This window comes from Mytilus galloprovincialis, chromosome 13 (assembly GCF_965363235.1).
Source record: "Mytilus galloprovincialis chromosome 13, xbMytGall1.hap1.1, whole genome shotgun sequence".
In the NCBI taxonomy this organism is placed as follows: Eukaryota; Metazoa; Mollusca; class Bivalvia; order Mytilida; family Mytilidae; genus Mytilus; species Mytilus galloprovincialis.
In genome coordinates, this window is record NC_134850.1 from 7,655,707 (window position 1) to 7,727,795 (window position 72,089).

At 31.7% G+C, this 72,089-nt stretch overlaps 1 protein-coding gene across 1 annotated transcript; it reads right to left on the bottom strand.

Annotated features, from left to right (window-relative positions):
• Positions 1–4,014: 4,014 nt before the first annotated feature.
• Positions 4,015–30,648, bottom strand: LOC143057057 (uncharacterized). The gene is made up of 12 exons (XM_076230286.1): positions 30,252–30,648; positions 28,137–28,212; positions 24,183–24,284; positions 18,300–18,602; positions 14,951–15,055; positions 11,224–11,310; positions 10,735–10,836; positions 9,028–9,114; positions 8,612–8,713; positions 7,473–7,574; positions 6,040–6,141; positions 4,015–4,131 (listed from the first exon to the last, which is right to left on the bottom strand). Exons 1-12 carry the CDS (start codon positions 30,537–30,539, stop codon positions 4,022–4,024), a joined length of 1,566 nt encoding a protein of 521 aa, XP_076086401.1. The 5' UTR covers positions 30,540–30,648; the 3' UTR covers positions 4,015–4,021.
• Between the last annotated feature and the right edge of the window lie 41,441 nt (positions 30,649–72,089).

The following is a 72,089-nucleotide window of genomic DNA, read 5'->3' on the forward strand; positions in this document are numbered from 1 at the left end:
GCAAAGTAAGATCTACAAATAAGTCAACTTGACCAAAACAGTCATTTGAAAATACTGAGCTAAGTTCATTATAGATAGAGAAAATTGTAAACAGCAAGAATGTTCAGTAAAGTAAGATTGACAAACACATCATCATCACCAATTTGAAAACATAATTTTCTCATAAATTCTATTCTCATCTATTATGTATGTTCTTTATTTAATATGATCAAAGACAAAGGTGACCGACACTGGCTCTTTAGAGCCTATAGTTATTCCCATTCAAATTTCTGTTAACAAATTTAGTCTTTTGAATACAAGAAGTGTATATATATGTTTGCAATTAAGAGGGAATCCTCATTTGAAAAAGATTTTGTTTAATAAACTTTTAAAAGCACACCACATTGCATAAAACTAGTTGTAACAACACATACATGTTCATTTTGTCAATCGTTAATTTTATTCAGACTTATTCACACCAGTTTATCGGTATTGATTGATTTGGTGTTGTTATATTCCGCATGTTAGATTGAGACATACTTGCACATAAATATTTAATGTGTAGCGCGGGTAAATATGTGGGTTTATTTTTAACAGAAGATTTTTTTTTAACAGAAAGCACTTCTTACTTGTTTCATTCAAAGAAGTGTAACTGTTCTTTCATAGATTTAGATATTTCGGTCTTAAACGGGAAACTCCAAACTAAAATTTACGACAAAAGGGAAGATTTTTCGTTCCCTATTGTTAATTTTCCATTTTTAGATAGTGATGTTTCTTTGGCACCATCTTACGGTGTTTATATTTCACTGCTCGTTCGCTATGCCCGTGTCTGTTTTGATGTTTTTGATTTTAACGAACGTTATACATGTATATATGGTAAATTATTACGTCAGGGATTTCGATACCATAAATTACCTTTACTAAATTTTTGGTTTTGAAGTTTAGTTGTACCTAAAAACTAATTTCAAACGGGATAGTACATCCTCATTTTTACGAGAATGTTGTTAACCGTGCCAAAAAAATTAGAAACGATCCTGGTAAACATGTCAATCTTTTAAATAAACTTATTCTAAAAGGTTACCAATTCAACACTGTAATAATATCATTGACTTTTGTTTTTATTGATATAAATATTGATTTTGTTATCAGTAAATTAAAAGCAACTAAACATCACTTGAATGTTATATACATATACTCATTCATGGATCTAAAATCTGTCGGTACCTGTAATTCGGCTTTACACAAGGTCATGTTTTTCTCTGACTGTTTATGATGTCTTTACACTAAATCCATTGGATGATGGATGTGTACGGATTGATAATTTAGTCTTAGATACATGATTTTTTTATTAGTTGTTAGAGGCTTTGAACTAGCTGTCAGTTAACTGCAAGTACTCTCAGATCTGTACCTAGTGTCTTTTGTTGTTGTGATGTACAAATATCCGTCCGAGTCCACTTGCATTTTTCCCTTCTGATAAGTTAAGCCTTTTTCAACTGATTGTTATAGTTCATTCATATGTTGTTCTGTTATACCAACGTCTCAAGTTAGGGAGAGGGTTGGGATCCCGCTAACATGTTTAACCCGGAACATTCTGTATGTATGTGCCTGTAATTCAGTGGTTGTCATTTGCCTATGTGTTACATATTTGTTTCTCGTTCATTTATTGTACATAAATTAAGCCGTTAGTTTTCTCGTTTAAAAAATTGTTTTACATTGTTATAGCTGACTATGCGATATGGGCTTTGTTCATTGTTGAAGGCCGTACGGTGACCTACAGTTGTTAATTTCTATGTCATTTTGGTCTCTTGTGGAGAGTTGTCTCATTGGCAATCATACCACATCTTCTTTTATTTTTATAATCAAGCTTATGCTATACTTGGTTACACAGAAATAACTAATTCCTTTCCATAACAAATTATAAAAATATATCTATATTATATACACATTTCGTTTTATTATTTCAAACAATCAAAAGGATTTGGGCATACGAATTTATTCATCATTTTGGAATACATTGGGTAAGTCCCTGAGTGTATTATCAGCTCTCTTGGGTACTTGCAGGATTTATAACAATTATTTCTAAAAACTGTTTTCTTTAAAGGGGAACTTGTGAATAGAAACATGATCATTTAGGTGTTCTTCCATGAAACCCTTACCGCGGAGGGGAATCCGTTTGACTCTGCTTGTGGTTCAGGTACGCACCGTCGACTGGTCAGAAAGGATCTTGTAGAAAGTGCAACGTTCTCTGCACGTTCATAACCTTTGCATCTTGCAACAACTTTCAGATGGGTCATAAGGTGACCTGTGGCGAGACAAAACTTATGTCCATTTCCAATAGGTTCTTATTTTCTGTGGCAGCCTACATTTCCCAACCTTCATAACGTACGTCCTTTGTTACAGGACCTTCATATTGGATAAATTGTAAGTTGATTCTCGTCCGAAACATCCATGAAATAGACTTATTTCCGGTTTGGTACTTACATAGGCAACCCAACGGATGCCACATATGGAGAAGGTTCTCTGCTAACCTTTGCGGTGCACCTCATAATTTGTTGTATCAATTTTATAAGTATAGCATTGCCAATTTGCAACAATCGTCAAAATTCGATTTTGATCAATACGGCAAAAAACTACAACGCTCGATGATTTATGATTTTGTTTAAATTCATTTATGTTTATTGTCTATCATCTTTTTTCTGCATTGTCATATCTTTTTAATTCATTTTCGTGTTGTTGATCCTTACAGGTCAAACAAGCATAAGGTTTCAATAATCCTTCCAATCATAATGAAAAGTCTGCTATTCCAATGTTTATAAAATTTTGTTTACACTTAGTCTATGTAAATATTTGTATATTTTTATTTTATAACGATTTCTTCAAAAAGATTGTAAAGACACATTTAAGGGAACGCCTATTGAATTTCAAGAGGGAGGGGAAGATTTTTTCAATTTGAAAAAAAATTATTCTGGTCAAGCAGATAACAAAAATAAATTTCCCAAAATTATAGTGTTGAATATTTAAAAACGCGTCAAAAAGTCAAATAAACATGTTCGCACAAAACTGATTTTCTGACTAAGAAATATCATACCCCCTTGAAGTTAAATAATTTAACCCTAATCTTTGTTTTGTACGGTTTTTTTTTACTAAGAAAAATCATAACTCCCTTGAAGTTAAATGATTGAACCCTAATCTATTTTTTGTACGTTTGGCTCAAAATGTCACTTTGCAATTCAAAAAACCCAGAGCGTTTGCTAGAAATTTTTGATCCGCCAATATTCTATTAAATCAGTATAAGTCAGGACACAGTTTTGACGCTTTATCTGACAATCATAATTTTTAAAATATATTTGATGCCAAATTTTAGAGTTTATAGGAAACTAAAAAAAAATATATATAAAAAGATGTCGCTTGACAACTTTTGTAATCCGAAACAATATCAAAGTGAAACAAAAAGCCTAACTACTGCTTACAGTTCTTCTATAAAAGTATGCAAAACAAAACATTGATCAACTTACTTGCTATGTTTGCTTGGTTGTTTGCAAACAATAGGTAGGCGGAGTTTATGTCTGTTTTTATATATACTTGGATTTGATTGGACAATAAGAATGACATGAAATTAATGAAATATTTATTGTCCAATCATATTCTATTAAATAGTAAACAGACTGAAATAGACTACCTACCTGTTGTTTACAAACATCCAAACAAATATAAGTTAATCAATTGTTTGTTGTCTTTTATTCAAATGATTAATTACATGTATTTATAATATTCAATTTTACAGTAACTTATTTACGACACACGTCAGAGTCCATCGCAATTGAAAATTCAATTATACGTTCTCCTAACAAAAACAAGTGCAAGGAAATATCTGTAAAATTTACACTGAGGCAATATCTATGATTCACTTGCTTTGTCATTTAGCTATAGCATAATTTATGTTAGTAAACCATAAGTTAACGGCGCTAATGATTTCCGATCTTTTTACTTGTTATACCGTAAATTGAATGCAAAGGTGAGTAAAACTGGTATGCTTTTTTTTTTATATTTGTATACCTTCTTCTGTATTTGGTGGTGTGTTCTGTTCATATAATCGGGTTGCACCTTCACTTCCAAATTCATTCATTTTATTATCAGCTTCATTAAGGTTTTCTGAAATTATTCAAATTAGTTGTATTGTAGAATTTATAGCAAATGAAATCGCACATGAAAAATAACTTATAAAAACTAAGGTGCATGTGATCATACAAACGAAAAAAATCTGATTAACTCCGAACCATGCATGTTTCATGAAAGCACATAGTTTATTGTCAAAAATATCGTGCAAAAATTATAAGGTAGATGTTATACCAAGAGTTTTAAATGATGAAATTGAAATCATCCATTTCCTTTACGGACGCCATCACGAGTTGGGTGATCGCTATGGCATATATCCGTTTCACATATGATTGCATATTTAATCATTATGTCGCAACTACAATCCCGTTTCCTTTTCACAAATGTAACCTACATAATTAGACTTATAAAAGGATTTGTACTAATATATGAGCAACATGACGGGCGCAACCTGTGAAGGAGAATCTGCTTAGCCTTCTTGAGCACCTGAGATAACCCCCAGTTTTTGGTGGGTTTCAGTCTTTATTTTTCTTAGCTGTGTCTTGTGTATTATTGTTTTTCTATTTGTATTTTTCTTTTTAGCCATGGCTTTGTCAGTTTATTTTTGATTTATGAGTTTGATTGTCCCTCTTAGATCTTTCGCCCCCTTACTTATATATATATATATATATATATATATATATGCAAAACTACCAAAAACCGTCGAAGGTTTACTTTGATCAAGTTTGAAATGCTAAAACGTTAGATAATTGACAGAAATATAGACTTCATTTAATGTTGATAAACTACCATCTTATTATTGCATCGTCTTATCTTTTTATATCATTTTTGTGTTAATGCCCTGTATGGTATATCAGGTCATAACGGGTATAGTAAGCCTTGCTGTATGTTGACTAGTAAAGACTTTCAATGTTTATCAAAATAGTTGACACATAAGCGAGGTGACTATTTATGCCGATTGTATCAACAAGATTGTCCGGAAACATTTCATTTTCGTTTTGTTACATGCTCGGCTACATGTATAGTCATTTTAAAATAAAAACGAATCAAGAAAATGTCAATGATAACGGACAAAGTGGTTTGCTGACCTTTCTTATCTTATCTGACAAACTCCGATTTAAAATACAACTGATCTAAATTGAATAGGTCACAATTTTTCAAATTTATATCTTCTCAGCTAGACTATAAAAGGTAGACGTGGCATGATTGCAGAAGAGTCAAATCGACCAGAACAAGAGAACAATAAAAAAAAATATGCGACCTTTTACATTAAGACAACACCCACCATGTAGCAAGACTGAAAAACCACGAGCGCTGCATGACAACTTTTTGAATCTGATACAATAGAAAAATGAAACCAAAAACCTAATTTCAGAGAACAATAAAATGAAATTGACAAAAAAGTAAAGAACTGCTGCTTTCTTTTATCCCAATGAGTGATTTATGGTAAACGACACCAGATTCTTTTTTACTACCCACGACATAGTCCATTGCGAATACAAATTAAATCCTACGTTTATTTCACAAACACAAATGCAAGCAAAAAACAAAAGTTTACACTCAAACAATATCTTATGTTTACTTGCTTTGTAATTAAGTCAATGCATGCTTTAGTTTAGTAAATCTTAAATTAATATTTTTATTAAAATAATTTTTTCTCCAACAGCTCTTTGCATCCGTGACAGCTGTTTATTCGGGAAAATTATATAATTTTAAATGTAAACTTTGTTGTACGAACGTGCATGACTTTTAAAACGCACCTACGCATGTGAGATTTCCGCGTGGTTTTGGTAAATGTAAACAGAAAGATACGAGGACAGAGAAAACATTATTTAAATAGTATCTCTGTGCTTCTGAAGTTATCAAAATGATAGTTTTAAACATATACTCAAATTTATATACGTGGGATATCTTTTTTAAAGATAGTTCTTGTTATTTTTATACCTTCTTCTGTAGTGGGCGTGTCCTGTTGTTCATGTAATTGAGTTGCATCGTCACTTCCAAATTCATTTATGAGGGTTTTATCAACAGTTTCATAAAGGTTTTCTGCAATTATTCAAGTAGTTGTATTGTAGAATTTATATCAAATGAAATCGCATATGAAAACTAACTTATGAAATAAGGTGAATGTGATATACAAACGAATAATGTCTGATTCACTGCGAACCATACATGTTTCAAGAAAAAAAACTTAGTATATTCTCAAACATATTGTGCAGGACGATCACTACATATTTTGATCTGTCATTTTTTAAGGAAGATATCAAACCAAGAGTTACAAATGTGAAATTGAAATAATCCCTTCGTAAAATTTACGGACGCCTTTACGAGTTGAGTTTATACATAGTGTATCAACAAGTTTGATCGGAAACATTTCATTTTTGTTTTGCTACAATGCTGGGCTATAAATGTAACTTTTAAATTAAAACTAATAAAGAAAATGTCAATGATAACGGACTAAGTCGTTGACCTCACTTTTCTTATCTTCCCTTTCTTTTATCTAATCGAATCAGAACCAGTTAGAAAGCAGTTTTGACGGTTTATCTGACAAACTCCGATTTAAAATAAAACTGATGTCATATGAACAGGTCACAATTGTGCAAACTGAAATCTTCTCACCTCGACTATTAAAGGCTGATGTGGAATGATTGCAAAGGAGTCAATTATCAACCACAGATAAGAGTTCGAGATTTGAAACAATTTTAAATTCGACCTTCAACATCAGCGAAATCAAAAACCGCGTTGCAAGACTGAAAAACTATGAGCTCTGCGTGTCAACTTCTTCAATCTGACATAAGGACAAGCAAATATTAAAATTTACACTGAGGCAATAACTTTTATTCAGTTGCTTTGTCATTCAGTCACAGCATAATTTATGTTAGTAAGACATAACGGCGCTAATGATTTTCGATCGTTATAATTGTTATACCGTAAATTGAATGCAAAGGTGTTTAAGAAAGGCAACAGTAGTACACTGCTCTTCGAAATTCACAAATCGATTGAGAAAAACATATCCGTGTTACAAACTTAAATTGAGGGACATGCATAGAAAATAAGTGGAGAACTAATAATTTAAAACGAACTATGATATAACAATGGCCAATTTTCTGACTTCGCACAGGACATTTTAAGAAAAAATGGTGGGTAGAACCTGGTTGTGTAGCTAGCCAAACCTCCTGCTTTTATGGAAATGTTAAATATAACATTAAAATGACAAAAATATCTGACAGGACTACAATACAAATAAATGCAAATAAATTGGAGAACATAAAGGACAGAGAAACACAACAATACAATACATCATTACGACAAGCTAATAATTGTTAAAGATACTAAGTGATTAAAACTTGTATGTTTTTTTTTTATATATTTCATACCTTCTACTGTATTTTGCGTTTCCTGTTGTTCAAACTTCCAGGTTGCACCAACACCTCCATATTTATTTATGATGGTTTTAGCAACAGATTTATTTACGATTTCTGTAATTAATTAATAGACATTACTGCAAATTTATATTGAACATGAAATTGGACATGAAAACTAAGTTATACAAATAAAGTGTCTGTAATCAAACAAACGAATTATTTCTCATTCACTGCTATCCATGCAGCTAATTCAAGAAAAAAGAAAACTAAGTTTATTGTCAATCTTATTGTGCAAGATGAATTTAACGAGTTTTAATTCACAAATTTTCTACAAATGAAAATGCAGGTACAAAGTCAGGAATATGACAGTTGTTTTCTCATTTGATGAGTTGTGTGTGTGCTTTTGATTCAGCCATTTGATTACGTACTTTCCGTTTTGATCTTTACTTGGAGTTTGGAGTTTGGTGTTTTTGTTATTTTATTTTTTAATAAATATTTTGATGTATCAATTATATTAGAGCAAAACGACAAAAATCGCCAAAGATGTACTTTGATCAAAATTTGAAATGCCAAAACGTTTATGTTTATTAAAATAGTTGACACTTAGGAAATGTAACTATTTATATAAAATGAATCAACAAGATTCTCGGAAAGACTTTTATAAGTTTGTGAGTGATTTAGTCCAGTTTATACACCAATATATTCCTTTAAAAAGGCGTTTAATCCTTACAATTCTATAAATTGGAGATAAGGGATTTATGTTTCCACACTCATAACCTCTAGCACACATAAATTGTGTGTGCGTGTCACTGAATTGGCGTAGCGCATGAATATATGCATTGGTTTACGCAATAATATGTACTCTATGCGTTTTCTTTCTGATAAGAAAATAAACTGCAAAAAACTCATAGTATCATGCAAAGGATTTTTTTTATGTATCAATTATATAATTCAACGATTAACGCGAAGTGAAAATAAATATTTCAACGTCAAACCAGATTGTGTTATTATTGTCGCCATCTTATTAACATTGGTTACAAACAGAAGTTCAATCAACGTCGTCTATTGAAAAAAAAAAACACTTACTAGAAGTACCCTCGGCATATCATATAAATCAACGTATTCCCTAATATGCAAACCATATTGTATACCTTCTTTTTGAGTAAGCTTGTCCTGTGCCTCCAATTTCTGAGTTACATTATCACTTGTAAATTCCTTGATGATGGGTTTATCAACTGCTGTATTGAGGGTTTCTATAATTAGTAAAAACAGTTTTACTTTAGAATTGATAACAAATGGTATCGGATAAGAAAATTTACCGATTTAAACTACCAACGACAGAATCTAATGAGAAAACTAATTCAATATTAGTCTACGTTGTTAAAACCAATGAAAGGGCGAGCAGATATAAAAGTTGTATGCTCAAACACTATCCAGTATTTACTTCTCTTGCTATTATGTCACGTTTTGTTTAATGTCAGGCTTACCTACCGTTATACTTGTTATGGCGTCCATCAATTTGATGCACAGGTGATAAAAAGTTAAGGTAGTATTCATAGTTTTATACCTTTTATTGTAATTGGCGTATCAAGTGGCTCAGATATCTGGGTTTCACCGTCATTTCCAAATTCAATTACGATTGGTTTATCAACATCTGTAATAAGGGTTTCTGTCAGTATTAAAAAAAGTTTTTGCAACAAATGATTTCGCATATGAAAACTACTTTTTGGGAGTAAGGTGCACGTGATCAAAGGGACATAATTAGTGCCCATAGGGATATGTACAACCTGTCGATAAACTTTGTTGCCGAAACGTACATAATTATTATAAAGGAGAAAATTAACAGCTTCAGTCGTCTTTTCACACCTCCAGTTCGTATATCTACCATATTTACCATTCTAATTAGAGAGGAAGGATCTAAATAAGTTGCAGTAAATATCTATGCATTTAGATTTACCAAACGATCATTTAATTGAATAGGAAAACTTTTGTTTAATACTATAGTGTAGTTTAAAGAATAAAAAATTCAAAACTGTCAACATAATCAAAAGGACCACCAAAAGCACGTAACTTATGTAAAACAAAGAAAATATGTATTTACACTCCAAAAATAGTTAATTCAACTATGTTCATATATTGTATCGCAATAATTTTTTGATAATCTCTTTGATCCTGGTATCTATGATGTTTTTTTATAGTAGTTAATGAACCTGTTCAAAGCACTGAACGATTAGTTGCAAAACACATAATAGATGGAACGATATTTAAATGTTTGTTTGTGTAGTTTAGGTAACCAATGCATAGTAGGGACCTTCAAATGTTTAGAAGAAGCCTTTAGCTATGATGTGGTTATGATATGTTTGTTTACTGTATGACTCTCTGTGGATCACATAGACTTGCATGTAGATAAATTTAACATTCAATCTTAAGAACGTCCGTATAGTCTTTACGGCATACCACCAGTGCATTGGTGGCTGCTTTGTCGACCAGTACAAACACAATCCGCTTTGAAAGTTCTTCAAGTTTTTTTTTGAATTTATTTTCTAAATGTGATTTTCTATTATCTACGACATTCATACATTTATTTAAATAAGAATCAAGAGATTTTTTATTAGACTTTTCCCCGTTTACAGCAATTTGTACTAAACGAGGAAATATCGTCTTATGTGACTTGAAGACATTCTTTTCAATCTATTTTAGATGGAGGATGATATATTGGTCCCTCTTGAAAAAACGTTTTTAACCTCTCTGTCCTTGACGATATTGAGGTCCCTTGTAATAAATAAAGACAGCAGTAGTATACCGCTGTTCAAAACTCATAAATCCATGGACAAAAAACAAAATCGGGGCAACAAACTAAACTGAGGGAAACAATAATAACATCGCCATAGAGAACATATTTAAACCTCGACGATTCACAGTTTAAGTTAAGAGAGATTTTTTTTTCTGCATTCACGTCTGATGTTACCGACGTATAATTACTCTATGACATTTGCTATCGGATGAAAAATAAACTACAAAAACTCATTATATTATGCAAATGATTTGTTTGTGTTTATTATTTAATTCAACGATTAACGTGAAGTGAAATGAATATTTCAACGTCAAACCAGATTGTGTTATTATTGTCCTCATCTTGTTTACATTGGTTACAAACGGAAGTTTGGTCAGTGTCGTCTATCGAAAAAATAAAACAAATACCAGAAGTCCTCTCGTCAATTCATATCAATGTATTCCCTTATATGCAAATCATATAAGCATCATATTTGTATACCTTCTTTTTGAGTAAGCTTGTCCTGTGCCTCCAATTTCTGAGTTACATTATCACTTGTAAATTCCTTGATGATGGGTTTATCAACTGCTGTATTGAGGGTTTCTATAATTAGCAAAAACAGTTTTACTTTAGAATTGATAACAAATGGTATCGGATATGAAAATTGACAAATAAAAGTTTCGTGTAATGTGATCACACTTTCAAATAATTTCTGATTCACTGCGATCCATAAGACATCAGTAGCTTTTAAACTACCAACGACAGATTCTAATGAGAAAACTAATTCAATACTAGTCTACGTTGTTGAAACCAATACAAGGGCGAGCAGATATTAAAGTTCATGCTCAAACAATTTCCAGTATTTACTTCTCTTGCTATTACGTCACACCTTGTTTAATGTCATGCTTACCTATCGTTATCCTTGTTATGCCGTCCGTCGATTTGATGCACAGATGATAAAAATATTATGTCGTATTCATAGTTTTATACCTTTTATTATAGTTGGTGTATCCAGTGGCTCAGATATCTGGGTTTTACCGTCACTTCCAAATTCATTTACGTTTGGTTTATCAACATCTGCAATAAGGGTTTCTGTTGTTATTTAAAAAGAGATTTTGTAACAAATGATTTTGCATATGACAACTACTTTTTGTGAGTAAAGTGCATGTGATCAAACTTACCAATAATTTCTTGCAGACTTTATATGTTTCTAATAAGCCAGTACAAGAGCAATCAGTTGTATTTGTAAAATCAATTAAATAAGTGAAACACTTCCAAACTTTCCAAAGTATTCTTTGAACAGGGCAGTGAAATGATAAAACGGTAGGTCTGTTATCTATTTCTTGTGATCGTCATACCTTTTTGTTTCATGAATATTCTTATGAATGATATACCATCGGTAAGAGCCTCATAGTATCGACCAATTCTTCCTGATCCTCCAATTGCGTATAAGAGTAGTTCCAAAACCAAGTTTTGACGCTTTACTTCAAACACCACTATTTACTGCAACTGATCATGATGTGGACCGGTCATTTTTTATTGAATTTTACGTAGTTTGATTGGATTAAGTTATATTTAGTGTACCTCCAAACGTTAATTTTTATACACGTATATTGATATATTCAGAACATGCATGCATACGTAACGTAACTTAAATGACCTTCAAAATGAACACTGGAAGAGTTTAAACCATCTGGATCGATGCCACTGCTGGTGGACGTTTCGTCCCTGAGGGTATCACCAGCTAGGTGGTCAACATGTCGGTGTTGACATGAATATCAATACTGTGGTCATTTTTATAAATTTCCTGTTTAAAAAACTTTGAATTTTTCGAAAACTAAGGATTTTCTTATCCCAGGCATAGATTACCTTAGCTGTATTTGGCACAACCTTTTGGAAGTTTGGATCCTCAATGCTCTTCAACTTTGTACTTGTTTGGCTTTATTGATATTTTGATATGAGCGTCACTGATGAGTCTTGTGTAGACGAAACGCGCGTATGGCGTCCTAAATTATAATCCTGGTACTTTTGATAACTATTATCGATAAAAAACGGTATGAAACATTAAAATTGCCAATTCTTACATTTTCAAAAAAATTTCAACATATAGAGTCAATTTTTTTTCTTTCGCTAACCTATTCCGTAGAAAACAAAAACAAATTATAAATCAGACGGCCTATTTCACTAAACACGTCATTTTTCGCAGAGAAATGCCGAAGTAAATTTCACGCACAACTATGCCATGTACAATGATTGTTTATCTTAACAAAATAAAACTTTTTTTCTGGCACAAAATCTTGTTTGGCACTTTATCGTGATTATCAATGAGACAATCATCAACATAGACCAAAGACGAGATTAAAAACATCAATAAATTTAAAGAACTCGTTAATAACATTGAAATTTGAATAGTAGAACACCTACTAGAGGCCAAGATGAAGCGATATTTTACGTGATTTGTGTCTAGTTTAGGGTTACTAATACATAGTGGAAACCTTCGAATGTTCAAAAGATGGCTTTAGCTTAACTGTGGAAATGACATGATTATTTACTATATCAGCCACTGTGGAGTGAACGACATGGCATGTAGTAGTCCAAAAAATTATGACGTCTTGGGGGCTATTTTAAATTTTTGTTTTGACGCCTTCCTGCGAATTCATAATGCTGAAGCCACCATTTCCGGTTGGACTTTGAGAGCATATTTTGCTCTCAATTTTGAGACCCAATTTGGCCATAAAATTTTCATTGAAGGCTAAAATTGTTTGCATATATAAAAATTATTACCTTTTATGTGTTTGTTTGTGCAAAATAGTTCATAAAATAAGTTACAATTCCATCCGAGGCGGGAACTTGTCGACTGCTTTAAAAAAATGTTTATCTGATTTGTTTTTAGAAGATTATAAAATAATTTTTGCACCAAACTCGGTAAAAATTGACAGACACGTATTTCCGGAACCTTTTTGTTTTATATTATCCGGAAATTCCGAGTTTGGTCCAAAAGTATATTTTATACTCCCAAAATGAAGCATCTTGGGAATGAATCAGCTAAACGTTTTAATAAAGCAGTAAATTCCTTCTCATAGTCCAACTGAAATAGTTCGGCGTTATGACGTCGATGTAAGGCATCAAAGAAAAAAAAATATAATAGCCTTTCAAGATGTCAAAATTATTTGGACTAGGCATGTAGTTGAATGTGCAATTTCGATTTAAGGACTATTCTTGCAAGTACTTGAATTTTTTTTTTAATCCTTGAAATGGGCGTATTACATAGTCTTTTATTTGTTTCTAAATTGTTTTCTAAATGTGATATGCGATTATCAACAATATAGAGACATTTATTCAAACAGGAACCAAGTGACTTTCTGTCAGATTTTTACCGTTTACATAATTTTGTGCAATAAATTGCAAGAGCATCTTGAACAGTGTTACTTACTTCATTTCGACGGTGACAATATTGTGGTCATTTTATTAAAAAGTAAAAACACAAAAATACTGAACTCCGAGGAAAATTCAAAAAGGAAAATCAAAAATCAAAAGGCAAAATCAAAAGTCCAAACACATCAAACTAATGGATAACAGAGGTTGTAACCTCTCGGTCAGATATCATCTATGAAACGGTTTTTCTATTACGGTCAACCAACTCGTGATGGCGTCCGTAAAATTTACGAAGGGATGAATTCAACTTCACCATTAGGAAACTCTTGGTTTGATAGCTTTCGTGTTGGCAACAACCCTCTATCAAGGAAATCATGATAGTAAATACAAGCCCGAGAATATCGTATCAATTTGAAGAAATATACTCCGTATATAGGTGTTGCTGGAATGTTGCTACATAGAAATGGACAGGTCACAGTTAGGAAGCTGAACTCATCTCTTTTGATGTAAAGTTTTACTATCAATCGACCCTCATTGTAAATATCTAGAAGTCATGACATGAGGCAAATTCAACTGAATCTGTTGTATCTTTTATTTCTCGTTCGATGGGATAGATGCAGTTAACAATGTCAAAAATTTAGATTTTTAGTGAGAGAACATCATCTATATAGCGGAGAGTAGAGTTAACGGATATGAAATGATAACTGTAAGTTTGTATTTGTTTGAATGAAGGTTGGTAACAGTAGTTTCCAAGCATACGTGAAAGTTCATACTCAGACTATATCTACCATTCACTTACTTTGTCATTCGGTCACATTATGATTTATGTAGTATCTTGATTTATTATAGGACTACTAGTATCAATTTTCTGTTTTGTCATAAGCTAAAAGCATAGGACTTCTCTTTGATAAATCGATAAATTCACCACGGTAAAAAAAATACGAGAGGTTAATATAATATTTGGAATAGAGTCCGTTTACCTAAATAAGGATAAGCCAAGGCAACGTGATTGACGTATGTTTTCGACTTAAAGTTAACTTTCGTTTTTTTTCTTCTTGTTTTCGGTGTATGTTTTTCTTTCCTCCTTGATTTTGGGATATTTGTATTAAGTAATATTTACTGAATATATCAACAAATGAAAATTAGCAGCTGCAAAAGCACATGCTATATTTATTTTTAAAATAGGGACCAGTCAAAAGAAGCTTCAGCAAATCTGAGAAATTTGAGAAGGATAAAAAGTCATATGATAAAACAATTGTTGAGCTCAGTGAATATCATATCTCTGAGATTGATAAATGTTTGTAACAACCTCATCAAAAGTCAATAATTGTGCAATGTTTACCTTCAACATGGTCTTCTGTATACACAGTTGACTCGGATGTATTCGTTACATCGTCACTCCTGAATACATTTCTTAGAGTTTGACCACCAGCTGCATTAAGGGTTTCTGAAAATATGGTAAAATTTGTAGCCATTTTTCTGCATATGACGATAAATTGATGTTCGCTATGTGCTGGTGGTCATAAGGCTCAACTTATCAGATCGAAACAAAGCAGACAAAAAACATGTAACAAAATCCAAAACCAGACGCGGCAGAACAATATACATCCCTTATAACAAAACTTACAAAAAGCATAGATCTGAGAGCACTCGCAGCTACTGAAAGCTAGTTCAAAGCCAATATCAACTGATGAAAAATTATATATCTTAGACAAAAAGATTAATCAGTACACATTCAACATCTAATGAATTTACTCTAAAGACATCATTAACACTCAGAAAAAAAACCATGACCTTGTACAATGCCATATCATACGTATCAAAAGATTATAGTATCGTGAAAGGGATATTTGTATACCAAATACTATCTAGTATGGTTTTAATTTACTGAAAACAAAATAAAAATGTGTACAAATAAAAACAATATTCAATATCCAATCCAAATATTGAATTGGTAAACTTGAAAAATAAGCTAATTGTAAGAAAAGAAGTTTGAGTATGTTAACACAGGAAGAAAGTAATGAAGGAACAAACATAGGAAAAATAGAAATAGAGAAGACATAATATACCTTTTGTTGTAAATTTTTGTGTAGAGTTTCTGGTCTTAAACTAAAATATCTAAATCTATGAAAGGACGATAATTTCTGTTTTAAAATACTTTTTTTGATTTGGTGAAGTTCGTAAGTATAATTAGATAATTTTTTACTCTCGGTTTTAAATGAAGTTCGTGTTGTTTCTCATTTATTATTTGTAACTGTTGATCATGTTGATGTAAATATCTTTTGGTTATATGAGTCTTTGTTTACTCCTGGGTTTTAATTGTTATTGTCTTTTGACAATCTAATGGAAATATATCAATTAAATGCAATTTAGACGGATATTTACTGAGTTTGACCTTATATTTCTAACAGGGTAGGAACCCGTCTGTTAGTGAAGGGGCACAATTGTTGCACATAGGAAAACCTTTAACTTGTCGATAAATTTAATTCTTGAAACGTAGGTAGAATTCGCCAGGAAAACGTTTCCTGCTTCAATCATCTCATCACGCCTTCAGTAGGTATGAAGCATGTTTACCTTTCTCATTTGAGAAAAAGGCTTTACCTGTCATAAACTATTAAAATAAATATATGAAAATAGTAAAATAAACAATTTTTTTAGTTTAAAAAAATCTTTTAGTGTTTTAGATAAATCACATGCATGCTTTTGATGATCCTTTTGATTCCGTTGACATTTTGACTTTTCTACTCTTTACACTACACATCCACAAAATCTTATCAAACTAAAGTTTTTCTATTCAATTAAATAATCGTTTTGCGAAATTTGAATGCAAATATAGTTGCTGCAACTCATCTAAAGTTTTCTTCTCTAATGCGAAAGGTAAATATACTAGATATACGAACTGGAGGTGTGATGAGATGATTGAAGCTATTAATTTTCTCCTTTATAATAATTATGTACGTTTCAGCAACAAAGTTTATCAACAGGTTGTAGCTATTCCAATTGGCAATAATTGCGCCCCTCAAATAGGAGACTTGTTTTTGAAATGTAATTAATCACAATCACAAACGCAGTAAAGACCCGTCTAAATTGATTTTTTATTGATAAATTCAACAACACTTGTCGTTTCCTTGACGATATTTTTCGTTGAATAATCAAGAATTTTGTAAATATACTGCCAAAGTAAGTTACTTTAATAAATCAAATCCAAACAGTAATAACTGTCCTTTCCTAGATTTAGATATTTTGGTTTTACACCACTGGACACTACACTTAAATATACGACAAAAGGGACAATTTTTTTCCCTTTGAATTTGTTCCCTTTTTGGACATTGATGTTCCCTTTGCACCATACTACGGTGACCCTATTTCACAACTCGTTCTATGCAACCATGTCTGTTGTGACGTTTTTGATTTCAAAAAACATAATCTATGACTTATTGATGACGTCTTTACACTGAACCCATTGGATGTTGGATGTGTTCTGATTGATAATTTAGTCTTGATTACATGCTTTTTGTGATCGGTGTTAGTGGCTTTGAAATAGCTGTCAATATCTGCGAGTACTCTCAGATCTGTACTTTTCATAGTTTGTTCTTATGTTGTACTTTTGCAACACTGTGCCAGGTTAGAGAGAGGGTTGAGATCCCGTTAACATGTTGAAGCCTGCCAAATTATGTATGTATGTGCCTGGCCAAAATCAGGAGTCTGTAATTCAGTGGTTATTGTTTGTTCATATAATATAAAATACGGATTTTTTGTGTTATTAAAATTTGCGGTTACAAAATATTAGAAATTATCATAAATTAAGGAATGTATCTCCCTCATGCAAAGCTCTGATTCCTTTCACGAATTTGACTATATTTTTTGGACCTTTTGGATTATAGCTCTTCATCTTTTATATAAGCTTTGGATTTCAAATATTTTGGCCACGAGCATCACTGAAGAGACATGTTTTGTCGAAATGCGCATCTGGTGCAACAAAATTAGTACCGTTGATTTAATATATGTGTTATATATTTGTGTTTCCGTGTCTGGAAACTAAAAAAATATCCTGTTTACCTTATTGATTCCTTAAGGATGAATTTTTCTGACTTTTTATTCTCGTTGAAATCTCATTCTGGAGTTATTTCCAAAACATGTGATACAAGTGGAAAAGAGCAATGAATATAGCAAATATCATAATTAAACTTAACTCTGTGAAAATTTTGTGTCTTACAAATTTTATTACCAATCAAGTCAGTCATTTTAGTCATTATTTTTAGAAAATGAAAGCGGGGTACAAGAAATGACTTTGAAGTTGAAGTTGAAATAATATGCATTTCGTTCTTAAAACAGAGAAAAATCACAAATTTATAAAATTCACAAAATGGTAAATTTGGCACGAAAAAGCATCTAAATATGATAAAACTTTCTCTTATTGACACCGACCTAAAGTTTTATTATGTTAAATATATATTCAGATTGGTCATCTTCATTTTTCTTGAAAGTATGAAAAAGAAAGTTAAATTGTGGAACTGTGATTTTTTTCTCGATAATAGCTCATAAATGGCTAAAAATTGATGAAAAATGGGAAATCATCGAAAATTGGTACTTTCAAAGGGTCCTCAGATGTGTACATCCTTAAATAAACTCTTTTTAAAAGATTACCATTTCTACACTGTACTGCTAACTGTAATTGGCAAACTTTTTACCTTTAGATTTTGGTAATCTCAAATTGATTTTTACTTCAGCCACCTCATCAGTTTTAACCTTTGCTGTGGTTAAGATATCGGTCATAAGTTTCGTGATGCCTGTGAAAAACTTCCCCGCTTTCCGTAAAACTTCTTTAACTACATCTACATGAATGTTTAGTTCATCACGTGAAAAAGCCTTGATTTTTAAATCACTACCGCTATTGTCACTAAGGCGTAGTTTTTCAACCGCTTTAATGATTTTCGCGGTGCTCCATATTGATGGAACCTCCAACTGGAGAAGAACGGGAACTGTGTTTTGATCTGAAAATAAATATTAAAACGCTGTTGTTATTTACGGAAAACAGTACAATGATTGCGAACAAAATGCAAAAAAAAAAAAAAAAAAACATTCAATGAAAAAGATTATTTCTGATTCTTTTGATTGTCATGTTAATTTAACTTTGTTGTCTTTTATTCAAATGCTTTATTACATGTATGAGTTTTTATTGTATACGCCATAAAAAAACTACACACGACTTGGTCTATTGTGAACAAAATGAATTCTTTGTTCTCCATATAAATACAACAGCAAGCGTATATTAAACTTTGCACTGGAACAATAAATAGCATTTGCTTACTTTGTCATAAAGTCCTATGAAACGAAATGCTGGTAATAATTATGATGAGAAAAATTTGGAACGATTTCGTGTATAAATATTCAATCTATAAACCGTCTGCGCAAAGTTTGGTTTAACATTTATAACGAGTTCAGTATAATTGACATACAAGATTTAGATTAAGATAGTTGATCGGAAACTTCACCTGCAAAAGAACTTAACTTACGAGTCGTGGTGTGTTTACCGATCGATAACTATACTCATAGAATAACCAGGCGAAGAATTCAAATAGAGAAAATATTTAACGTGTCACCGAATAACATATTTGTTCACAAATGCGCGCACCGCATGAATTAAGTACCAGGAGTGTTCGGTCACAAGTTGAATATTTTTTGATATTTGAATTCTTTGATTAGTTTTTCTTTTCATTACATTGACAGATGTTTTTTTTTCTGAAATTAAGTAGGACATGTAAGGAACTGTATCTTTTGTTAAGCATTCACAATGTGTTTTGATCCGACGTCATGACAAACAAAGTCTATTGTTGTATGACGTCAGAAAATTGAAGTAACAACGTTTTATTTCACATGTGAAATTATCAGTTTTTATTTCACTGGGAAAGCAATGTAATCATTGCAAATAATGTAATAATATAAGTTAACAATCAACACATACTCATGGAACACGTGGAATATGAGTTAAACAACAGAGCGATACACATTTATTTTTATGTTTTCAGAGTGCCTGAAGACAATTGTTCAATAGCAGAACATTTCAATTACATTTCATTTTGTAAGAAAGATTGTGTACACTTTTTTTTTATGAATAGTAAATCCTTGACATTCAAGTATACAACAAAACTATTTTCATATACCTGTTTATAATATGAAGTAATTTTTTTCAAAGTTGTTCTGAAATTGTTGAGCATTTCACAGCGGTAGAATACAATTACTTTAATTATTCATCCCTTATTCCTATTAGCTTTGTATTTACATTGTATCGTAGATTCAAACTCTTCATTCAGTGTATGTTCATTTCTGTTCTTCGTTATTTGATTGAGTTAATTGTCTTTCTATGTTGTGATGTTACACTATAGTTTCAGATAAGGGAGAATATTTGGTCCTATTAGATAATTTAGTCCAGCTGCAATTGTTTGCAACTGTCCTAAGTCAGAAATATGATGTGCAGTAGTTGTTAGTGTGGTTTAAAAGTGTTTTCTCGTTTGAATGGTTTTGCACTAGTCATTTTTGGGGGCCCTTTCTCTCATATTGTTTGGTTAGGTTCAAGGCTCCGTGTTTAAGATCTTACCTTGACCAATAATGGTTTACTTTTATAAATTGTAACTTGAATGGAGAGTTGTCTCATTGGCCATCATACCACATCTTCAGATATTTATATAATTGTTTTCAACAGAAGAACCGAATATCCAATACCAAATACGCTAACCGGATAAAAAATTTAATAGATTTAATATAAATGTTTATTAAAATCTTTAAATATTTTCGATCTATATAAAAATATCGTCGTAACGTTGTGATTAATTTGACAAATCAATTGTCTAGTATATTGATTGCTATTGTTAAAAAAAACCATAGAATAAATGAACTTTTAACTCGGGTCAATATCTTAGTTAAACATAAGTATGATACATGTTTTTAAATAGTAACTTTAAATCATTAATCCGATTAAATTTTACGATTTACTTTGTGCCTGATTTTAATTTTGATCTAATATAGCATAGACCCACATTTGAAAATGCAACCTCCATTTTACAAGGCTTTTCATACTTTAAAATAAATGCCAACTGAAAAACTGTGAAATGCATATCATCGTAAATGTAATTCAAAAGGGACGAAAGATACCAAAGGGACAGTCAAACTCATAAATCTAAAACAAACTGACAACGCCATGGCTAAAAATGAAAAAGACCAACAGAAAAACAATAGTACACATGACACAACATAGAAAACTAAAGAATAAAAAACACGAACCCCACCAAAAACAAGGGGTGATCTCAGGTGCTCCGGAAGGGTGAGCAGATCCTGCTCCACATGTGGCACCCGTCGTGTTGCTTAATGTATACTTGACGGTACGAGTATCAGGCTTAATCATTTTGAATTGAACACTCCATATTATTTTCTGAGACATGAAGAGAAAATGAAAGAAACGCCGTTTTTAGACATCCACAATTCGAGATCATAAAGGTTTTTTTTTCAATCTGAAACTATTACAAACACCATTGTAGATACGGTGTATTGGATCATCAAAAGTGAAGCTTCGCCTGGAATCCCCACAGATAGGCGTCAGTGTATATTAAGTGCGAATCTAGTTAGTTCATTTTCACTGTCGTAGGTTTATTGTAGAATATAGGATCATGGGAAAACTGTAATTGTTTACGTTTCAAAATTACAATAAAAAATGATTTGAAACTTAGTTGTAACACATTTTCATTGTGATATGTCTTTTTAATGTACAATAACAGTGTTAACGTTCAAAGATGTGTTATAAAAGCATCATAGTATAGAATATCGATTATTAAAAGCGATTCCTTTTAACTATAGATGCCACTATATGTGTAAACTTTTCTGATGTAGAATTTGACTTGCAACAAATTAAAAAAACTTAGTTGATTACTTTAATATTTATATGTATTTATGACTTTTCATATGTCCATAAAACCTAAATGGTCACTTAAACGTTTTCCTACAGTATTGACATGTTTGAATTGTATTGCCAATGTCACACTGATAGTTGTTGTTTGTTTTCAGTTTCGGCAACTTGGTGCATTTTGTTTCAATTATATTTGTACAAAAATTACTTCTCGCATTTCCCATATTTATATGGGTTGTTTACATCGCCTTCAAAGTGCTGTTTTTGCAGAAGTGTTTTACTACAAAACGGGCAGGTGTGATTAAAAGTTCCTGTTACTTTATCCATATGGTAAGACATGACAGCTTCTCAGAATACAGACCAGGCCCTCGTCATGATCTCATTGAGAAGCGCTTTGTCTTGAAAGTTTGATCCACACAGGTCACATTTGTGTAACTCATTAGTGTGGATCTTCTTATGCCTGTACAAACTAGCTACACATTTGGTCGTGAAAAACTCCCAAATAAATGTATTGGACATTTATGGACTAGGCCCATTGTTGAAGGCCATACGGTGACCTATACTAGTAGTTGTTTATTTCTGTGTTATTTTGGTCTCTTGTGGAGAATTGCCTCTTTGTCAATCATACCACATCTTCTTTTTCATATTGGTATGAAGAGCCCTCCTTCTTATCTTCACTTGCCCGCTCGACTGTTGAGCCCGCAAATGCTTCAATATACCTGGGAACATTATATCTATCAATATATATGTTCCTGAATAAACATATTCTGAAGGAAAGATAGTTTTTGGTAAAATAGATTTTATTGGCTCGACTGTTGCTTGTATGTTCTTTTTTGTATAAAACGTGACCTCATGTGACATAAAAATTATACAAAGTCAGGAAAGCGTAAAATGTAAGTCACGTTGTGTGGGACGAACTTATCCGTCTAAGATGTATTCACTGATCTGTAATGCGCAGCTTGATACTACCACAGAGGTCGAAACCTGCACAGTTGGGGTTAATTATGTACACAACATTCAAGCTAGAAATCATTTTTGATGAAATAAAAAAATATTGAATTTGGGCGAAAATCCCGCTTGTCAGTTTTTGGAACTTTTGGACAGATTATCGGAATCCTTTGATTTTATTCATTCAAATGCCTTAAACAATTTTACCCATTGACCCCCATTTTTCTTTTAATAAATCTTTTGCATGTATAATTATAAGCCATCTGTAAAAGTCTTATAAAATCTTATTTATTTTTAAAGGTTTTTGAGAACTTTAACTTGTCAATGATTAAGCTATGAAAAGTCAAGAGAAAATTTTCCCGCCAACATTTCAATGGCTAATATCTCGTAAACAAGCACATTGACCTCTGTATATCTTTTACTTTTTTGATTCCTTAATTAATCCCCTATCAATATATAACAGTTTTATGAAAAGCTATTTATTTTGAAAATGAGTAGCGAACTTCCTTAAATACACAGTTAGATTCAGCATGCAAGAGAACCCAGAATATTCAAATTGATTTCTAGACAGTTTGGATCCTACTTGAAAAATTGGCCAAAAATTTTAAAAAGTCACAAGTCATGTTGGATTCAACCGGATAAAGAACCCCAAGAAAAATGTTTAATTTTAGACCCTGTGGGCCAATTTAAAGTTGAAGTGTCAATGAATTGGATAAGTATAACTAAACATACAGATGCCGACGAAATATAAGAAATTTAATAGAATACATTTGAAATAAATATCATTTCTATTGAATGCAATGGAGTGATAAATCAAACTTTCCTTCACAAAGAAAGCGTTATCAAATCGTTCCCTTACTTTAACTATAGGTTTAGAAAGTCAGCTAAATTAAGACTAAAATAGATGAAAATGAATAAAATTCATACAGTGAAAATGAACCGCATATATAGTACTTATGAATCGTCCTACAGTGAAAATGAAGGTAAAGTATCATTATTCGACAGTAAACATGACTCACATAAACAAAACATCATAGTGGATTTAGTTGAATATGAACAAACTTAATGATAAAACTTAATCTACGTTATACAACATTATTATTTGAGTTGAAATAAATATTTTTTTACATCTTCATTTCAACTGCTCGTTCTAAATCACCTGCACGATCTGTTCGTGCAAGGTACTAAATATTCACTAATTTCGGTATTATAGTTCACACCTGGAGGGCTCAAGGCGCGATAAAAGCTCGTCGGCATCTCTAAAAAAGTCATACTTGTATTATTTATTTTTAAACATATACTGTTGTCTGCTCTATGGTCGGGTTATTGTCGTTTTGACACATTCCCCATTTCCTTTATCAATTTTACATTCGAATTATTTTTCTTCATTTCCTTAAAAACATTTTCGTCTGTTTATATATTATTCTACATCAGAAATTTATGGCATATACAGTGAAAATGGTATTTTAGGATCCGCACTTTACATACACTTTGCGTTGTAATGTCAAAGGACAAACTTCAATTCATTGTATTATAAAAACGTGCATTTGTTTGGAACTATAGATAACCGGTTAGGCAAAACTGTACGATTTGACAACGCTAATCTATATAAAACATTTTCAACATTTTTGTTCGATTTGACAACATAACGGCGATACTAGTAAATAATATCATTCGGAATACATATCAATTGAATGCACAAGTAATATATTTGTTTTTTTATTACCTTCTACTGTAGTTTGAGTGTCCTGTGGTACACATATCTGGGTTACATCGTCACTTCCAAATACATTTATGCGGATTTTATCAACAGTTGTATTAAGGGTTTCTGTAATTATTCAAATCAGATAAACTGTGAATTTACTGGAAATGAATTTGATTATGAAAACCAGTTGTAATCTTCTATTTACTTCTTATTAACTTTATTTAGATGCTAACACATAATTTCGGATTCACTACAGACTTGTTTCATGAAGAAAAAAAACATCATTTCATACATAAACATTTTCCCGATTGAATAGTTTAACACAGGTCACTTTTGACATATAGTAGGTAGGGCCTGTTTTTAACCATTGAAAAGGAACTTCCCTACTGTATTTTAACAAACAAAACGTTAACGTTTGAACATACATTTGCGTCCTAAATTTTCTCGTATGAACAAAGGTAAGAACATTTTTTTAATTATTGATTGTCCCGGAAAGAACCATTTGCTAAAGAACGTTGCTATTTTGTTTTACTAACGTCTGAAACGTCATTTTCAATTGGAGATTACACGTGTAAAAATCCAGGAACTCAAAAATATATTCGCCGGTGAATAAAAGGATTATCCAACGCTGGTGTAAATTTATAGAGTTTTTTGTCCCGCCTTGCAATTAAATGAAATTAATTGAATTATCCAATGTCACGAAATAACATGTTATCCAATTGAATGATTTATAATAAACGTAAGGAATAATTCTTTATTGAAAAGTACTATACGCCCATATGGGCCAATGGCTTAAAACATTATACATTATATACAGATTACATATATAAAACAATGAAAATAAACAGTGCAGACACTTTGAACTATAATCCTTGTCTTTCTTTAAATCAATATATATATGTATATTTAAGAAATTCAAATCATATCAAGGACTCCCTGCCCTCAGTCTTAGTGACTTTTTAAAAAAGAGCCTAATTTGCAAGTGTCCTGTTTTGTTTCAGGATTGAGGATATATTTTAATTTATCTATATCATTTAAGTTATTATATTTATTTTCATTTACAAATTCTTTTCTAAACTGTTCATTTATTTTACATTTAAAAAAGAAATGAAACTCACCATCTAGTACATCACAATGTGTACATAGTCTTAGATCTCTTGGAATTTTCCTGTATCTATCAGTTTCTATTAATAAGCAGTGGTCACTTATTCGAAATTTAGAAACTAGTTGTCTATATTCAAAGTTTTGATAAAGTTGGTATGGTTCAAAGTTATAGCTTTTCTTTATTTTTTTTAAAAGTTGGAGTTTGCTATTCTCTTGTAAATTTAATATTTTATCATTATATAAATTTTCATAGGAGTTTTCTAAATCTTTTTTGTATATTAGCCTATTATTTTTATTGTTATTTTGGTTAACAATTTCTAAATCATTTTGACTTCTGACATAATTTACATAGGAGTACCAAGAATAAATACCTGCATTATGTAAAGTTTTTGCCAAATTTAGTGTCTCTTTTAGTAAGAGACTAGTTTCTTTCCTTAATAGTCTATCACGAAAAAGAAGAGTTTGTCTTTTTATAAAGCAATCAATAGGGTAGCTGCCTAATTCAGATCGAGCAGCTAAAAGAGACACTAAATATTACAAGAAAATTTTTTTACTCCTAAAGTTAACTTATTAAATTTATTTAGTACTTTATCAGGTGGACTTTTGTCAATGAAATTAAGAGTATCTACCTTTTTATTTTTTTTTATTTCCTTTAACTGAAGGTTTATAAAAGGATGAGTATGCATCCATATACCATATTTCACTGTTAGAAGTTAATATTGGTCTAACGAGTGAGTTAAATAAATGGTTTGACAAATTTACAGGAGTCTAATGAATCGAATTACAATCTGTTTTTATAGAATACATACTTTCATACATTTTTTAGCTAATTCTTGTGCTGAATGAATAAGATTTCCATTCTGACTAATGATATTATCAAGAAATTTAAACTTTTCCATTTCTTCTAATTTGTCACCATTATAATTAAAAGAATGGTTAAGATTTTTCCTATTGTTGTTGTGCTTAAAATCATAGTTTTAGTTTTTTTTTATTTACAGTTAACTGCCATTTATCACAGTATTGAGTGAAATGATTTAAACTTGACTGAAGACCCTCTTTAGTTTCAGACATTATCAAAATATCATCGGCAAATAGGAGGCTTCCAATGTTTGTCTGTTCTATTTTCAAGGGATCACAGTCATTCTGTTTAAAAATTTGAGGTAGATCATTTATGAAAATATTGAATAGGGTGGTACTTAAAGAATCCTGAGTTTATCATTAATCTTAATTGAAGATTTTGTGGTCGAATACATATTTTTTATTACTTGATACATTTTACTGCCAATACCCTGAGACAAAATTTTATATAATACAGCTGTTCTCCAAATGGAGTCAAATGCTTTACGTAAGTCAACAAAACAAATATGTAATGGTTTCTTTTTTAAATTTAAATATGTATTAATCAAAGTTTTAAATACAAATAGACTATCTGTAGTTCTTAATTTAGGAAGAAATCCAAATTGTTCCTGGTTAAATTTGTTTTCCATATATTTAATTATTCTGTTATTTAAAATTGAACTAAATATTTTGGCAATACCATTTATAAGAGATATTCCTCTGTAGTTATTTGGGTCTATGGAATCTTCCGACTTAATATTGGCACTAATAGAGAATATTGCCATGTTTCAGGGGACTATCCTGAATCAAGAACAAGGTTATATAATTTTGTGTAGTATTTTATAGTTACTGGACTACAATATTTAATCACCTCATTTACAATGGAGTCTGGTCCAGGGGATTTCTTCATTTTAAGGGATTTTATAACATTATTTACTTCTGATACTATTATTAGACTATCAGTTATTTCATTAAATCTATTTTCACTCTCTTTGTTTTTCAAAAAATGGTTTATCTCGTCTTCTGCTTTGTCGCAAGGTTGGTCCTAAAGACCTTGCTTTTGAAAACGGTTTGTTAGGTTATCTGATTTCATATCAATTTCTGTGGTATTCACATTATTTCTTATACATTTAAGTAGTTTCCAAAATTGTTGAGGTTCTTTAGTTTGAAGATTTGATAGTTTATCAATCATTTGTTGTTGATATTGGATTTTTTTCTTTTTAATTGCTTTTTTTTTAAAATATTTTGCAGTTTCAAAAAATTACTGTTTCAAATTTCTATCAAATGGTTTATGTTTTAGTTTTTTACCTAAAATATTGATCTTACTTTTTAAATCTTTTAATTCATTGTCTGACCAAGGGTTCCTTTTTTGTTTAGTTTTCTTATGCTTTATTGGAACTTTTATTATACATGTTTTAGAGGCTACATTATCTAGAATTTCTGTTAATGACTTTGAAGCTTCATTTATGCCTTTTTCAATTTTTACAAAGTGGGTGATTTCAAAATTTGAAATCTCATTTTTCACTTCGTCAGAGTTTAATGTTTCATACATCTTACCATGTGACACATCAGTCCATCTGTATGTTGTGATTTTTTTCATATTATTATTATTAAAGTCCTTTTTATTTATATATTGTTTTATATCACATTTTAGTTTAATGCTCAATATTGCATAGTCAACTGTGCTACAGCCATTTTTAGAAACATATGTTTGATAACCCAACGAATTTCCTAAATATCTACCATTTAAGATCCTTAGTCTTGAGGATAAATTATTACCTTGTTGGATTAAAATATCTAAATTATTTATTTTAATAGGAGAATCTAGATCATAGTTTTGGGGTAACATATACTGTAAAAATTGGAAACTATTATTTTCATTTTCAATGCAGTCAGCTTGTTCCCCAGTTCTGGCATTAAAGTCCCCATTTAGGGCTATATCCCCATATTGTGAATAATTTCCTAATTATCCTAGTGCAATATTAAATTGATGACAGTCAGAATAGTAGAATGATAAGCGAAAATTTTACAAACCTATTTCATGAACTACTTCTTCATACATTTCAGACATAGATTTACAAAGTTCAGTATATGCTTTCATTTCTTCTCGCTTTAGAAAATAACATAAATAATAATATCAGGCGCGCGACAAAATGTGAAGCTTTTTAGCTCGTTCGCTGCGCCAACCCGCTAAAAGGGTTCACATTGTGACTTGCGGCTTATATTTTAATAACAATATCAATTTATGAAACCCGATAATCTTTATTTGTAAAATACAATCTATATGAGAAACAACAACAAAAACCAATATTACACAGCGCATAGTATAAATTTTATCAAAGGTCATTTATAATTTGGTGATGTAAAATTTATGACCGCTGTAAATTTGAGTATAATGACCATGCGACAATTTCGAAAGAATGGTATTAATAGTGTTTTTTTTCGGAGATTCTTTTCTAACATCACACATAAGGTTGCAAATCAACCCGCCGACGATGGTGGTGATATTAACTGTTTACATAGAACATTCTTTTTACAGAAAGTAGGTAACGTTTAACAGAGAACATCGCATTCTGACCTCTCAAAAGGTAAAACACGACCTTATGTATACAATGGTGGATAAATCTGGTTTTATAGCTGGCTAAATTTAACACTTGGAAGGCAGTTGCATTACTTTGAATTGTAGCGACAATAACAAAACAAACACACATGATAAGTAAAAATTCGGGTGCAGCAGTCAACATTGTGTTATAATACTAATCACTATAAAACGAAATTACTATGTCAACAAATAAAAACAAAATGACATATCGACAACGATCCATATTCTAAAACCTGTTTAATAATAAATAATTTCCTTGATAAAACACTTATCTTTACTATAGATTTTTCTAGGGGACATACCCCCTTTGTATCGTTACGCGTTTGAAAGCTAGAAAACAGTTCATATTTCCAATCCTAAACACTATTTTATTCTTAATTGAAATCATACTACATTGGCGGTATGTAAATGGGTCTTTTTCTTTTATCAGAGTAACTTCAAATAATGGAGGGAAAACATCAGTTTTGGTCTAGTAAAATAACTGTTCAAGACTTGGAGGAAAGATAACTTGAAAACTAGAGTCCATTGTAAAAGACCGTATAGTGTCTCTTTAAAAGAAGACACATGCGAAAGATATTTTTAAAGAAGAAGTATTAATACTGGTTAGAAAATGTTATCTTTTATAACAGATTTTCTTCCTTTCTTATATATATTTATATATATTCTTATTAGAACAATTATCAGCACAAAACATGAAACATATATGATTTATTATTCTGAATTCATACATTAAAAAATATTTTTTTTGCAATATCGATTCTAATTGCCTTTTTATATACATTTTATCAATGAAGTAGTTTTTTTCCCATTATAAATGTGAGGTTGTTTTAACTTTTCCAAATAATTTACTAAAGGAGGGACGAAAGATACCAGAGGGACAGTCAAACTCATAAAATCGAAAATAAACTGACAACTCCATGGCTAAAAATGAAAAGGACAAACAGACAAACAATATTACACATGACAAAACATAGAAAACTTAAGAATAAACAACACGAATCCCACCAAAAACTAGGGGTGATCTCAGGTGCTCCGGAAGGGTAAGCAGATCCTGCTCCACATGTGGCACCCGTCGTGTTGCTTATGAGATAACAAATCCGGTAAATAGTCTAATTCGGTAGGTCACATTTATGAAAGGGAAGGGGATTGTAGTTACAACGTAAGGAACATATCCGATATCAATAGTGAAACGGTTATTCCATAACGGTTAACCAACTCGTGATGGCGTCCGTAAATGTTACGTAGAGATGATTTCAACTTCACCATTTGGAACTCTTGATTTAATAGCTTTGTTGTGAGCAACAACCCCCTATCAAGGAAATCATGGGAGGAAATGCTAGCACAGGAATATCGTATCAATTGGGAGATATATACACCGTATGCAAGTGCTGCTGGAATGTTGCTACTTAGAAATGAAAAGTTCACAATTGGAAAGCTGAAACCATCTCTTTTGCCGTAAAGTTTTGTTTTCAATCGACCCTCATTGTCAATTTACTAACATATACATTCACATAAAAAATCTATATGTTCAAACATATGAATAGTACCTCAAATTCTGCACATTTACACTTCCAATAATCTCGACACAACCTCTCATTCTTCACCTCTTGATCAGAAAATACTTCTAACAGTTTGACAATTTCTATCTTCCTTTGTATGCCATTTGGTTGGTTATTTGGTAATAGGTTTGCTATACCCATAATCGATCCTTCTAAACCTTTCCATATGAAGTTAAATTTGTGATCTGTCATTTCCTGTATATCTGATAAGTGGAAAATTTCGTTTCTGAATTCAGTTATTGTTTTCATCCAATCGTCAAGTCCGCGTGGACGCATTCCACACGTCTTTATCAAAATGTCCGCTAGTGTAATATCAAAGATTCTCACGTTGACATTTTGTACTGCAGAATAACAGCAGATGCATTTTTGTACTAATGTCTTTTTGACAAACCTTTTATGAGCCGATAAAGATTTGTTTTCATCACATTCATATAGCACCTCAAACTGTTTTTTAAAAATTAACTTTTGAGGCACAATTTCCGTTGTCGCACATTTACAGCATTGTTTTTTTGAATATGCATGATAGATGCTGTGCTTCGTTTTTATTGTGTTCAAATATGACTCCAAATTGTCCGATCCTAGTACTTTCTCTTCTATGTACCTCCAAAGAACGAAGTACGATACATCCACAATCAATGCTACTAGTTTGAAGTAGTTATTTCTTTGGGATGATTGTTCTGAATCTACTTAAAAAAACAAGTAGACACATCTATAATAATATTCTTTTCGATGCCATATTCCTGTATACCGTTTTGAATGAAACTGGAAATGAAAACCTACCTAAAGTCCAAGAGAATGATATTAGGCGAAAAATTCAAAATGAGCATTCAAACTCATAAGTCTAAAACAAACTAACTACACAATGGCAAAAAAAAAGAAAAAACAAAAGACAAACAACGGTTAAAAAATACAGAAAACATATGACTGCGTAACACGAACTTCACTCCCCCCCCCCCCAAAAAAAAAAAAAAAAAAACAACGGCGGGGATCTCAGTTGCTCCGGAAGGATAAGCAGGACTGACAATGATTGACATAGATATAAAGTTTAATTTTTTTTTCATTAGTTGTTATTGGCTTATAACTGAGCCTTTCTTTTTTTAACTGATTGTTATAGTTTGTTTCTTATGTTGTGCTGTTACACAACTGTTCCATGTTTTGAAGAGGGTTGGCGCCTACAAAATAGTTTAACATCGCTCATTCTATAAGTGCTGTCCGAGGTCACGAGCTTGTTAATGATTGGTTGTCGATTATTGTTGTGTCTAATACTTTTATTATTTGTTTTATATAGTTTGTTCTTGCATTCTACCGTTGCACCACAGTCCCAGGTTAGGGGTAGGGATAAGCGCCAAGAAAATAGTTTAACCCCTCCACATGTTGAAAGTGCCTGTTCAAAGTCAGGATCCTTTAATTCCATGGTTGTCCTTATTTGCTTTGTTACACATTTGTTGTCGTTCATTATTTTGTACATACGTTAGACTGTTAGCTTTCTCGTTTGAATTATTTAACATTTGTCAATTCAAGTCCTTTGAAAGCTGACTTTGTAGTATGGTCTTTGCTCATCGTTGAAGTTCGTATGGTACCTATAGTTGTTAGTTTTATGGTTCTCAATTGGCAATTTGCAATCATACCAATACAATTTTAATATATATATATATTCAACAAGTAGGCGCTGCTCGAAAGTTGCTGTATAAAAATGGAAAATTACCTATTGGAAAGTTGCATAAACTTCTTTTGTTGTAACTCAGGCTTGGGTTTGACCAACGCTCATTGTCTACTTGTAGATATGAGTCAAGTATGAGAAAGACTAATCTGTGGTATCTTTTATTTCCCGATTGAGGAAATGGGTGATTTCAACATAGTGAGTGAGAAGATATCTATTGCTCTTATGGTTGTGGCATGTAATCTATTTAATGCACGGTTAGACAAATCTTGTATCACACTGTACCACGTCAATTTGTTTGACCTTTCCTGCGTCATGAGACGATATTGCGACATTTTCTTTGATTTTTTGCAAAAATAAAGTGTGTTAAACTTTGACGCTGGTAAAGGACGTCACTCGTGGTATCACTAGAAACAAGTTAAAGTTTAAAGTGGCCTATATGTGTACTAGACTATACTGATTTCTACTCGACCAGTCTGAATTTGTCTGAATTTTATTCGACGTTGCTCGACTTCAGTCTTATCCATACTCGACTGTACTGATTAGTTCTGACCATTATCACTGCCATTGAAAATAGTCTGAATTGTTACTCAACAAGTATAAAACAGTCTTAACACATCCTTGGCCTATTTTTTCAGTCTAAACCATACTCGAACAATGCTCTGAACAATAACCAAATAACCTCTACTTTAAAAAAAAAATACTTTTTCTGTTTAAATAAATTTCATTTCAAATGTCATGACAAAAACCACAATACAATAAAAATATGTATATAAACAAATTTTTACATCCTTACATTATTCTCAGATTTATATAATGATTTACTTATATTAATTTCAAAGCTTTTACCTACAAGCACCCGTGCTTCTTGATAGGAATGTGTTTTTAAACTTGATTTTTCTAAATTCCTAAATAAAAACTGTATATGTTTCATACAACTTTAACTCATTAAAAGATTACACTTAGTCAGAGAGTTTTTTGAAAATTATAAATAAAATTCATTTGAATAGTTATCAAAATTACCAGGATTATAATTTAATACGCCAGACGCGCGTTTCGTCTACACAAGTCTCATCAGTGACGCTCGGATAAAAAAAGTTGTAAAGCCAAACAAGTAAAAAGTAGAAGAGCGTTGAGGACCAAAAATTCCTAAAAGTTGTACCAAATACGGCTAATGTAATCTATTCCTGGGATCAATAACTCCTTTATAAACCGAGCAAATGTCTGTATCAAAACATCAACGTGACAGTTGATTTTCACTTGTTCTTTTAGTCGATAAAGTTTGATTTTGCCACTTATAATAAACTTTTAAGCCCTTTTCATCCGTCATTGTTAACTTTTACAAAAATCTCCTACTCTAAAACTTCTAGCCCAAATTTAACCAAACTTGGCTACATATCTAGTTAAAAAAAGGTGTCCAGCAACCCGCCAACCAACCTAGATGGCCGCCATGGCTAAAAATAGAACACAGTGGTAAAATGTAGATTGTGGCTTATATCTCTGAAACCAAAGCATTTAGAGCAAATCTGACACTCGGTAAATTGTTTATTATCTATATGCCCTGACATTTTCAGATGAATTGGACAACCAGTTGTTAGGTTGCTGCCCCTGAAATGGTAATTTTAAGGACATTTTGCCGTTTTTGATTATTATCTTGAATACTATTATAGATAGATTTAAACTGTAAACAGCAATAATGTTCATCAAAATAAGGTCTACAAATAAGTCAAATGACCAAAATGGTAAAAAAATTATTATAGTAAACCTTTATAGTCAATTTGTCTTTTTACATTTTTCAATTTTCGTAATTTTTTGAAATCTTTTACAAAAATCTTATCCTCTGAAACTAATATAATAAGACAACTTTGACCAAACTTACCCACAATCATCATTAATGTATCAAGTTTTAAAATTATGTCCGATGACCCCGCGGGCGAACAAAGATGGCCGACATGGCTAAACATAAAACATAGGGGTCAAATGCAGTTTTTGGCTCATATCTCTAAAAATAAAATATAAAGAGCAAATCTGACAGAATACAATTGTTTATCAGGTCAAGATCTATCTGCTCGGAAATTTTCTGACTATTGAGGCAGCCCCTTTTTGGGTTGCTGCCCCTCATTTGATAATTTTAGCAAAATTTTGCAGCTTTTGGTATTATATTGAACATTATTATAGATAGAGATAAACTGTATACAGCAATAATGTACAGCAAAGTAAAACCTAAAATAATGTCAACATGACCAAAATGTTCAAATGGTCAATTGACCCCTTAAAGAGTGATTGCCCTTTATAGTAAATTTAAAACAATTTTCAGTGTAAATTTTTACAAAATATTTTCCACTGTAACTACTGGGTCAAATTCATTACAGATAGAGACAATTGTAAGCAGCAAGAATTTCAATAAAGTAAGATCTACAAACACCAAAACATTTGTTGTCATGAAACAATCTGTGTCCTTTGTTTAATATGCACATAGATCAAAGTGAGCGACAAAGGCTCTTTGGAGTCTCTAGTTTAAATTATCATGAAATTTGGTAATAAAAAATTATTGGAAAGAGAAAAACAATTTACAGACCCTATTCTTCTTCAGAATCTATTAGATCTTTTCCTTCACCGAATAAATATAAAAATAAATAAAAGTATCGAAATTGTTGACGTATGTATACATTTATTCATATACAAGGTATGAAATAGTAGAATTAGCATAATTCTATTTATACTTTTAAGCTTGTCGTATGATATTATTAAAATTTGTAATCTTAAAAAAGTTAAAAATTTTGTAGAAAAAGGGGTTTGGGTTCTCATATATAATAAAGTTGAAATTTTGATTTTTGAATCGAACTTCATTTCAAACTCACAAATTATATAAACGTGCGTCAGAAGCTACGGTAAATATGTACTCAAACGTTTGATAAGTCCAGACAAGAAATTCAAAATTCGGAAACCTAGGTTACATACTTGTTTTAGTCTTTAGATAAACATTTGGGCAGATTGCACATTTTGCTTTGAACTATACGAAAGGTACAGATTTGACGCCAATAAAGGATTTTAAACATTTTATGTGCTTAAGTCATATAATTTAGGAATGAAGTGTCGAAAAACGTAGCATCACAGGTTAATCTTATCTCATTTCAAATTATGATATGGGGGATGGAGGCGAAAAAGACGTAGTTAATGCGCATCGAGCGGCGTAGAGTTTTCACCCGTGAAAAATAATTATATAAATTTGTTGATTGATTGTAATGCTTACCATTTTCTTCAATATTATCTGTCTTCTTTTCTGGATTAACTATTAATATACATTAATGAAATATCATTTAATATATATAAAGTTAAAATACTTGTTTCTTTAAACCAAAAATATCTTTATAAAGGCAATAGTACTATACCGCTGTTCAATAGTCATTAATCGATTCAACTGACATCAATCCAGGTCTCAAAACCAAACTGAGAGAACACATCAGCAATAAGAGGAAACAAAAGGGAAGAACGGGAATATTGAAATGCTACAAAAACAAACACCAACATGCATAGAAAAAGAAGAATCACAAAGATACTGAACTCCGAGGAAAGCTCAAAACGAGAAGTTCCTAATTAAATGGCTAAATCTAAATATGAAACACATCAAACGAATGGACAACAACTGTTATTTAATTGACTCGCGGTACAGACATTTTCTTATGCAGAAAATGTTGGATTGAACCTTGTTTTATAGCGTTAAACCTCTCACTTGTATGTCCAGTCGCACCAAATTACATTATATTGACAACGATGCTTGAAAAAAAACCAGATACAAAAGGTAGAATCGTCAAAATAGGGGTACGGCAATCATCTCCGTATCACAACCTCAATCAGAACAAAAACGAACAAATATATAACAAAGAAACATTTTTTTTATCAAATTTAACAACAACGTTCATTGCTTACTTATTTTTATTAAGAAACTAACGATGTGTTAGTAAACTGCCATATTCCTGACTTGGTATAGAAAATATTGAAAGAAAAAAAAAGAGGTGGGTTGAACCTGTTTATGGCTTTCCAACCCCCCCCCCCCACCCTCCCCCCCCCAAATGGATTGATGTCAGTTTAATCGATTAATGACTATTGAACAGCGGTATACTACTATTATAGTCTCTAGTTTAAATTATCATAAAGTTTGGTAATAAAAAATATTGGAAAGAGAAAAACAATTTACACAACCCATTCTTCTTCAGAATCTGTTAGATCTTTTCCTTCACCGAATAAATATAAAAATAAATAAAAGTATCAAAATTGTTGACGTAGGTATACATTTATTCATATACAATGTATGAAATAGTAGAATTAGCATAATTCTATTTATACTTTTAAGCTTGTAGTATCAGATTATTAAAATTTGTAATCTTAAAAAAGTATAAAAATTTGTAGAAAAAGGGGGTTGGGTTCTCATACATAATAAAGTTGAAATTTTGATTTTTGAATCGAACTTCATTTCAAACTCACAAATTATATAAACGTGCGTCAGAAGCTACGGTAAATATGTACTCAAACGTTTGATAAGTCCAGACAAGAAATTCAAAATTCGGAAACCTAGGTTACATACTTGTTTTAGTCTTTAGATAAACATTTGGGCAGATTGCACATTTTGCTTTGAACTATACGAAAGGTACAGATTTGACGCCAATAAAGTATTTTAAACATTTTATGTGCTTAAGTCATATAATTTAGGAATGAAGTGTCGAAAAACGTAGCATCACAGGTTAATCTTATCTCATTTCAAATTATGATATGGGGGATGGAGGCGAAAAAGACGTAGTTAATGCGCATCGAGCGGCGTAGAGTTTTCACCCGTGAAAAATAATTATATAAATTTGTTGATTGATTGTAATGCTTACCATTTTCTTCAATATTATCTGTCTTCTTTTCTGGATTAACTATTAATATACATTAATGAAATATCATTTAATATATATAAAGTTAAAATACTTGTTTCTTTAAACCAAAAATATCTTTATAAAGGCAATAGTAGTATACCGCTGTTCAATAGTCATTAATCGATTCAACTGACATCAATCCAGGTCTCAAAACCAAACTGAGAGAACACATCAGCAATAAGAGGAAACAAAAGGGAAGAACGGGAATATTGAAATGCTACAAAAACAAACACCAACATGCATAGAAAAAGAAGAATCACAAAGATACTGAACTCCGAGGAAAGCTCAAAACGAGAAGTTCCTAATTAAATGGCTAAATCTAAATATGAAACACATCAAACGAATGGACAACAACTGTTATTTAATTGACTCGCGGTACAGACATTTTCTTATGCAGAAAATGTTGGATTGAACCTTGTTTTATAGCGTTAAACCTCTCACTTGTATGTCCAGTCGCACCAAATTACATTATATTGACAACGATGCTTGAAAAAAAACCAGATACAAAAGGTAGAATCGTCAAAATAGGGGTACGGCAATCATCTCCGTATCACAACCTCAATCAGAACAAAAACGAACAAATATATAACAAAGAAACATTTTTTTTATCAAATTTAACAACAACGTTCATTGCTTACTTATTTTTATTAAGAAACTAACGATGTGTTAGTAAACTGCCATATTCCTGACTTGGTATAGAAAATATTGAAAGAAAAAAAAAGAGGTGGGTTGAACCTGTTTATGGCTTTCCAACCCCCCCCCCACCCCTCCCCCCCCCCAATGGATTGATGTCAGTTTAATCGATTAATGACTATTGAACAGCGGTATACTACTATTATAGTCTCTAGTTTAAATTATCATAAAGTTTGGTAATAAAAAATATTGGAAAGAGAAAAACAATTTACACAACCCATTCTTCTTCAGAATCTGTTAGATCTTTTCCTTCACCGAATAAATATAAAAATAAATAAAAGTATCAAAATTGTTGACGTAGGTATACATTTATTCATATACAATGTATGAAATAGTAGAATTAGCATAATTCTATTTATACTTTTAAGCTTGTAGTATCAGATTATTAAAATTTGTAATCTTAAAAAAGTATAAAAATTTGTAGAAAAAGGGGGTTGGGTTCTCATACATAATAAAGTTGAAATTTTGATTTTTGAATCGAACTTCATTTCAAACTCACAAATTATATAAACGTGCGTCAGAAGCTACGGTAAATATGTACTCAAACGTTTGATAAGTCCAGACAAGAAATTCAAAATTCGGAAACCTAGGTTACATACTTGTTTTAGTCTTTAGATAAACATTTGGGCAGATTGCACATTTTGCTTTGAACTATACGAAAGGTACAGATTTGACGCCAATAAAGTATTTTAAACATTTTATGTGCTTAAGTCATATAATTTAGGAATGAAGTGTCGAAAAACGTAGCATCACAGGTTAATCTTATCTCATTTCAAATTATGATATGGGGGATGGAGGCGAAAAAGACGTAGTTAATGCGCATCGAGCGGCGTAGAGTTTTCACCCGTGAAAAATAATTATATAAATTTGTTGATTGATTGTAATGCTTACCATTTTCTTCAATATTATCTGTCTTCTTTTCTGGATTAACTATTAATATACATTAATGAAATATCATTTAATATATATAAAGTTAAAATACTTGTTTCTTTAAACCAAAAATATCTTTATAAAGGCAATAGTAGTATACCGCTGTTCAATAGTCATTAATCGATTCAACTGACATCAATCCAGGTCTCAAAACCAAACTGAGAGAACACATCAGCAATAAGAGGAAACAAAAGGGAAGAACGGGAATATTGAAATGCTACAAAAACAAACACCAACATGCATAGAAAAAGAAGAATCACAAAGATACTGAACTCCGAGGAAAGCTCAAAACGAGAAGTTCCTAATTAAATGGCTAAATCTAAATATGAAACACATCAAACGAATGGACAACAACTGTTATTTAATTGACTCGCGGTACAGACATTTTCTTATGCAGAAAATGTTGGATTGAACCTTGTTTTATAGCGTTAAACCTCTCACTTGTATGTCCAGTCGCACCAAATTACATTATATTGACAACGATGCTTGAAAAAAAACAGATACAAAAGGTAGAATCGTCAAAATAGGGGTACGGCAATCATCTCCGCATCACAACCTCAATCAGAACAAAAACGAACAAATATATAACAAAGAAAATTTTTTTTTTATCAAATTTAACAACAACGTTCATTGCTTACTTATTTTTATTAAGAAACTAACGATGTGTTAGTAAACTGCCATATTCCTGACTTGGTATAGAAAATATTGAAAGAAAAAAAAAGAGGTGGGTTAAACCTGTTTATGGCTTTCCAACCCCCCCACCCCTCCCCCCCCCAATGGATTGATGTCAGTTTAATCGATTAATGACTATTGAACAGCGGTATACTACTATTATAGTCTCTAGTTTAAATTATCATAAAGTTTGGTAATAAAAAATATTGGAAAGAGAAAAACAATTTACACAACCCATTCTTCTTCAGAATCTGTTAGATCTTTTCCTTCACCGAATAAATATAAAAATAAATAAAAGTATCAAAATTGTTGACGTAGGTATACATTTATTCATATACAATGTATGAAATAGTAGAATTAGCATAATTCTATTTATACTTTTAAGCTTGTAGTATCAGATTATTAAAATTTGTAATCTTAAAAAAGTATAAAAATTTGTAGAAAAAGGGGGTTGGGTTCTCATATATAATAAAGTTGAAATTTTGATTTTTGAATCGAACTTCATTTCAAACTCACAAATTACATTAACGTGCCTTAGAAGCTACGATAAGTATGTACTCAAACGTTTGATAAGTCAAAACAAGAAATGAAAAATTCGGACACCTAAGCTACATACTTGTTTGAGTCTTTAGATAAACATTTGGACAGATTGCACATTTTGCTTTGAACTATACGAAAGGTACAGATTTGACGCCAATAAAGTATTTTAAACATTTTTTGTGCTTAAGTCATATAATTTAGGAATGAAGTGTCGAAAAACGTAGCATGACATGTTAATCTTATCTCATTTCAATTTATGATATGGGTGGTGGAGGCGACAAAGACGTAGTTAATGTGCATCGAGCGTTGTAGAGTTTTCACCCGTGAAAAATAATTATATAAATTTGATGATTGATTGTAATGCTTACCATTTTCTTCAATATTATCTGTCTCTTCTTCTGGATTAACTATTAATATACATTAATGAAATATCATTTAATATATATAAAGTTAAAATACTTGTTTCTTTAAACCAAAAATATCTTAATAAAGGCAATAGTAGTATACCGCTGTTCAATAGTCATTAATCGATTCAACTGACATCAATCCAGGTCTCAAAACCAAACTGAGAGAACACATCAGCAATAAGAGGAAACAAAAGGGAAGAACGGGAATATTGAAATGCTACAAAAACAAACACCAACATGCATAGAAAAAAAAGAATCACAAAGATACTGAACTCCGAGGAAAGCTCAAAACGAGAAGTCCCTAATTAAATGGCTAAATCTAAATATGAAACACATCAAACTAATGGACAACAACTGTTATTTAACTGACTCGGTACAGGCATTTTCTTATGCAGAAAATGTTGGATTGAAACTTGTTTGATAGCGTTAAACCTAGCTCTCACTTGTATGTCCAGTCGCACCAAATTACATTATATTGACAACGATGCTTGAAAAAAACCTAGATACAAAAGGTAGAATTGTCAAAATAGGGTTACGGCAATCATCACCGTGTCACAACCTCAATCAGAACAAAAACAAACAAGTATTTAACAAAGAAACATTTTTTTTTTGATCAAATTTAACAACAACGTTCATTGCTTACTTCTTTTTTTATTAAGAAACTGATGATGTGTTAGTCACCTGCCATATTCCTGACTTGGTATAAGAAATATTGAGAAAAAGAAGAGGTGGGTTGAACCTGTTTATGGCTTTCCGATAAATGGATTGATGTCAGTTGAATCGATTAATGACTATTGAACAGCGATATACTACTATTCGAGTCTCTAGTTTAAATTATCATGAAGTTTGGTAATAAAAAATTATTGAAAAGAGAAAAACAATTTACAGACCCCATTCTTCTTCAGAATCTGTTGGATCTTTTCCTTCACCGAATAAATATACAAATAAATGAAAGTATCAAAATTGTTGACGTATGTATACATTTATTCATATACAATGTATGAAATAGTAGAATTAGCATAATTCTATTTATACTTTTAAGCTTGTAGTATGATATTATTAAAATTTGTAATCTTAAAAAAGTTTAAAATTTTGTAGAAAAAGGGGTTTGGGTTCTCATATATAATAAAGTTGAAATTTTGATTTTTGAATCGAACTTCATTTCAAACTCACAAATTATATAAACGTGAGTCAGAAGCTACGATAAATATGTACTCAAACGTTTGATAAGTCCAGACAAGAAATTAAAAATTCGGAAACCTAGGCTACATACTTGTTTTAGTCTTTAGATAAACATTTGGGTAGATTGCACATTTTGCTTTGAACTATAACAAAGGTACAGATTTGACGCCAACAAAGAATTTTAAACATTTTTTTGTGCTTAAATCATATAATATAGGAATGAAATGTCGAAAAACTTAACATCACAGGTTAATCTTATCTCATTTCAATTTATGATATGGGTTGTGGAGACGACAAAGACGTAGTTAAAGCGCATCGAGCGGTGTAGAGTTTTCACCCGTGAAAAATAATTAAATAAATTTGTTGATTGATTGTAATGCTTACCATTTTCTTCAATATTATCTGTCTCTTCTTCTGGATTAACTATTAATATATATTAATGAAATATCATTTGATATATATAAAGTTAAAATACTTGTTTCTTTAAACCAAAAATATCTGTATAAAGGCAATAGTAGTATACCGCTGTTTAATAGTCATTAATCGATTCAACTGACATCAATCGTTGAATTGTCAAAATAGGGGTACGGCAATCATCACCGTGTCACAATCTCAATCAGAACAAAAACAAAAAATATTTAACAAAGAAACATTTTTTTTATCAAATTTAACAACAACGTTCATTGCTTGCTTATTTTTTTATCAAGAAACTGACGATGTGTTAGTAAACTGCCATATTCTTGACTTGGTATAGGAAATATTGAGAAAAAGAAGAGGTCGGTTGAACCTGTTTATGGCTTTTTAACTCCCCCCCCCCAACCCTCCAACCCCCCAATGGATTGATGTCAGTTGAATCGATTAATGATCGTTGAACAGCGGTATACTACTATTGGAGTCTCTAGTTTAAATTATCATGAAGTTTGGTAATAAAAAATTATTAGAAAGAGAAAAACAATTTACACAACCCATTCTTCTTCAGAATCTGTTAGATCTTTTCTTTCACCGAATAAATATAAAAATAGATAAAAGTATCAAAATTGTTGACTTATGTATACATTTATTCATATACAATGTAAGAAATAGTAGAATTAGCATTATTATATTTATACTTTCAAGCTTGTAGTATCAGTTCATTAAAATTTGTAATCTTAAAAAGTTAAAAATTTTGTAGAAAAAGGGGTTTGGGTTCTCATATATAATAAAGTTGAAATCTTGATTTATGATTCGAACTTCATTTGAAACTCACAAATTATATAAACGTAAGTCCAGACAAGAAATTAAAAATTCGGAAGCCTAGGCTACATACTTGTTTTAGTCTTTAGATAAACATTTGTGCAGATTGCACATTTTGCTTTGAACTATACCAAAGGTACATATTTGACGCCAATAAAGTATTTTAAACATTTTTTTGTGCTTAAATCATAAAATATAGGAATGAAGTGTCTAAAAACGTAGCATCACAGGTTAATCTTATCTCATTTCAATTGATGATTTGAGTGGTGGAGGCGACAAAGACGTAGTTAAAGCGCATCGAGCGGTGTAGAGTTTTCTCCAGTGAAAAATACTTATATAAATTTGTTGATTGATTGTAATGCTTACCATTTTCTTCAATATTATCTGTCTTTTCTTCTGGATTAACTATTAATAGAAATTAATGAAATATCATTTAATATATATAAAGTTGAAATACTTGTTTCTTTAAACCAAAAAAATCTTAATAAAGGCAATAGTAGTATACCGCTGTTCAATAGTCATTAATCGATTCAACTGACATCAATCCAGGTCTCAAAACCAAACTGAGAGAACACATCAGCAATTAGAGGAAACAAAAGGGGAGAACGGGAATATTTAAATGCTACAAAAACAAACGCCAACATGCATAGAAAAAGAAGAATCACAAAAATACTGAACTCCGAGGAAAGCTCAAAACGAGAAGTCCCTAATTAAATGGCTAAATCTAAAGATGAAACACATCAAACGAATGGACAACAACTGTTATTTAACTGACTCGGTACAGGCATTTTCTTATGTAGAAAATGTTGGATTGAACCTTGTTTTATAGCGTTAAACCTCACACTTGTATGTCCAGTCGCACCAAATTACATTATATTGACAACGATGCTTGAGAAAAACCCAGATACAAAAGGTAGAATCGTCAAAATAGGGGTACGGCAATCATCACCGTGTCACAACCTCAATCAGAACAAAAACAAACAAATATTTAACAAAGAAACATTTTTTTTTTTATCAAATTTAACCACAACGTTCATTGCTTAATTAGTTGTTATTTAGAAACTGACGATGTGTTAGTAAACTGCCATATTCCTGACTTGGTATAGGAAATATTGAGAAAAAAGAAGAGGTGGGTTGAACATGTTTATCGCTTTCCGATAAATGGATTGATGTCAGTTGAATCGATTAATGACTATTGAACAGCGATATACTACTATTGGAGTCTAGTTTAAATTATCATGAATTTGGTAATAAAAAATTATTGGAAAGAGAAAAACAATTTACAGACCCCATTCTTCTTCAGAATCTGTTAGATCTTTTCCTTCACCGAATAAATATAAAAATAAATAAAAGTATCAAAATTGTTTTCGTATGTATACATTTATTCATATACAATGTAAGAAATAGTAGAATTAGCATAATTCTATTGATACTTTCAAGCTTGTAGTATCAGTTCATTAAAATTTGTAATCTTAAAAAGTTAAAAATTTTGTAGAAAAAGGGGTTTGGGTTCTCATATATAATAAAGTTGAAATTTTGATTTTTGAATCGAACTTCATTTCAAACTCACAAATTATATAAACGTGCGTCAGAAGCTACGGTAAATATGTACTCAAACGTTTGATAAGTCCAGACAAGAAATTCAAAATTCGGAAACCTAGGTTACATACTTGTTTTAGTCTTTAGATAAACATTTGGGCAGATTGCACATTTTGCTTTGAACTATACGAAAGGTACAGATTTGACGCCAAAAAAGTATTTTAAACATTTTATGTGCTTAAGTCATATAATTTAGGAATGAAGTGTCGAAAAACGTAGCATCACAGGTTAATCTTATCTCATTTCAAATTATGATATGGGGGATGGAGGCGAAAAAGACGTAGTTAATGCGCATCGAGCGGCGTAGAGTTTTCACCCGTGAAAAATAATTATATAAATTTGTTGATTGATTGTAATGCTTACCATTTTCTTCAATATTATCTGTCTTCTTTTCTGGATTAACTATTAATATACATTAATGAAATATCATTTAATATATATAAAGTTAAAATACTTGTTTATTTAAACCAAAAATGTCTTTATAAAGGCAATAGTAGTATACCGCTGTTCAATAGTCATTAATCGATTCAACTGACATCAATCCAGGTCTCAAAACCAAACTGAGAGAACACATCAGCAATAAGAGGAAACAAAAGGGAAGAACGGGAATATTAAAATGCTACAAAAACCAACGCCAACATGCATAGAAAAAGAAGAATCACCAAAATACTGAACTCCGAGGAAAGCTCAAAACGAGAAGTCCCTAATTAAATGGCTAAATCTAAAGATGAAACACATCAAACGAATGGACAACAACTGTTATTTAAATGACTCGGTACAGACATTTTCTTATGCAGAAAATGTTGGACTGAACCTTGTTTTATAGCGTTAAACCTCTCACTTGTATGTCCAAATTACATTATATTGACAACGATGCTTGAAAAAAACCCAGAAACAAAAGGTAGAATTGTCAAAATAGGGGTACGGCAATCATCACCGTGTCACAATCTCAATCAGAACAAAAACAAAAAATATTTAACAAAGAAACATTTTTTTATCAAATTTAACAACAACGTTCATTGCTTGCTTATTTTTTTATTAAGAAACTGACGATGTGTTAATAAACTCCCATATTCCTGACTTGGTATAGGAAATATTGAGAAAAAGAAGAGGTGGGTTGAACCTGTTTATGGCTTTCCAACTCCCCCCCCCAACCCTCCAACCCCCCAATGGATTGATGTCAGTTGAATCGATTAATGATCGTTGAACAGCGGTATACTACTATTGGAGTCTCTAGTTTAAATTATCATGAAGTTTGGTAATAAAAAATTATTAGAAAGAGAAAAACAATTTACACAACCCATTCTTCTTCAGAATCTGTTAGATCTTTTCTATCACCGAATAAATATAACAATAGATAAAAGTATCAAAATTGTTGACGTATGTATACATTTATTCATATACAATGTAAGAAATAGTAGAATTAGCATAATTCTATTTATACTTTCAAGCTTGTAGTATCAGTTCATTAAAATTTGTAATCTTAAAAAGTTAAAAATTTTGTAGAAAAAGGGGTTTGGGTTCTCATATATAATAAAGTTGAAATTTTGATTTTTGATTCGAACTTCACTTGAAACTCACAAATTATATAAACGTGCGTCAGAAGCTACGGTAAATATGTGCTAAAACGTTTGATAAGTCCAGACAAGAAATTAAAAATTCGGAAACCTAGGCTACATACTTGTTTTAGTCTTTAGATAAACATTTGGGCAGATTGCACATTTTGCTTTGAACTATACCAAAGGTACAGATTTGACGCCAACAAAGAATTTTAAACATTTTTTTGTGCTTAAATCATATAATATAGGAATGAAATGTAAAAAAACTTAGCATCACAGGTTAATCTTATCTCATTTCAATTGATGATTTGAGTGGTGGAGGCGACAAAAACGTAGTTAATGCGCATCGAGCGGTGTAGAGTTTTCACCCGTGAAAAATACTTATATATATAAATTCGTTGATTGATTGTAATGCTTACCATTTTCTTCAATATTATCTGTCTCTTCTTCTGGATTAGCTATTAATAGAAATTAATGAAATATCATTTAATATATATAAAGTTAAAATACTTGTTTCTTTAAACCAAAAATATCTTTATAAAGGCAATAGTAGTATACCGCTGTTCAATAGTCATTAATCGATTCAACTGACATCAATCCAGGTCTCAAAACCAAACTGAGAGAACACATCAGCAATAAGAGGAAACAAAAGGGAAGAACGGGAATATTAAAATGCTACAAAAACAAACGCCAACATGCATAGAAAAAGAAGAATCACCAAAATCCTGAACTCCAAGGAGAGCTCAAAACGAGAAGTCCCTAATTAAATGGCTAAATCTAAAGATGAAACACATCAAACGAATGGACAACAACTGTTATTTAACTGACTCGGTACAGGCATTTTCTTATGCAGAAAATGTTGGATTGAACTTTGTTTTTTAGAGTTAAACCTCACACTTGTATGTCCAGTCGCACCAAATTACATTATATTGACAAGGATGCTTGAGAAAAACCCAGATACAAAAGGTAGAATTGTCAAAATAGGGTCACGGAAATCATCACCGTGTCACAACCTCAATCAGAACAAAAACAAACAAGTATTTAACAAAAAACATTTTTTTTAATCAAATTTAACAACAACGTTCATTGCTTACTTATTTTTTTAAGAAACTGACGATGTGTTAGTAAACTGCCATATACCTGACTTGGTATAGGAAATATTAAGAAAAATGAAGAGGTGGGTTAAACCTGTTTACGGCTTTCTGATAAATGGATTGATGTCAGTTGAATCGATTAATGACTATTGAACAGCGATATACTTTTATTGGAGTCTCTAGTTTAAATTATCATGAAGTTTGGTAATAAAAAATTATTGGAAAGAGAAAAATAATTTACACACCCCATTCTTCTTCAGAATCTTTTAGATCTTTTCCTTCACCGAATAAATATAAAAATAAATAAAAGTATCAAAATTGTTGACGTATGTATACATTTATTCATATACAATGTATGAAATAGTAGAATTAGCATAATTCTATTTATACTTTTAAGTTTGTCGTATGATATTATTATAATTTGTAATCTTAAAAAAGTTAAAAATTTTGTAGAAAAAGGGGTTTGGGTTCTCATATATAACAAAGTTGAAATTTTGATTTTTGAATCGAACTTCATTTCAAACTCACAAATTATATAAACGTGCGTCAGAAGCTACGGTAAATATGTACTCAAACGTTTGATAAGTCCAGACAAGAAACTAAACATTCGGAAACCTAGGCTACATACTTGTTTTAGTCTTTAGATAATCATTTGGGCAGATTGTACATTTTGCTTTGAACTATACCAAAGGTATAGATTTGACGCCAACAAAGTATTATAAAAAAAATTTTGTGCTTAAATCATATAATATACGAAAGAAGTGTCGAAAAACATAGCACCACAGGTTAATCTTATCTCATTTCAATTTATGATATGGGTGGTGCAGACGACAAAGACGTAGTTAATGCGCATCGAGCGGTGTAGAGTTTTCACCCGTGAAAAATAATTATATAAATTTGTTGATTGATTGTTATGCTTACCATTTTCTTCAATATTATCTGTCTCTTCTTCTGGATTAACTATTAATATACATTAATGAAATATCATTTAATATATATAAAGTTAAAATACTTGTTTCTTTCAACCAAAAATATCTTTATAAAGGCAATAGTAGTATACCGCTGTTCAATAGTCATTAATCGATTCAACTGACATCAATCCAGATCTCAAAACCAGACTGAGAGAACACATCAGTAATAAGAGGAAACAAAAGGGAAGAACGGGAATATTAAAATGCTACAAAAACAAACGCCAACATGCATAGAAAAAGAAGAATCACAAAAATACTGAACTCCGAGGAAAGCTCAAAACGAGAAGTCCCTAATTAAATGGCTAAATCTAAAGATGAAACACATCAAACGAATGAACAACAACTGTTATTTAACTGACTCGGTACAGGCATTTTCTTATGTAGAAAATGTTGGATTGAACCGTGTTTTATAGCGTTAAACCTCTCACTTGTATGACCAGTCGCACCAAATTACATTATATTGACAACGATGCTTGAAAAAAAACCCAGATACAAAAGGTAGAATTGTCAAAATAGGGGTACGGCAATCATCAACGTGTCACAACCTCAATCAGAACAAAAACAAACAAATATTTAACAAAGAAACATTTTTTTATCAAATTTAACCACAACGTTCATTGCTTAATTAGTTGTTATTTAGAAACTGACGATGTGTTAGTAAACTGCCATATTCCTGACTTGGTATAGGAAATATTGAGAAAAAAGAAGAGGTGGGTTGAACCTGTTTATCGCTTTCCGATAAATGGATTGATGTCAGTTGAATCGATTAATGACTATTGAACAGCGATATACTACTATTGGAGTCTAGTTTAAATTATCATGAATTTGGTAATAAAAAATTATTTGAAAGAGAAAAATAATTTACAGACCCCATTCTTCTTCAGAATCTGTTAGATCTTTTCCTTCACCGAATAAATATAAAAATAAATAAAAGTATCAAAATTGTTGACGTATGTATACATTTATTCATTTACAATGTATGAAATAGTAGAATTAGCATAATTCTATTTATACTTTTAAGCTAGTTGTATCAGATTATTAAAATTTGTAATCTTTAAAAAGTTAGAAATTTTGTAGAAAAAGGGGTTTGGGTTCTCATATATAATAAAGTTGAAATTTTGATTTTTGAATCGAACTTCATTTCAAACTCACAAATTATATAAACGTGCGTCAGAAGCTACGGTAAATATGTACTCAAACGTTTGATAAGTCCAGACAAGAAATTAAAAATTCGGAAACCTAGGCTACATACTTGTTTTAGTCTTTAGATAATCATTTAGGCAGATTGCACATTTTGCTTTGAACTACACCAAAGGTACATATTTGACGCCAATAAAGTATTTTAAACATTTTTTTGTGCTTAAATCATAAAATATAGGAATGAAGTGTCTAAAAACGTAGCATCACAGGTTAATCTTATCTCATTTCAATTGATGATTTGAGTGGTGGAGGCGACAAAGACGTAGTTAAAGCGCATCGAGCGGTGTAGAGTTTTCTCCAGTGAAAAATACTTATATAAAACGAGAAGTCCCTAATTAAATGGCTAAATCTAAAGATGAAACACATCAAACGAATGAACAACAACTGTTATTTAACTGACTCGGTACAGGCATTTTCTTATGCAGAAAATGTTGGATTGAACCGTGTTTTATAGCGTTAAACCTCTCACTTGTATGACCAGTCGCACCAAATTACATTATATTGACAACGATGCTTGAAAAAAAACCCAGATACAAAAGGTAGAATTGTCAAAATAGGGGTACGGCAATCATCAACGTGTCACAACCTCAATCAGAACAAAAACAAACAAATATTTAACAAAGAAACATTTTTTATCAAATTTAACCACAACGTTCATTGCTTAATTAGTTGTTATTTAGAAACTGACGATGTGTTAGTAAACTGCCATATTCCTGACTTGGTATAGGAAATATTGAGAAAAAAGAAGAGGTGGGTTGAACCTGTTTATCGCTTTCCGATAAATGGATTGATGTCAGTTGAATCGATTAATGACTATTGAACAGCGATATACTACTATTGGAGTCTAGTTTAAATTATCATGAATTTGGTAATAAAAAATTATTTGAAAGAGAAAAATAATTTACAGACCCCATTCTTCTTCAGAATCTGTTAGATCTTTTCCTTCACCGAATAAATATAAAAATAAATAAAAGTATCAAAATTGTTGACGTATGTATACATTTATTCATTTACAATGTATGAAATAGTAGAATTAGCATAATTCTATTTATACTTTTAAGCTAGTTGTATCAGATTATTAAAATTTGTAATCTTTAAAAAGTTAGAAATTTTGTAGAAAAAGGGGTTTGGGTTCTCATATATAATAAAGTTGAAATTTTGATTTTTGAATCGAACTTCATTTCAAACTCACAAATTATATAAACGTGCGTCAGAAGCTACGGTAAATATGTACTCAAACGTTTGATAAGTCCAGACAAGAAATTAAAAATTCGGAAACCTAGGCTACATACTTGTTTGAGTCTTTAGATAATCATTTAGGCAGATTGCACATTTTGCTTTGAACTACACCAAAGGTACATATTTGACGCCAATAAAGTATTTTAAACATTTTTTTGTGCTTAAATCATAAAATATAGGAATGAAGTGTCTAAAAACGTAGCATCACAGGTTAATCTTATCTCATTTCAATTTATGATATAGGTGGTGGAGGCGACAAAGACGTAGTTAAAGCGCATCGAGCGGTGTAGAGTTTTCACCCGTGAAAAATACTTATATAAATTTGTTGATTGATTGTAATGCTTACCATTTTCTTCAATATTATCTGTCTCTTCTTCTGGATTAACTATTAATAGAAATTAATGAAATATCATTTAATATATATAAAGTTAAAATACTTGTTTCTTTAAACCAAAAATATCTTTATAAAGGCAATAGTAGTATACCGCTGTTCAATAGTCATTAATCGATTTAACTGACATCAATCCAGGTCTCAAAACCAAACTGAGAGAACACATCAGCAATAAGAGGAAACAATAGGGAAGAACGGGAATATTAAAATGCTACAAAAACAAACGCCAACATGACGACAAAATTATTTTTATGTCTACCTGTGCGAATTTAAAACGCGCAATTTTACACCAGTAATGAAAACCTTCTATCATTTATGGGTAGACTTTACATAGATAAATTCAGCCGTATTTGACGTGAAACTGTACTTATGTGTCCCGTCATACTTTGAACCACACCATTATTTTATTTATTATTTTTACTGTAAGTCTGTTTTTTGTTATATCTACTTTACGTGAGTCTGCATTTATGTATGCCGTCATACGACAAAATTATTTTTATGTCTACCTGTGCGAATTTCAAACGCGCAATTTTACACCAGTAATGAAAACCTTCTTTCATTTATGGGTAGACTTTACATAGATAAATTCAGCCGTATAAGAAAAGCAAAATGAGAATATTAAATTTGATGTATGCCTTTTTGTGCTACTTTGTTACATTTGTTGTTTATGTAGTGATATTAAGATGATAACACAATATTGACTGTTGTACCCCTATTTTTGACATTTTTACTCTTTGAGTATGTTTGTTTTGTTCATGCATCGTTGACAATGTAATGGAATTTGATGCAACTGTCATACAAGTGAGAGGTTTAGCTAGCTATAAAACCAGGTTCAATCCACCATTTTCTACATTAGAAAATGCCTGTACCAAGTCAGGAATATGACAGTTGTTATCCATTCGTTTGATGTGTTTGGACTTTTGATTTTGCCTTTTGATTTTTGATTTTCCTTTTTGAATTTTCCTCGGAGTTCAGTATTTTTGTGTTTTTACTTTTTATGCATAGAAAAAGAAGAATCACCAAAATACTGAACTCCAAGGAAAGCTCAAAACGAGAAGTCCCTAATTAAATGGCTAAATCTAAAGATGAAACACATCAAACGAATGGACAACAACTGTTATTTAACTGACTCGGTACAGGCATTTTCTTATGCAGAAAATGTTGGACTGAACCTTGTTTTATAGCGTTAAACCTCTCACTTGTATGTCCAAATTACATTATATTGACAACGATGCTTGAAAAAAACCCAGAAACAAAAGGTAGAATTGTCAAAATAGGGGTACGGCAATCATCACCGTGTCACAATCTCAATCAGAACAAAAACAAACAAATATTTAACAAAGAAACATTTTTTTTTATCAAATTTAACAACAACGTTCATTGCTTGCTTATTTTTTTATTGAGAAACTGACGATGTGTTAGTAAACTCCCATATTCCTGACTTGGTATAGGAAATATTGAGAAAAAGAAGAGGTGGGTTGAACCTGTTTATGGCTTTCCAACTCCCCCCCCCCCCCAACCCTCCAACCCCCCAATGGATTGATGTCAGTTGAATCGATTAATGATCGTTGAACAGCGGTATACTACTATTGGAGTCTCTAGTTAAAATATCATGAAGTTTGGTAATAAAAAATTATTAGAAAGAAAAAAACAATTTACACAACCCATTCTTCTTCAGAATCTGTTAGATCTTTTCTTTCACCGAATAAATATAAAAATAGATAAAAGTATCAAAATTGTTGACGTATGTATACATTTATTCATATACAATGTAAGAAATAGTAGAATTAGCATAATTCTATTTATACTTTCAAGCTTGTAGTATCAGTTCATGAACATTTTTAATCTTAAAAAGTTAAAAATTTTGTAGAAAAAGGGGTTTGGGTTCTCATATATAATAAAGTTGAAATTTTGATTTTTGAATCGAACTTCATTTCAAACTCACAAATTATATAAACGTGCGTCAGAAGCTACGGTAAATATGTACTCAAACGTTTGATAAGTCCAGACAAGAAATTAAAAATTCGGAAGCCTAGGCTACATACTTGTTTTAGTCTTTAGATAAACATTTGGGCAGATTGCACATTTTGCTTTGAACTATACCAAAGGTACATATTTGACGCCAATAAAGTATTTTAAACATTTTTTTGTGCTTAAATCATAAAATATAGGAATGAAGTGTCTAAAAACGTAGCATCACAGGTTAATCTTATCTCATTTCAATTGATGATTTGAGTGGTGGAGGCGACAAAGACGTAGTTAAAGCGCATCGAGCGGTGTAGAGTTTTCACCAGTGAAAAATGCTTATATAAATTTGTTGATTGATTGTAATGCTTACCATTTTCTTCAATATTATCTGTCTCTTCTTCTGGATTAACTATTAATAGAAATTAATGAAATATCATTTAATATATATAAAGTTAAAATACTTGTTTCTTTAAACCAAAAATATATTTATAAAGGCAATAGTAGTATACCGCTGTTCAATAGTCATTAATCGATTCAACTGACATCAATCCAGGTCTCAAAACCAAACTGAGAGAACACATCAGCAATAAAAGGAAACAAAAGGGAAGAACGGGAATATTAAAATGCTACAAAAACAAACGCCAACATGCATAGAAAAAGAAGAATCACAAAAATACTGAACTCCGAGGAAAGCTCAAAACGAGAAGTCCCTAATTAAATGGCTAAATCTAAAGATGAAACACATCAAACGAATGGACAACAACTGTTATTTAACTGACTCGGTACAGGCATTTTCTTATGCAGAAAATGTTGGACTGAACCTTGTTTTATAGCGTTAAACCTCTCACTTGTATGTCCAAATTACATTATATTGACAACGATGCTTGAAAAAAACCCAGAAACAAAAGGTAGAATTGTCAAAATAGGGGTACGGCAATCATCACCGTGTCACAATCTCAATCAGAACAAAAACAAAAAATATTTAACAAAGAAACATTTTTTTTATCAAATTTAACAACAACGTTCATTGCTTGCTTATTTTTTTATTAAGAAACTGACGATGTGTTAGTAAACTCCCATATCCCTGACTTGGTATAGGAAATATTGAGAAAAAGAAGAGGTGGGTTGAACCTGTTTATGGCTTTCCAACTCCCCCCCCCAACCCTCCAACCCCAAATGGATTGATGTCAGTTGAATCGATTAATGATCGTTGAACACCGGTATACTACTATTGGAGTCTCTAGTTTAAATTATCATGAAGTTTGGTAATAAAAAAATATTAGAAAGAGAAAAACATTTTTCACAACCCATTCTTCTTCAGAATCTGTTAGATCTTTTCTTTCACCGAATAAATATAAAAATAGATAAAAGTATCAAAATTGTTGACGTATGTATACATTTATTCATATACAATGTAAGAAATAGTAGAATTAGCATAATTCTATTGATACTTTCAAGCTTGTAGTATCAGCTCATTAAAATTTGTAATCTTAAAAAGTTAAAAATTTTGAAGAAAAAGGGGTTTGGGTTCTCATATATAATAAAGTTGAAATTTTGATTTATGATTCGAACTTCATTTGAAACTCACAAATTATATAAACGTGCGTCAGAAGCTACGGTAAATATGTGCTAAAACGTTTGATAAGTCTAGACAAGAAATTAAAAATTCGGAAACCTAGGCTACATACTTGTTTTAGTCTTTAGATAAACATTTGGGCAGATTGCACATTTTGCTTTGAACTATACCAAAGGTACAGATTTGACGCCAACAAAGAATTTTAAACATTTTTTTGTGCTTAAATCATATAATATAGGAATGAAATGTCAAAAAACTTAGCATCACAGGTTAATCTTATCTCATTTCAATTGATGATTTGAGTGGTGGAGGCGACAAAAACGTAGTTAATGCGCATCGAGCGGTGTAGAGTTTTCACCAGTGAAAAATACTTATATAAATTCGTTGATTGATTGTAATGCTTACCATTTTCTTCAATATTATCTGTCTCTTCTTCTGGATTAACTATTAATATACATTAATGAAATATCATTTAATATATATAAAGTTAAAATACTTGTTTCTTTAAACCAAAAATATCTTTATAAAGGCAATAGTAGTATACCGCTGTTCAATAGTCATTAATCGATTCAACTGACATCAATCCAGGTCTCAAAACCAAACTGAGAGAACACATCAGCAATAAGAGGAAACAAAAGAGAAGAACGGGAATATTAAAATACTACAAAAACAAACGCCAACATGCATAGAAAACGAAGAATCACAAAAATACTGAACTCCGAGGAAAGCTCAAAACGAGAAGTCCCTAATTAAATGGCTAAATCTAAAGATGAAACACATCAAACGAATGGACAACAACTGTTATTTAACTGACTTAGTACAGGCATTTTCTTATGCAGAAAATGTTGGACTGAACCTTGTTTTATAGCGTTAAACCTCTCACTTGTATGTCCAGTCGCACCAAATTACATTATATTGACAACGATGCTTGAAAAAAACCCAGATACAAAAGGTAGAATTGTCAAAATAGGGGTACGGCAATCATCATCGTGTCACAATCTCAATCAGAACAAAAACAAAAAATATTTAACAAAGAAACAATTTTTTTATCAAATTTAACAACAACGTTCATTGCTTACTTATTTTTTATTAAGAAACTGACGATGTGTTAGTAAACTGCCATATTCCTGACTTGGTATAGGAAATATTGAGAAAAAGAAGAGGTGGGTTGAACCTGTTTATGGCTTTCCAACTCCCCCCCTCCAACCCCCCAATGGATTGATGTCAGTTGAATCGATTAATGGTCGTTGAACAGCGGTATACTACTATTGGAGTCTCTAGTTTAAATTATCATGAAGTTTGGTAATAAAAAATTATTGGAAAGAGAAAAACAATTTACACACCCCATTCTTCTTCAGAATCTGTTAGATCTTTTCTTTCACCGAATAAATATAAAAATAGATAAAAGTATCAAAACTGTTGACGTATGTATACATTTATTCATATACAATGTATGAAATAGTAGAATTAGCATACTTCTATTGATACTTTCAAGCTTGTAGTATCAGTTTATTAAAATTTGTCATCTTAAAAAGTTAAAAATTCTGTAGAAAAAGGGGTTTGGGTTGTCATATATAATAAAGTTGAAATTTTGATTTTTGATTCGAACTTCATTTCAAACTCACAAATTATATAAACGTGCGTCAGAAGCTACGGTAAATATGTACTCAAACGTTTGATAAGTCCAGACAAGAAATTAAAAATTCGGAAACCTAGGCTACATACTTGTTTTAGTCTTTAGATAAACATTTGGGCAGATTGCACATTTTGCTTTGAACTATACCAAAGGTACAGATTTGACGCCAATAAAGTAGTTTAAACATTTTTTTAATAATATATATATAGTCATATTATTTAGGAATGAAGTGTCGAAAAACGTAGCTCCACAAGTTATTCTTATCTCATTTCAATGGGTGGTGGAGGCGACAAAGACGTAGTTAATGCGCATCGAGCGGTGTAGAGTTTTCACCCGTGAAAAATAATTATTTAATTTGTTGATTATTTTTTATTGTTGTTTTCGAAAAAGCTTTACATTTACTAAATAATTGTAAAATTTGAGCGATTTCTGTAATTTATAAAAAAGAAGATTTGGTATGGTTGCCAATGACACAACTATCCACAAAAGACCAAAATGACACAGACATTAACAACTATAGGTCACCGTACGGCCTTCAACAATGAGCAAAGCCCATACCTCATAGTCAGCTATAATAGGCCCCGATAAGACAATGTTAAACAATTCAAACGAGAAAACTAACGGCCTGATTTCTGTAAAAAAAAATGAACGAAAAACAAATATGTAACACATAAACAAACGACAACCACTGAATTACAGGCCCTTGACTTGGGACAGACACATATATAAATAATGTGGCGGGGTTAAACATGTTAGCGGGATCCGAACCCTCCCCCTAGCGTGGGACAGTGGTATAACAGTACAACATAAGAACGACCTATGAAAATCAGTTGAAAAAGGCTTAACTCATCAGATGGATACAAATACAAGTAGACGTGGCCGGGTACTTATACATCCCGACACAAAAAGACGTAATTAAGAGATCTGAGAGTACTCGCAGTTATCTGACAGCTAGTTTTAAGCCAATAACAACTAATAAAAAAATCATGAATCTAAGACTAAACAATCAATCCATACACATCTAACATCCAATGGATTTAGTGTAAAGACGTCATAAACAGCCAGAGAAAAACATGACCTTGTGCAATGCCAAGTTACAGGTATCGACAGATTGGAGATCCATGAATATGTATATGTATATAACATACTAGTAATATTTAGGTAGCTTTTAACTTACTGATAACAAAATCAATATTTATACCAATAAAAACAATATTCAATGATCTTATTACAGTGTTGAATAGGTAACCTTTTATAATAAGTTTATTTAAAGGAGCGACAAGTTTACATGGATCATTTCTAAATTTCCGGGCACGGTTAACAACATTTCCGTAAAAATGAGGATGTGCTATCCCGTTTGAAATAAGTTTTCTACAGGTGCAACCAAACTTCAAAACCAAATATTTAAATCTGTTGAAACATTTAGTAAAAGTTTTAAGTAAAGATTTTAATCTGCCATTGCCCATACTTGTAAATCGTATTTCTGTCATATCACCAGATGATTTATCCTTTAGAACAGCAGACACCCGTAAAGAAGAATCATTCATGATATTCTCCTCGCAATCTTTCAAGGTTAATTGAAGAGTTTTATTCCCTCTCGTATTTTATAATAGTTTTTCGAAAAATTCAAAGTTTTGGCAACAGGAAATTTATAGAAATGACCATACAGTTCATTTTCTAAGTCAACAACGAAGTGCCGACTACTGGGTAAAAACGGAACATCCTGTAAAACTTAAATCGCAAATCCTTTTGATTTCACAAGATAATTGATACACGAGGTTAAGAAAAAATAAGGCTTTCTTTTTACCTGTAAAATCAAATGTACTGATTAAACCTTATTAAAATGCTTTTTGTATGCCATGTCTTTAATTTTGACAATTAGATAGGTCTGCAGCAGTCATAAAAAAGCGGACCGTAGGTCTGGTCCGCCCGTAGACGAAGTTAACTTGCTGGTCTGCTTAAAAATTCTCAAGTTAACTTAAAAAGCAGTCAACAAGTTAACTCTAAGTTAACTTTTGTCAAGGTTAGGACCGCACCCATCTGTATTTAACTTTAATTGAAAAACATTTTTATAGTAACTTTGGAATACATTTCCTTTATTTAAATGTTATCAGGGATTTTTATGAAAGGTCTATTACCATGATTATATTTAAAAATTCTTGGTTTAACAACTAAGAAGTGTCATTTTTTAAAATTTTATAACTTTTTTCAAATCAGCTTGGCTATTCATCAAACTTTTCAGCTTTCTCTAGTGTATATTTATCTGACAGGTTGTTTTTATATTTTTGGTGCATTGCTGTCAAATTTAAGGACTTAGTTAAGAGGTATTAAAAAATGTTAATTTTCAGTGCTGACTAAGTTTCAGATGGATACTTAAAACTTGTATATTGGAATTTAACAGCAATTAACCAAATTATCAAGTACCCTGGTATTTTGTAAGATAAATATATAATGGAAATAGCTGAAAAATTGGATGAAATCAAAGTTGCTTTGAAATAGTTATATCTTTTTTAAAGATGACCATCTGTATTAGTCCGAACTGAAAATTCTAGCTTATTTTATCTTGATTAATAAATTCCTTAAATTTGACAGCAATATGCCAAACAACATAACAACCTGGGATTCAGTAAGATTAATATACAACTGAGATAGCTGTTAAGGTGTGGTACGTCTCATAACCGCGCAGGACATAAAAAATGCACCAGTACACGAAATTAATGTGTTAGTGAGTTTGAAGGGTATGCATTCGATAGATACTAAATTTTTGATCTTATATGTTTGGTTTTGATCAAATCAATTCAAAATTTGAGAAGTTACTCAAGTTTTTCTCGGTACGCGCTGTTATCTGGTTTATTCATGCATGACCGATGATCATATTCAATACCAATTCTCTTGCTGATTAGGTAGTTAATTGGTGGTGGTAATAAGATGTACGAAGATGTGATATGAGTGCCAATGAAACAACTCTCTATGCAAATAAATTTATTAAAGTAAACCACATACAAAAAAAACTCGGTAGACAAACAAACTAGAGGCTCTAAAGAGCCTGTGTCCCTCACCTTGGTCTATGTGCATATTAAACAAAGGACACATGGATTCAAGACAAGTTTGTGTTTTGGTGATGGTGATGTGTTTGTGGATCTTACTTTACTGAACATTCTTGCCTGTTTTTGTATTGCTATGAGTTACAATTTATGACAAAAATCAGCAAAGACCCATCGAAACAACATCTCATAAACAAATTTAATAATACTTTTAGATATTTGGATGACATTTTGGCTCTCAATAATGACGCCTTCAGTATGTATACTAAAGAAATTTATCCTGTTGAACTTACTTTAAATAAAGCTAATACTAACAATGACCACTGCCCTTTCCTCGATCTTGATATCTATATCACTAACGGAAAGCTTAATACTAAAATTTATGATAAAAGAGATGATTTTTCATTTCCCATAGTTAATTATCCATTTTTAGATGGTGACGTTCCATTGTCACCATCTTACGGTGTTTATATATCTAAACTTGTACGATTCGCTCGTGTATGTAACAATGTTTTAGATTTTAACGAGAGAAATTCATGTATTACTGAAAAATTATTACACCAGGGTTTTCGATATCACAAACTAGTCAAAACACTTACTAAATTTTATCATCGGTATAAGGACATCATTCGTAAATATAGCTCAACATGCAGACTTCTTATACGTTCAGGTATTTCACATCCAATTTTTTATGGAAATATTCTTCATAAAGCAAAAAAATGTCAGTATTCACCTCAGAAACTAACAAAACCTTTCAATAGATTTATCAAGAAGGGATGTAGTTACGATACTGTTAGGTCACTAAAAATTGCTTATTTTGGCGTTAATATTGATTCACTTATAGGGTCTTTGCATCGGAACTAAACACATTTATTAAAAAACCAGTTGTTGGCATGACACGGGTTATGTTCTTCTCATATATGATATGATGGTATGATACTAAACCCCTAACGGGAAGGATTGTGCCTGATATTCATAAGATGAAATCATAATCTTTCAATCAGTTTAATTGAAGTCTGGGGCTGGCATGTCAGTTAACTGCTAGTAGTCTGTTGTTATTTATGTATTATTGTCATTTTGTTTATTTTCTTTAGTTACATCTTCTGACATCAGACTCGGACATCTCTTGAATTGAATTTTAAATGTGCGTATTGTTATGCATTTACTTTTCTACATTGGCTAGAGGTATAGGGGGAGGGTTGCGATCTCATAAACATGTTTAACCCCGCCGCATTTTTGCGCCTGTCCCAAGTCAGGAGCCTCTGGCCTTTGTTAGTCTTGTATTTTTTTAATTTTAGTTTCTTGTGTACAATTCGGAAATTAGTATGGCGTTCATTATCACTGAACTAGTATATATTTGTTTAGGGGCCAGCTGAAGGACGTCTCCGGGTGCGGGAATGTCTCGCTACATTGAAGACCTGTTAGTGACCTTCTGCTGTTGTTTTTTCTATGGTCGGGTTGTTGTCTCTTTGACACATTCTCCATTTCCATTCTCAATTGTATTGCTGCTTACAATTATATATCTTTATCTATAATGAACTTGGCCCAGTAGTAAAAGTGGAAAATATTGTGTAACAGTTTACACAATTTAACAATATTTATGAAAATTGTTTGAAATTTACTATAAAGGGCAATAACTCCTTAATAGGTCAATTGACCGTTTGATCATGTTGACTTTTTTGTAGGTCGTAATTTGCTGTACATTATTGCTGCTTACAGTTCATATCTATCTATAATACTATTCAAGAAACAAACTAAAAACGGCAAAATTCTAGAAATTACTTAGTATGGGGCAGCAACTCAACAACGGGTTATCCCAATCATCTGAAAAGTTCAAGGCAGATAGATATTGACCTAATTCTCAATTCTATCCCATGCCAGATTTGCTCTAAATGCTTTGATTTCAGAGATATAAGCCAAAATCTACATTTTACCCCTATGTTCTATTTTTAACCGTGGATCTTGGTTGGTAGGCCGGTTCACCGGACACATTTCGTAAACCAGATACCCTAATGATGAGTGTGACCAAAGTTTGGTTTAATTTGGCCTAGTAGTTTCAGAGGAGAAGACTTTTATGAAAGTTAACGACGACGACGACGGACGACGGACGCCGGACGACGGACGCCAAATCATGAGAAAATCTCACTTTGCCCTTAAGGTCAGCTGAGCTTAAAAGGGTTCCTTTGAAAAAAAATAATCTTATTTTGTTTTTTGGCAAAATTGTTAAATAACCTTTTGGTTTTTGTCATCTTTGTAATATTTGAAGCCGATTGAGAAATCTTAAGTACCGAACTGAACAAATAAATAACACGACGGTTGCCGTATACTGTGCAGGAAATGCGTACCCTTCCGGAGCACCTGATTTTACTCCCGGTTTTTAAGTGGAGTTCCTGTTGTTTCTTATTTATAATTAATAACTGTTGATGTAGTTGTCCTTTAGTTTGGTGAGTCTTTGTTAACTCCTTGGTTTTGATTGTGTCTGTCTTTCTGTTCTCTTCAATGTTATCATTGATTTAATTGTATTCAAATAATTGTAATCATTTTGTTAACATTTGTACCAAATTTAATTTGTGATTATTCTGCCTATAATGGGTGTCTTTAATTGACAATAACATTTATTTGATTTTGATTTTTAACCATGTAGGAAAATTTTCCTTTCAATTAAATTTTCATTTAAAAACGGTCAAAATCATAGATCGAATTCATTACAAGATAGGCCTCCTTAGGGATCAAATCTTTGTTTAACAACATTTGTCTACTTTTGCCTAGAACCGAACGTTCTAAAAAAAATAATGAAACTAGTCCTCAACGTCATCGGAATTGCATAATGTATAAAAAAATCTCTAATTATTTCTAGCAATTACATTATAGAAATCTTTGAATTCAAGTTCTTTATCTGCAAAAAGAATCACAAATTTTGTTTAATAGCTAACATAGTCTTGAATCGATTCCCATTTTTTTCTTGTAACTCCTGATAATAAATAAAAAAGTATTTATCTCTATTACGATAGCATTTTCGTGAAAAATAAAAAATGAAAGTCTAATTTCAAACGTCATGAAGTTAGATTTATTTCTTATTTAATATTAACTAGTTCTTGTTCAATAAAAAAATCCTCGAACAAGTGTGAGAAGGGAAATAAAATTAGAATAAGGAATTTCTCATCAACATTTGTTCTTAATTTTCTTGTTTAGTATCGTTATTTATGGTAGGACATGAAGAAAAATCCGTTCATTCGGAACAAATCTTAGCTTAAGTATATATCTCTTTTGTCCGGCTGTTGTCTTTTTGATACGATTCCCATTTCCATTCGCAATGGTAGGATGCATACAATTCACGGTTGAACAGTTGTAAAATCAGTTACATGTGCCCTCATTTAAAATAGAATAATAAAATTATTTCTCTTGAAGTTCGTTTTCAAAATTTACCACAATTAACCATTGGAATAATCAGCGTTCATGATCAACGAACATATACATTCGACCTGTGTGCTGTGCACTCAGGAGGTCCTGAGAAGTATTTAAACGTACCCATAAAGTGTCTGTCAGAATTCAGTCCAAACTAAAATTACCTATCAATTAAATCCTTAAATTGTGCAGCAAATAACCAAAGTACCAATCAAACTGGAATTCTATAAGTTCAATTTTGACTGAGATAGCGGTATAGTTTGATGAATATTTGAAAAAGTTATAAAAATATTTGAAGTGACTATTTGAATTAAGTCCAAACTGAAATTCTGACTTTTTATACCAAGATTAATTAAATCCTTAAATTTAACAGCAATACCCAAGGTAATTAAGGTAATTTGATATTTTAAAGATAACCTCTGAGGCGAAACTCTTCTTCCGCAAAATTGTCTTATAAAATTCATAACGAGTGAGAAGTGGACATCGCTTCATGTCAACTCTCGTTATTTAATTTAAATAGTAATAATAATACTCGTTTATCACTATATTGAAAAAAAATCGATTAGATATCAAGCTATATCCACTTCTCACTCGTGATGAATTTTATGAGACAATTTTAAGTAAATCTAAGCGAAATCCTGGGTACATACTGGTTTCCGGAAATGTCCTGTTAAAGTTGTTAAAATAAGATTGTCGTTTAATATTTTTTAAACCAATATATTTCATGTGTCAACTATAAAAAAAAAGGGAAGTTTGATGTGATTGTCGATATTATCAATATCCGCCTGATCCCATATTGATTAAATATAAGCTGCAATACACCTTATTAACTCTAACGTTCAAATTCGAATTACGATGGTTTTATTTTTTACAGTTAATAGTTATCAAAGGTACAAGGATTATAATTTAGTTCGCCAGACGCGTTACATTATATATTTACCATTTAAATCATCCTTGTCCTTGAACTGGAAAACATAAAATCTATAACATGCATAAATACAAAACGCAAATGGTATGATGTAGGACAAATGCGATAACAGGACTTCACATGCACCAGACACAAGAGCAAATTCTAAATATGAAAACATGTCCATATTGATGATCAGGAGCTGCAATGACAATAAGTAATTTTTATAATTTTACTAATACCTTTTATATACAAAAAGTATTTCGTTAACAAAAATGTAAACATACTTTTAAAAGTAATTATACATCTAAAGGTTCTTTTTTATATCTTTAATCTGTACCTCTTTTGTGTGGTGATAAGTTCTACCAAATTCATTTGTAATAAACAGAATTCCGAACATACAAACAAGACCAAAAATGAGTCTATCCCTGTATCGCTGAATTTTGTTGATATAGGCTGAATGTTTACTTAAGCATCACCGATGATTCCCGTTTATTTAAGGCAAAACAAATGTTGACGCTAAATTCCATTTGATGATGAGTCTTGTTAAATTTCAAACTATTGAAAACCCGATAGTAGCTGCATGGCTGTTGTAAAAATAGCACAAACGCTATGTCATCTTTATGAAGCTGTAGACATGAAAATATTCCTTATAATACAAGCGAATTTCGACGATTTATTTTTTTTGTGCAATGAGTCTTATCGGTCAACAGGAAGAAGGTACCACGGCTGATGTAAAAAACAAAAACAAAAAAACACGCTGCATAATTATTAACCTACAGACCAAATATACAATTATTCCATTCAATAGAAACCGAAAATCGAAATAAAGGTTGGAAAGTTTTCGACCAAAGGTCATTTGGACTAATGAAAAGACGGACGGACGGACAGACAGGTCGAGCGGTTATTATATATTGCTTTCGTTTTTAGCAACGCTGGTAAAAATTAATAACGGTTTCTAAGCGGACTGTTTAGCTTGCCACAAAACCAGGTTCAACCCATCATTTTTTTCTAAAAATGTTCTGTACCAAGTCAGGAAAATAACCATTGTTATATTATAGTTAGTTTCTGTGTGTGTTACTTTTTGATGTTGTTTTTCTGTTATGTCGTAGTTCTCCTCTTATATTCGATGCGTTTCCCCTTAGTTTTAGTTTATAACCCGGATTTGGTTTTTTTTCTCAATCGATTTATGAATTTCGAACAGCGGTATACCTTTATTTCTAAACTGTGTCCTGTATGATCTAGGGAGTCATTTGAGTTTGCACGAGATTTTTCTTCAAATTGTCGAAAGCAATCTCACACGAAGCTGGTCCGACACCGGTACTGTTTTCCTGAAATTGTACGATATAATACATTTACATGTATGGCGGTCACACAAAGTTTATCCGAAACATTAATCCGTTGATTAAAATTGAATAACAGCCCTTATGTATATCAGGCCAGATGAAATTGCGTAAAAGAAGAATTAAGCTAGTCACTTCGTTAAGTTCGGAGTTGCGGGTATAAAGCTTTTTGAAACGAAGGGCATTAATATTTCAAAATTCCTGCGATACGATGGGTTTAATAATTATATTGTCTACCTTGCTTATCGCATTTTCTCGTGATTTTTTGTCAAGTACATTGTTTGAAATCCTCCCTTCGTAAATTTTACAGACGCCATCACGAGTTGGTTGACCGGTATTGAAAAACCGTTTCACAGATGATATCGGATATGTTCCTTATGTAGTAACTGCAATACCCTTCCCTTTTTGCTACTGTGACATACCGAGTTAGACGATTTGCCGAATTTGTAATAACATTAGCAACACGACGGGTGCCACATGTGGAGTAGACCTGCTTACCTTTCTAAAGAGCCTGACATCACCCTAGTTTTTTGTTGGGTTTGTGTTGCTAAGTCTCTAGTTTTATATGTTGGGTCTTCTGTGCTACTGTTTGTCTGTTTGTATTTTTCATTTTTAGCTATGGCGCTGTCAGTTTATTTTCAATCTATGAGTTTGACTCTCCCTCTAGTATCTTTCGTCGTCTTTTGTATAATATCCTCATCACGTTTTTGTTTTTACGAAATTAAGGTAAGAAACAATTTGGGAATTATAACACAAAAAGAAGTACTTTGTTTTTTTCGATTGGTATGCCGCAAAATATAACAGACATACAGTATTAAAACCTTGAATAAAACACAACAGAATGTTTCAAACCCTAAGAATATGTATAGGATGACAATAAAATAGACTTATGACACAACAAAGAATAAACTTTGAACACGCAATCCCAGAATTAATAAAATACAAAATAATGGGATTTGTTGCTGACATCCTATATAGCGATTCAAATCTACCGCGACCATTTTGCGCTGCTTAAGTATAACGTCGAAAAGATTGTTTTAAATAGAACAAGAAAACTATATATCTCTTTTGTTTCTTTTTCATTTTTGAGATGACCCCTTGTTTTTCCTCAACGTTGAATGTAAGTGTTTTATGATGTTGAAGTGTAATCTTAGGTAAAGACCTACTTTCCGCAAATGTTTATTATGATCTTAGAGCTATTTGAAAGAACTGTTAATGAATTAATGTTACTAAAGATCAAGTTCAAGTAAACGGGCTGTGTCAAAGATTAGAGAAAAATCGTTGAACTTTGTTACGGCCAGAAATCGCCTTTAAATTGTAGCCAACAAAAGACACAAATCAATAATAAAATTTAACAATATTTATTATACAAAAGTTTACAAGAAGTATTACACAAATATTACTGTCAACTTAACTGTCAAACTATGAGTCCAATCTTTTATCTTTATCTGTATCCGGATATCTTTCGGAATCCAATCTGAATATTACGGTCACAATCCAGTATGATGTTGTTTGCAGAATAAAAATGTCAATCCAAATGCTATGAATATTAATGTATATCGATGTCTAAGTCCAAATCCAAGAGTGAGTGTTCAACTTTAGTGTCTGTATAATATAATTGTCAAGGAAAATTCTAAAACAATCTATACTGGAACATCCTGGAAAGGTACAATGGAAGTTTCTAGTAAAATGTAGAAGTTTATATAACGCATCGTTTATTAGGATCATTCTGGAAAGTTCCAATCATTCTGTAATTGTTCCAGTGATTTCTAAACTGCACAGTTCTAAGATTATTCTGTAAACAACTATCAGGCCATACAACACAACTAAGGCCAACATAAATAAATACAATAATTACAATATCATAACACCTCCCCCCTTAAAAGAAGTTTTAGTGTAACAAAAACTTATCATGAATAATATGAACAAAAATATATAGTATATACAAAGTGTTTTAATAAGCTCTAGATAAAGCATCTGCTATTACATTATCTTTATCCTTAATATGTTTTACAATTACATCATATTCCTGTAACAATAAACTCCACCTAGTCAACCTCTGATTCTTGTTTCTCATTTTATGTATGAAGGTGAGAGGATTATGATCAGTACAAACAAGAATAGGATATACAGTGGGATTCAAATATACATCAAAATGTTGAAGTGCTGACAACATTGCAAAACACTCTTTTTCAATAGTTGAATAATTTTTCTGATGTTTATCTAATTTCTTGGAAAAATATGATATAGGTTTCTCAACATTATCATCTGTCTCTTGGTATAAAACAGCTCCAATTCCTACATCGCTTGCATCAACGGCAAGTTTAAATTGTTTTTCAAAGTCTGGAGTAATCAGAACTGGACTATCAATTAAAAGTGATTTGCTATTTTCAAAAGCGTTTTGACAATTTTCACTCCAGATAAATTTAGAATCTTTTCGTAAAAGATGAGTCAGTGGTTGAACCACAGTGGCAAAATTTGAACAAAATTTTCTGTAAAATCCAATCATGCCTAAATATCTCATAAGTTGTTTTCTATTTGAAGGAGAAGGAAATTTGGAAATGGCTTCTACTTTAGCCATAATAGGTTTCACTTGACCTTGGCCAACTGTATGCCCTAAATAATCAACAGTGGCCTGACAAAATTCACTTTTACCAAGATTAACAGTCAAATTTGATTGTGACAGTCTATCAAAAGTATCATACAAATGTGTTAAATGCTGTTCCCAGCTATCACTACATACAATTAGATCATCAATATAAGCATAACAACAGTTTAAATCTTTTATAACATAATTGATCATTCTTTGAAATGTAGCTGGTGCACTTTTCATGCCAAATGGCATTACAGTATATTGAAATAAGCCATCTGGTGTAACAAAAGCTGATATTTCACGAGCTCTCTGTGTCAATGGAACTTGCCAATAGCCTTTCAACAAATCAAATTTGCTCACAAATTTTGCTTGACCAATGTTGTCAATACAATCGTCTATCCTTGGAATCGGATAGGAATCAGATTTTGAGACTGAATTTACTTTTCTGAAATCAGTCACGAAACGAAAGGTTTTATCTGGTTTTGGTACAAGGAGACAAGGAGAGCTCCATTCACTGTTACTCGGCTCAATAATATCGTTGTCAAGCATATATTTAATTTCTTTTCTCATAGCTTCAAGTTTGAGTGGATTAAGCCGATAAGGATGTTGCTTAATTGGAGAAGCATCTCCTACATCAACATCATGACAAACAGCAGTGGTTTTGTTTGGCACATCTGGAAAAAGATTCTTAAAAGAAAATACCAAAGTTTTTATTTCTTCTCTCCGATCAAAAGACAGATGTGCAAGTTTTGAGTCTAAATTTGACAAAATTTCTGAATTTTTCAATCTAACTGTCTCTTCCATATTTTTAGAACTAAAAGGTGGTTCAAATACATCTGGTTTGTCATGATTGTTCTCAAATTTAATTATGCCTAATGTGGCAACTGGTTTACTATCACATTCATTAGTACGCTCAAAATATGGTTGTAACATATTAATATGACACACTCTGTTTTGTTTACGCCGACCTGGAGTTTTTACAATATAATTCAAATCATTGAGTTTACTCTCTATTGTATAAGGACCACAATATTTAGCCTGTAAAGGATGTCCAGGGACTGGCAAAAATACAAGTACCCTATCACCAGGCTCAAAAACTCTGTCCCTGGCATCTTTATCATACCATATTTTCATCTTGTTCTGTACATTTTTTAAGTTTTTCTGAGCAATTTGACAAGCAGTGTACAATTTTTCTTTAAATCTAGATACATAGTCTAAAAGATTCAAGTCAGTATGTTCAGTAAGCCACCTTTCCTTAATCAATTTTAACGGTCCCCTTACAGTATGGCCAAATACCAACTCAAAGGGACTAAAACCAAGGGATTCTTGAACAGCCTCTCGGACCGCAAAAAGTAGAAAGTGAACTCCATCAATCCAGTCTCTGTCAAATTGAAGACAAAAAGTTCTCATCATGTTCTTCAATGTTTGATGAAAACGTTCTAAGGCACCTTGAGATTCTGGATGGTACGAACTTGACCTATACTGAGCAATCCCTAACTGGTACACGACTTGCTGAAGTCGACCTGACATGAAATTTGATCCCTGGTCGGACTGTATAGACTTAGGAAGTCCTACTAACGTGAAGACTTTGATAAGAGCTTTGACAATAGTAGGTGTCTTGATATTTCTTAGCGGAATAGCCTCAGGAAAGCGAGTAGATGTACACATGATCGTCAATAAATACGCATTTCCAGTTTTGGTTTTTGGTAAAGTTTTTGGTAAAGGTCCAACGCAGTCAATTAAAACACTGCTGAAAGGTTCGTCAAAGGCTGGAATAGGCAGAAGTGGTGCTGGTGATATTTTCTGGTTAGGCTTACCAACAACCTGGCATATATGGCATGATTTGCAGTATTCTGCGACATCATTTCGAAGTCTGGGCCAGTAGAAATGCTGCAAGATCTTAAGGCAAGTCTTCCTTATACCTAAGTGTCCAGCCAAAGGGGGTGTCATGGGCAAGACCAATAATTTCTTGCCTATAAACTTTAGGCACCACCACTTGGTATACCACTCTCCATTCCTCCTCTGGGGTAGCATCAGGAGGCCTCCACTTCCTCATTAAAATGCCGTCTTGATGGTAATAGCATTCGGCCACTTTGTCTGCTTCCTCCTGTGGTTGAGCCCGCTGGTTGAGCTGAAGAACCTCAGGGTCTTTCTGTTGTTCTTCGAATAAATTCATTCGGTCTAATGAATGGCTGTTTACGTTTGGCCATGGCATAATAACATTCTTGTTAACACTAGGTGGTTTTATTATGGCCTTTTCTGAGCTACCAGGACCTTCAATGTCAGCAAGGAAAGTGTCATAAAGGTCCATGTAATCAAACTGGTCTTCTTGTAAATTCTCATCTTGTTGTTTTCTAGCCATCGCCCTAGTAACAAAACAAGCTGGATACAATTCAGCATCATCTTCAGGTGATTTAACATCCACCACTGGTTCACTGGTAACAATTGGTTCAGCAACCACTTTGTTCCTAGCTAGATCATTTCCTAGCAATAATGTAACACCCTCTACAGGGAGATTAGGACGAACACCTACAATAACTGGTCCAGTTATCAAATCTGACTTCAGATAAATACGATGGAGAGGAACATCTATACAACCTAACTCTACACCTTGTAACAAAACGGAGGCACCAACAGAAGTCTTCTCGGACAAAGGCAACACACCTTCTAAAAATAAAGACTGAGAAGCTCCAGTGTCCCGTAAAATCTTAATAGGCTGAAGAGTGGTATCATCAACAATAGAAATAAACCCATCAGACATAAAGGGTTTATATTCCTCCATGTAATCACAAAAACTGGACTTAAAAGCCTGACTCGCAGGACATTCCAATGTACTGGTAATATAAGGTGTCGTACAAGCACTGGACTTCGGCTTATTATCTCGTTCATTCTTCTTCTGGAGTCTAAAACAATCAGCCATCAGGTGACCATTTTTCTTACAATAAGCACAAATCAGTGACTTCTTCTCAAAAGTATCAAATTTTGGACTAGACATATTATAACTGGACTGACTCTTATTCTGTGCAACAGGCTTACTATCAGTACGCTCAGTGCTTTGATTTTTGTAATTTCCACTTGAAGTATTAACATTTTGACCCTTGAAACTTCTTTTATGTGAAAGGGTATAATTATCTGAAATTACAGCTGCATCATGTATTGTCCCAACAGTTTTGTCGTCTAAATGTGTTTTTAAGTCTAAATGAACACATTGTTTGAACTCTTCTAATAACATCAATTGTCTTAGGTTATCAAAATTGTTATCTGTTTTCTTTGAAGTAAGCCATTTATCAAATAGATCTTCTTTTTCCCGAGCAAATTCCACATAGGTTTGTGAATCAAACTTTTTATAAGATCTAAATTTCTGTCTATATGCTTCTGGTACTAGCTCATAAGCTTTCAAAACTTCCTGTTTCACCGTGTCATAATCAGAACTTTTTTCTGATGGAAGTGCGGAGTATATTTCAGCGGCCTTACCCTCCAAAGCACTTTGTAGCATTGTAGTCCAATATGGTTTTGGCCAATTCAAATTATGAGCAATTTTTTCAAACTGTGGAAAATATTTATCGACTGTTTTTTCACAAAATCTGGGAACCAAACGTATATTTTTTGCTGCATCAAAATATTCTGATTTCGGCTGGACTTTAGTGTTGCTTTCTTCCTTGGCCATTTCAATTTTCATTTTCTCCATCTCTAACCTTTCCTTCATTTCAAGTTCTTTAAACTTCATTTCAAGTTCTTTTAATTTAAATTCATCTTCTTTTTCCTTTTTATCCATTTCCAATCTTTCCTTCATTTCAAGTTCTTTTATTTTATTTTCTCCATCTCCTTCATTTCCAGTTCTTTTAATTTAAGTTCATGTTCTAATTCAAGCTGTTTTAATTTAAAGGCGTCAACAGTTTCGACCTTAAGTTCAAGCGCCTCTTCACCTAAAATTTCTGCGTCAACTAATTTGTCTATAACCAAATTTTTTATAATTTGTTTTCTCATAGATACCTTAAAATTCAATTTCAGATGTTTACAAAGCAACACTAATTCCTCTTTCTTTAAATTATCAAACCCCTCCAGGTCTGGCGTTTTCAAAAATTTACCGGCATCAAATGCCATTTTGTAGAATTTTGTTGGCTAGTTATACTAAAAATACTGAATAAATTTTGAATAAGATATTTTCGTTATCCCGGACGAGCCCCCGATTTCTGTTACGACCAGAAATCGCCTTTAAATTGTAGCCAACAAAAGACACAAATCAATAATAAAATTTAACAAAATTTATTATAAAAAAGTTTACAAGAAGTATTACACAAATATTACTGTCAACTTAACTGTCAAAATATGAGTCCAATCTTTTATCTTTATCTGTATCCGGATATCTTTCGGAATCCAATCTGAATATTACGGTCACAATCAAGTATGATGTTGTTTGCAGAATAAAAATGTCAATCCAAATGCTATGAATATTAATGTCTATCGATGTCTAAGTCCAAATCCAAGAGTGAGTGTTTAACTTTAGTGTCTGTATATATATAATTGTCAAGGAAAAATCAAAAATCTAGAACAATCTATACTGGAACATCCTGGAAAGGTACAATGGAAGTTTCTAGTAAAATGTAGAAGTTTATATAACGCATCGTTTATTAGGATCATTCTGGAAAGTTCCAATCATTCTGTAATTGTTCCAGTGATTTCTAAACTGCACAGTTCTAAGATTATTCTGTAAACAACTATCAGGCCATACAACACAAATTAGGCCAACATAAATAAATACAATAAGTACAATATCATAACAACTTGAACTGAAAATCTGTGTCTATCTGATTTTTTTCTGAAATATTACTGTTTCATTCTTTCATAATAGGTCTTAAAATCACCAAAATATAGAGTTTTTGTCTTTAAAACAATATGTTGTTAGAACATACATGTCCGTTTAAATGATATAAAATTTCAAAAGATTAGCGACTTCGGTTTTAATATATACATCCCTGAAATTAATGTTCTAGATGAAAATATAAACGTCGAAATAAGCGTATTGACATCGCTTTATGCTGTCGATTTTTGACATTTTTCACTTTTA

What these genes read in the sequence shown, in the direction of transcription:
- LOC143057057 (XM_076230286.1), bottom strand. Translation starts at nt 30,539, where the DNA reads ATGCGTCCACGCGGACTTGACGATTGGATGAAAACAATAACTGAATTC. An exon ending in TACACCAACTATAATAAAAG is followed by an intron (nt 10,837 to 11,223) that starts GTATAAAACTAT and finishes TGCTAATTATAG; the next exon opens with AAACCCTCAATACAGCAGTT. An exon ending in CAAGCTTACTCAAAAAGAAG is followed by an intron (nt 7,575 to 8,611) that starts GTATACAATATG and finishes AATTAATTACAG; the next exon opens with AAATCGTAAATAAATCTGTT.